At 46.9% G+C, this 71,706-nt stretch overlaps 2 long non-coding RNA genes and 1 pseudogene across 4 annotated transcripts; 2 read left to right on the top strand and 1 right to left on the bottom strand.

Annotated features, from left to right (window-relative positions):
- Positions 1 to 15,585: 15,585 nt before the first annotated feature.
- On the bottom strand, positions 15,586 to 16,263 carry LOC101011788 (annotated as a pseudogene).
- An 8,417-nt stretch (positions 16,264 to 24,680) lies between these two features.
- LOC103885891 lies at positions 24,681 to 30,017 on the top strand. Of its 3 annotated transcripts, none has more exons than XR_001904416.3 (4): positions 24,681 to 26,485; positions 27,784 to 27,869; positions 28,318 to 28,457; positions 29,023 to 30,017. It is a non-coding gene; the product is annotated as an uncharacterized LOC103885891 (long non-coding RNA). The 3 variants fall into 3 exon arrangements; XR_001904415.3 differs by having other exon boundaries at positions 28,318 to 29,196; positions 29,277 to 30,017; XR_001904412.3 differs by having other exon boundaries at positions 28,318 to 30,017.
- Positions 30,018 to 35,246: 5,229 nt separating this feature from the next.
- Positions 35,247 to 43,526, top strand: LOC108586748. The gene is made up of 2 exons (XR_001904421.3): positions 35,247 to 38,658; positions 40,249 to 43,526. It is a non-coding gene; the product is annotated as an uncharacterized LOC108586748 (long non-coding RNA).
- Positions 43,527 to 71,706: the final 28,180 nt, after the last annotated feature.

Genomic DNA, 71,706 nt, shown 5'->3' with positions numbered 1-71,706 from the left:
GGCCTTAAACAAATAGCCACACACATCAATACAAATAAATACAAAATTCCAATTTTTTTAAAAGACAGGGTCTTGTTCTGTCTCCCAGGCTGGAAGGCAGTGGTGCGGTCATAGTTCACTATAATCTCGAAATCCTGGGCTCAAGCAATTCTCCGGCCCAACTTGGGAGGCTCCTACTTGGGCAGCCTCCCAGGTAGCTAGGAGGACTAAGTCATGCACCACCACACCCAGCTACATTTTTTATTTTTATTTTTGTAGAGACAGGGGTCTCACTATGTTGCCCTGGCTGGTCTTGAACTCCTGGCTTCAAACAGTCCTCCCAGCTCAGCTTCCCAAAGTGTTGGGATTACAGGCATGAGCCACCACGCCTGACCAAAATTACAAAATTTAGCAAGTGCGTGGAAGGAAAAGAACAAGATGTTACAAGAGTGGATAATAAGAACTGACTCTTCCTAAAGGCCAGGACTTACTATGTGGCTGCAGCATCCGAAGCACTCGATATTTGATAACTGGATCCTCACCATGTTCCTGCAGGGTGGGTGCCACTGCTCTCGCCATTTTCCAGGTAAGAAAACTGAGTCTCAATAGGTGGAAAGTCTTGTTCAAGATCCATGGCTAGGAGAGTGGAGCTGTGGTGTGGCCCGGCTCTGGCCGAGAAGTTGTACTACCCCAGGAAGTGGGAGACCAAGAGCGGCTGCTCCAGGACCGGCCTTCTGCTGAGATGGGACAGGTGAGCCGAGTTGGCCTGAGGAAGCATAGGAAGGAGGATTTCTAGGAACAGCTTAGGCCTGTGTCCTATGGGCAGGAAAGAAAGGTAAGCAAGGGGGAATGAGTGAAGAGAGAGAAGGAGAATGGAGGAATGGGGCATTCGGGGCCTTGAGGACTATGGGGTATCTGCCACATCCTGAGCGAATGGAAGGCTGATTTGGGGCGGGAGCCTGGAACCATGATGAATGGCTAACCTGATGCAGCAACACACTTCCCAGGGCCAGAGCAGATCCCAGATCTCCATCATTCCCTGTCATTCTGTGACATTGGAGGACAGGCTTCCATCTTCCTTTTTTTTTTTTTTTTTTTCCACAATTGAGGAAACCAGGACTTGGAGCAGAAGTCAGATGTTTTTGCTCAAGGTCACAGAGATTGACATGGCAAGTTCCCTGTCTTTTGTCCCCACAGCCAAATCCAACCCACCTGAGCAGAAGTTTTAGTCCACTGAAGATCAATCAGCCCTTCAGGAACAACTGCCTGCTCTACTGGAGAAGACGGACATGGTGGCAGATCAGTTGCATGCAGGGCCCTGCAATTCTTCCCCACTGCCTGTAACCACGTCCTTTGCCAACTAGCTCTGCAATACCCTCCTGCCCTGGGTAAAATGTTCTGCCAAGCCTGGGCTCAGGGCTCAGCTCTGCGCTTTGCTTGGGCTGATAGGATGGTAGCTGACTTGGCACAGCAGAGGCTTGACAAAGCACCCACACATTTCCCCTTTTGCTTGTTCTCTTCCGCCATTGTCATGAGACCATGCTGGGCTAGCTTGCTGAAGGACCAGATGTGGCCTCAAGCCAGGTCCCCTCTGTCATCCCAGCTGAGCCATCATAGATCAACAAGCTGACCTACATGTGAGAGACCCCAACCCAGATCAGCCAAACCCCACAAACTGGCATCCCAGCCAGATGAGACAGACACAGGCTCTGATCCCTGGTTCCCATGGGTCCCCGTCAATTTGCAAGAGCTTGCCTTCTGTTTTGTTCTTTCCAGCAAAGGCCTGGAGAGCTGTGTGCTTCTGCCACATCCCATTTGGTGGAACTCCTGTGACATGTTAATGGAGTTCCTATGACAAGAATGACAAGCTTGGACTCTGGGCTCACACTCCTGGGATTTCAGTCCCAGCTCTGCCCATTTCTGGCTGTGTGACCTTGGACTGGTTACTTAAGCTCTCTGTTCTTCAGTTTCCTCATCAGTAAAATGAGGTTAATGCTCAGGCCTCAGGGGATCTTAGAGCGGGTAATGGAAAGCACAGCCCCCTCTCTCAGATCCCGCTCTGGGCTTGGAGGCAGAAGAGTGGGAGAAGCACCTGGTGCAAGGCCTTGGCACAGAACTCCAGCTCTGCTTCCAACATGCTGGGTGACTTGAAGCCCCAGTTTTCCCATCTGTAAAGTGGCAATCTGCTTCTCCAGGACATAGTGAGGGTTCAAGATCTCAATAGGAAAGGCCTTTGTAAGAGCCCAAGTGCTGCGCACATGCCTGTTACTGTAGAGACTTCTCTGAAAGAGAGCAGTGGAACAGGCCAACACCTCTTCAGCTCCTCACAGGCCCGGGCTCTCAACAAAGGTGCTCTTGCCTAGCCTACGAGGCCCAGCTGGGGCCTCAGCCTCTCAGGGAGCCATCCTCGACACCTGTGCTTTCCCTCCTACACCTCCCAGCCTTTGATATCCCCTGCTCTGGAAGGTGCCCCCAGTAGGCCCAGCCCCGCCAGAGCCAACTCTAGCCAGCAAGAGGGCTGGGCCTGCTGGGGCCCACCTTGCCGGCAGATCTGACACTGTCCATGCTACCGGGCTAGCACGCCATGAGCCTGGAAACGGGCTGAGGGGACCTGGATGGTTAGCAAGCCCAAGTGCCACAGTGAATACTCACTCAGGCAGGGTCCGCCACTTATATGCCCACAGGGACCACGCAGGGAATCAATGCACAATGTGGCCCAGGGAACGGCACCTCCCAGGGCGGGCAGCCTGTGCCAGACTAGAAAGTGTGCATACCCCGTTCCAACGAAGTGTTTTAATACAGTGCACTCAAAGCACCGGACCAAAGAGCAGAACTACAAGGTAGAGGCATCTTCGTTTCCCAGTCACAAACGTCTGCTCTGTCTATTTTTGGGGTGGTGTGGGGTTGGGGAAAAGACATGTTTTTCTTTTCTTTTCTTTTCTTTCTTTTTCACAAACAGATAAAATCAGCCAACCTGGAAGGGAAGAGAAGTACCTGTCTGCTTTGCTTCTGTGAAGGAGGGTGGGGTGGGGGTTCAGGGTCTAATTGGGTGGAGAACCTACTGTGTGCAAGAGCACAGGCCTTCACTGGAGGGAACACAACAGAAGGCAAGCTTTTGCCCATGGACTGGGAACCGTGGGAACTAGGGGTCAGGGCCTGTGTCTGTCTCATGTGGCTGGGATGCTTTCTTCCTTCTCGTTCAAGATTCAGCCCTTGTGTTCACTGCTCTTGTTTTGTCTGCCCAGCCTTGCCCTTTGCAAGAACTGCTCCGCACCGTCATCAGCCACAGGTTTCCAGCAGGATTTGCCACGTTTGTTCAGAGTGACCCTCCTCCCCAGGTGGCCAGCACCTGACTCAGGCTGAGCCAATCAGTGCCTTCTGCAGAGGACCTCAGCTGCCTCATGTTTGGAGACTACATCAACCCACGTGCTGTTGCCAGCCATGCTTAGTACTGCTGACCGGAGGAGAGGGCAGAGCCAGGGGATGGGAGAGGAGAGGGTAGAGCTAGCAGGGAGAAGCCAAGTGAAAGAAGGAGAGGGATTCCAGCTAGGCCTTTGGTCAGGGATTCCAGGAGTTACCCCAGGCTCCTTTCTGTAATTTCCATATCCCTCCCCCTAACATTTTTCTTTTTCTTGCTATAGCAAGTTTAGGTGAGTTTTTGTTGCATGCAAATAAAATAATTTAATATTTTAATTATATATTAAATAATATAATCCCAAAATAAAATACTCTCATGTGATATAAAGAAAAGCATGATGAGATCTCGCCTCATATGGCTACCTCTCTTTGAGCCAGCTGCTTTGTTCACATTATTTCATTAGATTCTTTTGATGACTTCATAAGGTAGGGATTATTACTGTCTCCATTTGACAGATGAGAAAATTTAGGCCCAGAGAGGTTAAGCAGCTTTAGAAGAGTCACACAGCTGAAAGGAACTTGAGTCTGGGCTGGTTGCTTCTAGTCATAGGCAGTGTGTTGCACTCCTCCTATGCACTTACCTGCCCTTTTGGGGAGGTTTGCATCTGAAAGGCTGAGGGATCTGTTGGGCCTCCTGTGGAGCCTGTGATTCTCTGGAGTATTTGACTGTGTTCTACTAAATAAATCTGTACATGTCGAGAAGGAGCCAAGCTGACTGGCCTTTAAGTTTTCAGTGCTGGGCTGGAGGTGGCCCCCTTGGGGAACCCAGCCAAGGTCTGGCCAAGACCCCAGACCAGGCCAGTTGGCCGACGAGGCTGACATCATGTCCTGCCACAGCAATGAGGCCTGCTTGTGAATCATGGGCTCAGATGGGCCTGGGACAGATATGGCCCTCTCCCTGACCGTGAGCCTAAGCCACCCACTCAAGGAAGCATTTCAGGGCCCAGGTGACCTTCTTTCCTCTGTTCTCCCTGACACCCATTTTGCCATAGTCACTTCTCAGGGCTCTGGAACCCTTGGCTGAGTTCTGCTGAAGAGCCATGCAGGACAAGACTGAGACTAAATGAGGCTTCGCCCTCGTCCCCTTCAGGCACGGACGATTGTCCTCGGAAGGGCAGATGGAGAGAAGATGCAACACTGGCTGGGCCATGGGAAGCCATGGGATCCCAGAGGAATAGCAGGAGACCTAGTAGCTCAGGGAAGACGCTCAGAGCCATAGCTGTGTACAGCCAGGTGGCTTCTCCAGAGACAGAGGCCAGCCCACTCCTGTCCTTTAAAATATTTAACATTCGCTCATTTGAATTCTACGAACATATAGTTTCAAAAGAAATGGAATGAGAAAAGAAAAGAGCTTTTATCTGAAGAATGTGAGCCCTTTATCAGGCCCAGAGAGGCTTTCAAATGAGACAACAATCACATCCTCGTTTCCCCTTGAGCCAGGTCTTCATCTCTTGAAACTGCTGCAATTGCCATAAGTGGTTATAAATTAACCTAATAACATGGCACCGGACACTATCACCCATACCCTACAGGTTAACAATGTATACCAATCACTAATCAATGTTATTTCTGTAAACCAACAAGAATTCCCGACAAACAACTTTGTATCAACTCCCTGTCCCCGCTTTTTTGCCTTTAAAAATCCACTTGTAACTGCTGCTGCTAATTGGAGTATATATTCTGGACAACTTAAATCTATGCTCCCGAGGTTGCAACCTCAAGCTTGTTCCAGATAAACTATTTATATCTATTGTGCTTACCTTCTTCCTTTTAGGTCCTCAGGGACCATGCTATATTATATATTATATATATATTATACACATATAATTTATGTACACTTATACATAAGTATAAATTATAGGCTGGGCGTGGTGGCTCACACCTGTAATCCCAGCATTTTGGGAGGCCGAGGTGGGTGGATCACAAGATCAAGAGAGCGAGACCATCCTAGCCAACATGGTGAAACCTTGTCTCTACTAAAAATACAAAAATTTGCTGGGTGTGGTGACACGTGCCTGTAGTTCCAGCTACTCGTGAGGCTGAGGCAGGAGAATTGTTTGAACCTGGGAGTTGGAGGTTGCAGTGACCTGAGATTGTGCCACTGCACTCCAGCCTGGCAACAGAGCAAGACTCCGTCTCAAAACAAAAACAAAAACAAAAACAAAAAACGAATTATATGTATGTTATTATTTTTTCCATGAATTAGGTTATGGACCTCCTTCCAAACTGTCAGATGTGTTCGAACCAGAGCGACTCCATCTTGCATAGGGACTGGGTAAAGTAAGACTGAGACCTACTGGGTTGCATTCCCAGGAGGTTAGGTATTCTAAGTCACAGGACGAGACAGGAGGTTGGCACAAGGGACAGGTCACAAAGACCTTGCTGATAAAAGGATGTGGTAAAGAAGCCAGCCAAAACCCACTCAAACCAAGATGGCGATGAAAGTGACCTCTGGTCATCCTCGCTGTTCATTATACACTAATTATAATGCATTGGCATGCTAAAAGACGCCCACCAGCGCCATGACAGTTTATAAATGCTATGGCAATGTCAGGAATTTACCCTATATGGTCTAACAGGGGGAGGAACCCTCAGTTCCAAGAATTACCCACCCCTTTCCTGGAAAACTCATGAATAATCCACCCCTTGTTTAGCATATAATCAAGAAATAACTATTAAGTATTCTTAGCCTAGCAGCCCAAGCCACTGCTCTGCCTATGGAGTAGCCATTCTTTTATTCCTTCACTTTCCTAATAAACTTGCTTTCACTTTATGGATTTGTCTCAAATTCTTTCTTGTGCAAAATCCAAGAACCCTCTCTTGCAGTCTGGATTGGGACCACTTTCCAGCAACAAAATGAAGACACAGAGATCTATGTCATTCTTGTTCATAGTTGCCTAATAGTCCATAAAATGGCCCAAAGAAAACTTAGGACAGGTTTCATTTTTGAATCCAGATGCAAGAATACTAAGAAAAATATTAACAAAAGAGATCTACTGCTGCACTAAATTAAAAGAATATTACTGGCCGGGCGCGGTGGCTCAAGCCTGTAATCCCAGCACTTTGGGAGGCCGAGGCGGGTGGATCACGAGGTCAGGAGATCGAGACTATCCTGGCTAACATGGTGAAACCCCGCCCCTACTAAAATACAAAAACTAGCTGGGCGTGGTGGTGGGCGCCTCTGTAGTCTCAGCTACTTGGGAGGCTGAGGCGGGAGAATGGCTGAACCCTCGAGGTGGAGCTTGCAGTGAGCCGAGATCACGCCACTGCACTCCAGCCTGGGAGACACAGCGAGACTCCGTCTCAAAAAAAAAAGAATATTACCTCACAACCCAATAGGAGTTTATTTTAGGAACATGAGGATGGTCAATATCAGGAACTCTGCCAACACAACTCATTAAATTGACAGATGGTGGAGGGAAACCATGCCATTCTCTCAATAGATGGTAAGAAGATTGATGTGCAGACTGGCAACCCTTCCTGATACAGCAGTAGAAAGGAATCCCAAACATGGTCAGAAATATTTACTAATACCCAACAGCAAACAGGGGGGAGATATATTAACCATATTCTCATGAAAGTCTGGAGGCAGGCAAGGCTCCGGGGTCCAGCACCACTATTATTATTTCGTATTGTCCCAACTCAACGCCCAGGTAGAGTGAAGGTGAGTGGGGCCCAAGGGCACAGTGGCATCATGGGAGGAGCTTGCACCCAGTGGTCTGTGGGGAAAATCCCTCCTCTCTATGGGGATCCCTCCTGCCAGAGGTAAATTTACCCTGAAGCTAAAGACATTTAAGCCTCAGGGTCTCTCATTTGCACCCACCCCTTTCCAAGACCCTGTAACCAATTCTGCATTCATAATTTGGTATCCTTTTCTGTACAAATAGCCTTCCAATTGCATAGACTTCAGACCCACACACCCTGCACCGTCCCCTGTCTCCAGCTCTGCACTTTCCCCTGGATTTTAATCACTGGGCCTGACTGTGGAGGGAATGAATGAGGAAGACAGAGGAACCTGACCTGTTCAACGTCTCTTCCCTGCCTTGGCAGAGCCTTACCCACCTTGCCAGGCAACAGCTTAGCCTGGTTTTTGCTCTCATGACACCCAGGAGGTGCTGGAAGCCTGAGGGGAGTTAATCGAGTTGTGGCCTTGGATAACAGGACAGAGTCCCAAATGAGAGGGAACCACCAGGCCAAAGTGCCTGGGGCTGTGTGGCTGCGGAGAGATAGAGGCTGCAGGGAGCTGGCACTGGTGTTTGTGACTCTCTACCCCCCTGCAGCCATGATGTCTGCAACCAACTCTCCAATGGTTCAGAGAAAAACTAAAAGTAGCAAAAAATAAATTAGATAGAACGCCCAGCAATGGATGGGTCTCAGTAACCACGACTTACTCCTCCATCTGCCTGGAGCCTCCTCTGCCCCGCCTCCTTCCTAGAGGGCCCCTTTTCCTTGCAACTCCTTTTGCTGAGCCCCTTTCCTCATCTTGGAAGGGAAGACCTCTGGGTGAAGAGGAGGAATCAGGCCACACCCATCTCCTTGGAATTCAAAGCCTCCCTAGACTCAGCTCCACACATTCTCCTCCCCATCCCTCCCTGACCTGCATCCTCACATAGTACCTGAACTTGCCATTGGCTTTCCACCACTGCAGTTTGCTCACATGGCTCCCTTGGGTTAGAATGCCATCCTTCCCTTTTCCTTACCTTTCTCCCAAACCAGGGAACCTTCCCTGGCATGACCCTTGTTCTGTTATCCCACTCTGCCATCTACTAGTCACTCTGTTGCCTCCATGAACCTGGGAGCTCCAATTCCCACAGACCAGGTTGCAGTCCCTTCTGTATCTTGGGGATCTCCCGAGTGCCTGAGCCACAGTAGACACTCTACCTGTGTTTACTGCCAATGTTTTAGCTGCCAGTATGAATCTGCTGCCATTCTGGGGACTAGTTAAGCACATGTTGGGACACTCATCCAATAGAATACTATGCAGCTGTCAAGAATGGCATGGATTGGTATGGAGTAATCCAAGATCTAATAATATGTGAAAGAAGTAAGGTATATGCCTGTAAAAAGCAGCAAGCTATTATTTGTGTAAAGAAAAAACAATACATATTTGCACTAGCAAAGGTTATCTTGGGAGAGGGGAACTGGGGATCTGGGGGAATGGGGAAGAAAGGAGGGGTTTTGAGTATGTACCATGTGTATGTGAACTTAGCAAATTACCTCAAGAGTTGGGTGCTGAGGAACATGAGGAGAAGCAAGCAGGTATCAGGCCTGAGTGGAGAAGAAGCCTGGATTGCCTGTGTGGCTCTTTCTGGAGGACCCCGACACAGCCACTGGCTGCGGAGGGGTGCAGCATCCCCCCAGAATTCTCAGCACCTTGGGCATCTCCCACCCAGGCAGTGTCCCAGCCTCTGGGCCCTGCCACACTTCATGTCACACACTGCCGGGCTTGTGCCTTTACTGGAAGTGCCCTGCCTTTTTATTTCTACCAGCTCTGATTTAGTTTTCAAGTCCTGACACAATTCCTGCCTCTTCCCTGGAGTACCCCGGCCCCCATCACAGGCCTCTGCCACATTTTTTTCTGCATAAGAGTCCAGTTAAGTTGAAGATGGCATGACCCTTTATCCCTAAATGTTTCAGTGGGCATTTCCTAAGAACTAGGATTTTTTTTTTGGTTGTTTGTTTTACATAACAACAGTACAGTTATCAAAATCAGGATATTTCACAATGATACACTGCTATTATCTCATCCAGGAGTCAGCAAACATTTTCTATAAAGAGCCGGATATTTTCAGTTTTGCAGGCTATATGGTCTCCATTGCAACTACTCAACTCCGCCCCACTGTGCAAAAGCAGCCATAGATAAGGTGAAATTGAACGAGCATGGATGTGTTCCAATAAAACTTTATTTACGAAAACAGGCAGCAGGTCAGGCCAGATTTGTCCTGAGGGCCGTAGCTTGCCAACTCCTGATGGTTCATATTCAAATTTGGCCAACTGTTCCAATAATATCCTTTTAGAGTGATATTGTTTCCTGATCTTTGTATAGATTTTAAATGTTTATCTTGAACAAATTAATGGTCTTAATCCTCCAAAATAGAACTGAAAATAACTGTGCTATTCACATGGCGATCACAGGGTTTAAAAATGTCTGAATTCATGCTGCAGCCCTGACAGGCAGTGCAGTCCTGTGACGGGTGTGGGTTTCATCTGTGTCTTCTCCTTTGTCCAGTCCTAAATGCAGCTCTGTGAAGTTCTGAATAACTTCATTTAAGGTTGCTATACGAGTCTATGTTAGGGTTCTTTGTGGTGATGACCCCTACACCAAATGACTCTGCTGGCCTCCCAGTGACCTTAGATCCTCCTTAAAGACAGGAACCAGGTTCTGTTCCTCACAGAGCCTGGCCCAGCAAGACCCGTAGACCTGGGTCAGGGTGAGGTGTGGCCTGGTGCAACGCTCCTCTGAGAGTTGCCATTTCCTATTGCTCGTGAGGCTCACTCAAGCTCAGAATGAGAAGCACCTGGCTTGCCCTCGGGCACAGTAGTGAAGGTTTAAATAAAAATGTCTCCAGCCGGGTGCGGTGGCTCACGTCTGTAATCCCAGCACTGTGGGAGGTTGAGGCAGGTGGATCACCTGAGATTGGAAGTTCGAGACCAGCCTGACCAACATGGAGAAACTCTGTCTCTACTAAAAATACAAAAGTAGCTGGGCGTGGTGGCAGGTGCCTGTAATCCCAGCTACTTGGGAGGCTGAGACAGGAGATTCGCTTGAACCCAGGAGGTGGAGGTTGCAGTGAGCCAAGATTGCGCCTCTGCACTCCAGCCTAGGCAACAAGAGAGAAACACCATCCCCCGCCCCCCAAAAAAAAAAAAAAAAAGTCTCCAAAGAACCAGTTGTGTAGCCAGATGAATCAAGGGCCACTAAGCGTTTGCTCCAAAGGCCACAGAGGCTGAGTAGTAGGCCCAGCTATGACAGCCAGAGAAGACAAGAAGGGCATCCAGAGACTTCTGGCTCCACTGGCCTTTCTTTCTTTCTCTGTCTCTCTCTCTCTCTCTCTCTTTTTTTTTTTTTTTTAAAGAAAGAGACAGGGTCTTGTTCTGTTGCCTGGGCTGGAGTGCAGTGGTAAGATTGCAGCTTACTCCAGCCTTGAAATTCTGGGCTTAAGTGATCCTCCTATCTCAGCCTCCTAAGTAGCTAGGACTACAGGCACACACCATCACGCCTGGCTAATTAAAAAAAATTTTTTTCTTAGAGAAATGAGGGTGTTGCTATGTTGCCTCAGCTGTTCTTGAACTCCTGGCCTCAAGTGGTCTTCCCACATTGGCCTCCTAAAATGCTAGTATTCCACGTGTGAGCCCCCCAGGACCCTCACTGGCTTTTCCCTTGAGGAAGACTTTGTTTAGGACTACTGTGGTAGATGTCAAGACTATCACAACAGTGGGGAGCCTATATTCAACTCCAAATACAGCACAGACAGCTGAGGGTTTACAGCCAACCAGCAGAATGAAGGGTGGGAGCACGCTGTCAGTGGATGGAAGTTACTAAGAGGAGACATCAAGGGTAGGGGGATTCTTGCTAAATCAATGCAACAGGATTCTTGCTAAAACTGGGCTAGGCAGGCTGAAGACAGGATCCCAGGATGAAGCCTACTCAAAAAGAGGGCTCAGAGGAGCTGGTTTAAGTTTGCTCAAGGAGAGTCTTTGTCACCTGCTATGCGATCTTAGAACCGCCCCCCCCCCCCCCACTTTTACAGGTGAGGAAATAGAAGGTCAGAGAAGCAGTCATTTGCCTGAGGTCTGCTTTAGTCCATCTCACCCCCAGGGGGCCCGGCCCTAAGGTTCTGACCACAGCTGCCCCTTGCCCACAAGCTATAGGTAAAAGGACATGAGCCCCAGCCCTTCCTTTGCTACTGGACTCATTGCTGTGTGACCCTTCTTAAGACCAGTCCATCTCTGGGCCTCTCAATGTGACCCACAGCCACAAGGGAGTCCTCTGGCCGAGCCATGGGAACACAGGGGAGCTGGGTAGTCCAGGCCTGGGATGGGCAGGGTACTAATTAGTGAGAGCTCCTCTGGAATGTTAAGTACCCAGCCCTGGAATGCAGCTCCTGCTGGCTGCAAATCCCCCTGCCATCAAACAGGCCCTGCCATGGCGATAAAGATCAGGGTGGGCAGGCCCCGGGGGCCCTGCCTTGGGAAGGCCACCAGGCAACACATTTCTCTAGCCTCTCCCCACGATCTCCCTCCATTAAGAGCTCACTCTATCTTAGAGCTTGAGCTTGGCTCAGAGCAAGGCTTGGTGAGTGTGCTAGGAGCCTTCTAAGGTGGCCCCCAGTGATTCCTACCTCCTGTTGTTAATGCCTTTGTGGAATGCCCTCTCCTTCAGTGTGGACTGGGCCTAGTGAGTGGCTCCTGACAAACAGAATACGGCAAAAGTGATGGCACATCACCTCTGATATTAGGTTACAAAAAGACCATGGCTTTTGTCTTGGGCACTCTGTTGCTGTCTCTGAGTGAAGCCAGCTGTCATGAGCTGCCCAGTGGAGAAGGCCACATGGCAAGCATATGAGAACAGTCTCCAGCCAACAGCCAGCAAGGCCAGCCAGGCCAGATAGGAACTGAGGCTTACAGACCTACAACCCACAAAAACAGAATCTTGCCAACAATCACATGAGTAGACTTAGAAGAGGATCCATCCCCAGATGAGCCATCAGATGACTGTTGACTTCATTACAGCTTGATTGCAGCCTGAGAGAGACCATGAGGCAGAGGACCCAGCTAGGAAACTATGCCCAGATTCTTGACCCAGGAAACTGTGACATCATAAATACCTGTTGTTTTAAGTTGCTAACTTTTGGGGCAAATGTTATGTAGCAATGGATAACTATTACAGCCCATATCAATCAAGCGCTTACAATGTGCCTGGCCCTCTTCCCATCACTCTTTCCCCTGGCACCCTTAGGAGGTCAGCCCATTTGATAGCCATGGAAAGTGAAGCGGGTGTGGAAGCCCAAGGCCAGGCTCTTTAATTTCAGCTCCCGTGGAAAACTCAGGACATCCTGAATTTTGTTTTGTATTGTTTCGAGACAGAGTCTCCCTCTGTCACCCAGGCTGAAGTACAGTGGCATGATCTCAGCTCTCTGAAATCTCTGCCTCCTGGATTCAAGCAATTCTCCTGCCTTAGCCTCCCAAGTAGCTGGGATCATAGGCATGTGCCACCACACCTGGCTAACTGTTGTATTTTTAGTAGAGATGGGATTTCGCCGTGTTGGCCAGGCTGGTCTCAAACTCCTGACCTCAAGTGATTTGCCCACCTCGGCCTCCCGAAGCGCTAGGATTATAGGCATGAGCCTGGCCCTACCTCAGTTTTAACAAGGCATTTTCACCTGTCTGATTTCCTTCAGCTTCATAGTCAGGAATATATTATGAATCCATTGACCAGTTGAGGAAACTGAAGCCCAGAGAGGAGATGGATTTGTTCTAAGTCACACAGAGTGTTAGCTGCAAAGTCATGAGCCTTGACCCCAGGGTCATGAGTTCTGAGCTCAGGATCTTTACTGCACACCAGGCTGCCTCCCCTGCCCAGCCTGGTTCACACAGAATCCTATGGAATGGGGCTCAGAAGAAGGCAGACATTGGTGATTCTGAGGTCTACCGCCTGGTTTCCTTGGGGCTCAGAACTATGCATGTGCCCTTAAGGAGTGTCCGTTTGCCATCTAAGGCCTGTTTTTTGGGGTCTAAGACCTTAAGCCTGGACCCACCCCCTACAGGAGCCTAATGGTCTTGGGCTCAAGGGAGCGAGCTCATGGCTCCTGCTGTTCAGGGTCAGCTCCGAGGTCCTCCATCCTCAGGACACAGCCTCACTGTTCTCAGACATCCCACATGGAGGAGCCGTAAGTCCCTGCCTGGACAAGATGGGCCGAAGGTTTCCCCTGTATGGGGGGCCAGGGCAGATTTGGTGCCCCATGGTCTCTGTTTCCACTTGGGACCTGGGACTGACAGATTTTGGGGGCTTGGACCCTAGCAAAAAGTGGACAACATAAACAACCTCCCGGGGCACTCACCAGACACAAACAAACAGATCCAGGTCTGTGCCGAGACTGCCCCATCCTTCTCAGACTACAGAGAGCCCAGGGAAAGGCAGGATGGCACGGCACCTGCTGGGGCCTCCGCCTAGACCAGGACACTCAAGGGAGTCTGACAGGATCCGAATTTCTACAATCCTGCCAACAGAATGCTGCAGAATGAAAGAATCTCCCTCTAAAGAAGGAGGGCACATTCCTTGCTTCAAGGCCAAGGCCCTACTCCCAACAGTCAGGTGGAGAGACCATGGGTTCTCTGAGCTGAGAAAGATCTTAGGGACCATGGGCCACCCTCAGTCTCAGTCAGGACCAAACCTACCAGTTTACACCTAAGGACTGTGGCCAGGGGAGAGGGCCGGATTTGCCCAACATCACAGAGCCTGGAGCGCCAAGTCCAGTATGAGAATGAGGGTTTCTGACTCTCAGCCCAGTGCCCGGGGCTCTAGGCCAGTGGTCCTCAAACTTTGGTTTGCATTGGAATCATCTGAAGGGCTTGCTCCAACCCAGGGGCTAGGCCCTATGCCTGGAGTTTCTGATTCTGTAGGTCTGAGTGGGACCTGAGAAGCTGCATTTCTGACAAGGTCCAGGTGGTGCCGATGCTGCTCGTCTAGGAACACACTTGAAGAACCAGTGCCCTGGGCATGCTGTCTTCCAGATCACTCTCCTGATGGTCCCCTAAAGCAGTGCTCCACATCCTTTTTGGCACCAGGGACTGGTTTTGTGGAAGGCAATTTTTCTAAATACCAGGGTGGGGAGACGGGGTATGGTTTTGAGATGAAACTGTTCCACCTCAGATCATCAGGTATCAGTCAGATTCCCATAAAAAGCACGAAATCTAAATCCCTCACACACGCAGTTCACAAGAGGGTTCACGCTCCCTTGAGAAGCTAATGTGTTGGCCAGGCATGGTAGCTCATGCCTGTAATCCCAGCACTTTCAGAGGCTGGGGCTGGCGTTTCACCTGAGATCAGGAGTTTGAGACCAGCCTGGATAATGTGGCGAAACCTCGTCTGTACTAAAAATACAAAAATTAGCCAGACGTGGTGGCACGTGCCTGTAATCCCAGCTACTAGGGAGGCTTAAGGCAAGAGAATCGCTTGAACCCAGGAGGCAGAGGTTGCAGTGAGCCAAGATTGCACCACTGCACTCCAGCCTGGGTGACCGACTTCATCTCCCCACCTAAAAAAGAGGCAAATGTGGCAGCTGATCTGACAGGAGGGAGTGCTCAGGTGGTAATGTTTGCTGGCCCGCTGCTCACCTCCTGCTGTGGAGCCCAGTTCCTAACAGGCTACGGACCAGTATCAGTTCACAGCCTGGAGCTTGGGGACCCCTGCCCTAACGCACAGACCGAGAACAATTTGCAGGGTCCCTGAGTGCCTGCCTAGGTACAAACTCCTTTGAGGGAGTGGGGTGTGTTGAAGAATCGTGAAGGGCAGCACCCTGTCTTGTTCATCTTTGCATTTATTGGCCAAGCAGCTCCCCTATTAGCTGACCTACAAAACCCACAGATGTACATGAAACACCCCAATTGTATAAGAAAACATATTTAGGAAAATTAATTTTTTGTCATAACCTTACTGAAAGTATTCTGTTGTTGTTGTTCAGGTAAATCAAGTATTATACGGGGGAATATTTCTATTAAGGAAACTTTCAGTAGGATGTCGATGGGGAGTGAAAGAATGGTCTCTGCTGTGAAGTTTTCTGTTTCCATGCTTTGCCACTAGGGGCTGGTTTCAGCCTTCACTTTACCGTCAGTTCTCCCTATCCATGGGTTGAAAATATTTGGAAAAAAAAAAGGATGATTATGTCCGTACTACATATGTAAAAATCTATTTTCTTGTAATTGTTCCATGAATAACACAGTATAACAACTGTATAAAATAACTTTACATTGTATCAGGTATTATAAGTAATCTAGAGATAATTTAAAGTATATGAGAGGATGTGTGTAGGTTATATGCAAATAATGTACCATTTTATATAAGGACCTGAGCATCTGTGGCTTTTGGTATGCATGGGGGTCCTGGAACCAATCCCCCATGGATACTGAAGGACAACTCTATTTTACCTTTTTGGCACTAAAGCTTCTATTCTTCTTTTTTTTTCTGAAGGCCCAGAGAGCAAGTTTATTTGGTAAATGCTGATGGCAAACATCATCGAAGAGAGACAAGATGGGAAAGGTGTTGAGACAAGAGAGCCTAGGGAGACTTCAGGTTAGATACAAAATTCACACAGGGAAAGGCACGGAGTTGGGAGACTGGGAGGGTCCTCAGCCATTCAGCACCACGCGGACAAGCTCTTCATAGTTGATACAACCATTGCTGTCCTCGTGCCCTGCCACCAGCATCTCTACTTCTTCCTCTGTCATCTTCTCACCCAGTGTGACAAGAACATGCCGGATTTCAGCACCCATGACAGTGCCATTTCCTTCCTCGTCAAACACCCGAAGTCCTTTGACACAATCCTCATAGGTGCCCTGGTCCTTGTTCTTGGCCACTGTCTGCAGCATGGGCAGAAAGTGCTCAAAGTCCAGCACCTTCACATTCATCTCATCACTCTTGTGGTTCCCCAGGACCTTGAGCACCTTGGCGTTGTTGGATTCTGGCCCAGGGCCCTCATTACGTCCCCACACTGGTGTACAGGATCTTGCCATCACCTGCTCGGTCAAACAGCTGGAACGCCTCCTTGAACTCTGCGGTCTGGTCTTCGGTGAAGTCCCACATCTTGACTGCTCAGCTCTGCGGGACCTTTTCCTGCAGTAATGGCCAGCTTCTATTCTTAAAGTGATGCTTTGGATACTGGGTAAGTGGTGGCTCTGTTGACGTGGATATAGATTCTGGATATATATGGATGTGGCCTTGGATACAAATACAGCTGCAGATGCAGAGACAAATGAGGATCTAGATAGAGATACATATACAGATACGGATAGAGATATAGTGTGTATGTGTTTTGAAAAAAAGTACAAGCATGTCTAACATGCTGGCCTGTATGGTATATTCCTCCTCTAGGACTTCATGTTGCTTATTGTGAGGGACACAGCTTTGTCCGTCTTCCCACCAAGAACTTACATCCTCCTATGCAGATAGTAAGGAGAGGCTACGTGATCCAAGGCCCATGGGGATTGCCACTAAAGGGCCCAGGATAGAAAGAGATGGGTTTTAAGGAGATCAGAGCCAGCTTCTTGGAGGAACAGAGCCATATGAAATGACTCAAAACTAAGTTCATGGAGTACAGCTGTGATCACATGACTCCCCACCTCCCCACTGCCCATAGGAAACAAAAAGCCTGCAGCCTGGCAGATGTGGATAAGGCTCATCATCATTCAGCTGGGCCCTCCCTCTCTATCCCTCAAACTGCGGGGTAGCCCAGCCATGCCTGACTTCTGTGCACCCAGCCTTTTCTCATCACTGTGCCCTTGGCCCAGATCACCTTTCTCCAACTTCTCTGTTATCAAAGTCCTACACATCCTCCACCCAGCCTCACTCTTTCTTTAAATTCTCAGAACCCAGGACTTTTATTTCCGGGGTGCTGGGAGCCCATATGGCCTTGTCTCATGCCTTATTACTGCAGCACAAGCTGCTGGTTGTCTGCTAATCTCCATCCTTCCCTTCTTCTGTGGCAGGGGTCAGCAAGTTATAACTCATAGGCCAAATCTGGCCTGCTGCCTATTTTTGTGCTGCCTGCAAGCACGAAAGTATTTCTTTTTTGCGTTTTCTTTTTTTTTAGGACAGAGTCTCCCTTTGTCACTCAGACTGAGTGGAGTTGCACAGTCTCGGTTCACTGCAGCCTCAACCTCCTTGGCTCAAGAAATCCTCCCTCCTCAGCCTCCTCCAGAGTAGCTGGGACCACAGGAGCAAGTCACCATGCTGGGCTTTTTTTTTTTTTTTTTTTTTTTTTTTAGTTTTTTGTAGAGACAGGGTCTTCCTATGTTGCCCAGGCTGGTCTCAAACTCCTAGGCTCAAGCAATCTGCCCGCCTCAGCCTCCCACAGTGCTGGAATTACAGGTCTGAGCCACTGGGCCTGGCCTTTTTTTACATTTTTAAGTGACTGAAAATATAAATATTTTGTGAATCATAGAAACTATATAATATTTAGATTTCATTGTCCATAAATAAAATGTTATTGCAAGTACAGACAGGCTTATTCATTTTTATGTCTATGACTGCTTTCACTCTTTTGTAGTAGGGTAGGCAATGCCACAGATAATGTATAGCTTGCAAAGCCTGAAATATTTACTGCCTGGCCCTTTAAGAAAATGTTCACCGACCCCTGTTCTACAGTGTGAAAAGTCTGTTTGTTTCTGTTGGGCACTTGGGCTGCCTTATTAAAGACTGCATTGCCCAACTTCCCTTGCACCACCTAAGTGTGACATGGGACTAAGTTGTGACAGTGGGTTGTAAGTAGAAGTGATGTTACCTAAGGAAAGAGGACATGTCCCTCCATCTCTTTCCTCTGCCCAGAATGTAGACAGGAGCCCATAATGGATATCCCAAGAGGGCAGAGTGGCAAGATGGAAGGAACCTGGGTTCCCGGATGACCCTGGAGTAGGATCGCCATCCCAGTCTTGGAGAATGTACCCCTGGAGAGCCACACCAGAGAGCAGTCAACTCCACTCTGACATGACCCTGACTAAGGCACCTCACATTCACCTCCCCCAGCAGAAAACAGGCTCCCTGAGGGTAAGGGCAGAGCCTGCTTCTTTCACCAGAGCTCCCAGAACACGGCCCAGCACATTGGAGACCTGGGTGTGCCCCTTACTGGCAAGTGACCTGTGGCAAATGACCTCCCTGGCCCATTTTCTCTTCTATGAAATCAGACTTAGTACCATACTCACAGGATTATTGCCAAGTTTACTAAAATGTGTGTAAAACCCCAGCCCTGTGCTGGTATGTAATAGGAGCCAAATACATCTTGGCTATTGTCAGCTATTAAGTTTTCCGAAATCCGATCCTGTCCCCCACCTCCCTGCTGTAAACCATGGCTCCCTGGTTCCCCTAAGTTTGAACTCAGTACAATGACCCGCAAGATCCTTTATACCCCGATGCTGTCCACCTCCCCAGTCTCACAGATCATCCTCCAAATGACTCAGGCATGTGCCCCTGCCCTGGCATCCCGTCCTTCACAGCGGGGGTTGTCTTAAGGTGGGAGTGAATGAGAGAAATGTGCTAAGTCCAGATGACCCCTTGAAAATGTCTTCAGTCACTCATAGGTACAGTCCCCGGACTCAGTACCTCTCAGTACGTCCAAAACAGTCTTCCTCCAATGTGGGAAAATGTGGTTACATCTTCAGTTGAGCACCGGATAAAGTAGCTGGCTTGCGTTTAGGGGCCTCATGGGATCAAAAATATGTGTCTTTAATCGGTGGAGCCACTCTGAGGATTGAAAGTTCATGCGATGCTTCTCTACTGTACTTTCAGTCCTTGTCGTGTGCCCTGTCTTCTCACGCCCAAGCCTTTGCACCTGCCACTCCTTCCACCTGGAATACCCAGCCTGCCTCTCCCCACAACAAGGCCCATTCCTCTTTCAGGCCTCTGAGCAGGTGCCACTTCCTCCAGGAAGCCTTCCCTGGCTCCCATCCATATACCCTGAAACGCCTCTGCCTGTGCAGTGGCCTCCCACTGTATGGTCACTACCTGACTGTCTCTCCATCTTTCTATCTTTTTCACCAGGTCCTTCCTTCTCTTTTGCTCACTGCTGAATTCCCAGCGCCTAGCATCGAATTTGGTGCACAAGAGGTGCCCAGCAAACGCCTGTGGAATGAGTGAACGGTGGGGACGGTCAGGGCTGCCTCTGCTTGCACCCGCGGGCAGGCCGGGGAGGGCAGGAAGGAGAGCGCTGTGGGGCCTTCCCTCCCCGCCGTCCTCCCAAACCCTTTCCCTGCCCAACAGGGCGCCACTGGCCTGTCCCACACCCTCTCTGCCGCCTGCCCAGTGACCTAATTATTGTTTTTTCTTCCAGCCCCGCGAGGGGAAAACAGAAATTCCTGGTGGATGACACAGGCCCGGCGGCCGCCTGCGAGCAGAGCACGGGACCGGCTGGGCCGGTTTCTCGTCAGCTTGGCTGGGCTGCCCGCCCCGCCGAGGGCCGCGGAACCCGTCATCAGCTAAGTACAGAGCGGGCGGCGGGCGGGGCGGCGGCCGGGGAAATTGCCGGTTCCCGTGCCCCGCGGGGCCTGCGGGCGCCCCGAGTCTGGGGCCGGGGCGGCCGGGCCGGGGTTCGGAGGATCCCGGGGCGTCGCGGGCGGCCCGGGTTCGGGTGCGCGGGTCCTGAGCTCGAGGGATGGCCCTCCCCTGCTGGGGCCGAGCTGCTATAGCGTGGTGGACGCGCTGCTGGGCAGGGCGGCGGCGGCGCCGGCGCGGGCGGGGAGGGAGGGCGCGGCCCCGGGCGCGGGGCCAGGTCCGGCGGCCCCGGGCTCCGCGGGGGACGCGCGGCGAGGGCGCGGGGCTCTCGGCACCCCTCTCCTGTGAGTGGGGCTCCTGCCCTCTGGCTCTAGAAAGAGCACTGCCTGAGCCAGAGCCGGGGCCAGCGCCCCAGCCCTTAGTGGATTGCTTCATCTGCCACTCATGTCCTGCGCCCTGGAAGCTGCAGAGACAGCCTCGGCTCCCCGTGCAAGCGCTGGGCTGACAACTGACAGCGGCGACGCTTGGAATGAGACGTCTAAGAGTCCAAGGGTCAACCCTTTCCACCAGGCCTGGCAGATCACAGATACTCCTTTTTCTTAACCTTATTAAGAAAAAAGGCAGTCACTCATGCCTTCTGCCAACAAATATTCATTGAGCACCTACTATGCGCTAGACACTATGTTAGGCCTTGAGGATGGAGGGGTGAATGAGACAGACAAAGCCTCATGGTTTTTTGGTGGAGACAAGCAATAAACACTTGAATACGCATCTGAGACAAGATAGTGCTGCAGATGGTGATAGGTGTCAGGGAGACCCATCACCTGAGGCCAGGAGGAAAGGCGTTGTGGGAGACAGAGGAGTTGTTCTATATAAGACTCAGTGGTCCCAGAGGAAGGCCTTCCTGGGACAGTGCCCCTTAAGCTGAGACCCGAGTAAAGTGTGGGATTCAGCAAGGCAATTTTCTAAGGGAAGGGTTTTTAGCTAAAGCAGGTGCAAAGGTCCCAGTCTTCTCCCCAGCCCTTGCTGGTAGAATGATCTCTCAGGCTCCTGGACCCCCAAAGCACAAGATTGCACCCCTTCTTCTGACAAGGGAGGAAGCGTGAAGCCCAGATCTGGAGTCAGACAGACCTGGCTTTACATTCTGGCCCTGCTGCCCACTAGCTGTGTGACCTTGCACACGTCACTTAGCCTCTCTGAGTGGTAGTTCCTGCATCTGTCACATGGGGGGAATGATGCTCTGTTCTTTACAGGTTTGTGTGAGGATTCAATGAAGTCAAAATGTTGCAAGCCCAGACTTGGGCATCCTTATGCGCTCAAACGAATGATCTCTGGGATTCCTAAGAACTCAGCTTCTGCTTCTGAAAACTAGGTCTCTCTCTAACTCGGACTGAAAAGCGAATTTACCTTTCCCCACCCTGGTGGCAATGAGGGGTCCCATGGTAGAACTGTGCGAAACTTGGACAAACTCTGGGAGAGGGGTCCCAGCTGGGGTCTCCTGTTGGATGCCCTTTGGAACTCAGAGCCTCGTTAATAGGAGGAGAGAGGAGGAGTTGATTGGACAGCTCCCCACCCAGTCAGCCACACTATTCGAGTCTCAGCCAGGCATTTGGTGGAGTTCAGAGAGGAGGCCTCCAGCAAGCCCAGGTCAGGGCCAAGCTGTCGCACTGGTGAGGTTCATACTTCACATTCTCACCCTCTTCCCTAGGCTTCCCCTCCCTGCCTCCTTTGCTAAACTTGCCCTTCCTTGAGAAAGGACAGGAGGTCAGTCGCTTTACAGTGACTAAGAGAGGACATAAGTCTTTGGAGATACTCCCTCATTTGACATGTGGGGAATCTGAAGCCCAGAGATGGCAGGGCTTTGCCAGAGGCTACACAGCAGTCCCGAGGATGAGAATTTATGCCAGAAACCCTTGATCTAGGGCTGTTTCTCTATGGTACTTCATGGCCTAGTTCTACCCATTTTACACATGGAACAAACCGGGGCCCAAAACTGTAACATAAGCCAGCAAAGGCTTCCCAGGCCAACACTAGCAATGAGGAATGAGGAATGTACTTTAGGCGGGGCTTGGGGGAAATGGGATCCCTCCGGGACCCCTCCAATTATTCCTAGACCCACCTGCTTTGACGATGATCTCTGCCCTCATCCCCCCGCTGGTCCCGCACCAGGGAAAAGACACCTGGAAGGATCTGTAGCTATCAGCTCTCCCTCATCACCCAGGAATCCTAAATCTCCCCATCCTGACAGATCAGCCCAGTTGGGGCCCAGATCCACATTGGTGCCCTTGTCTGTCTGGCTCCCGTGAGAGCTGGCTGTGATGGTTGAGCACCTGGAGGCCACTAAGGTCAGGCTGGGCACCACCTCACTCTACCCCAGGGCTCTAGACCAATGCCCAGGTGGGAGCTTTTTCTCAAGACTCGGACATCAACAGCCAGGCCTGGCACCAAAAGCCTCTCCTCACCTGCAATGTTTGCTGCCAGCTGCTCTGAGGGGTTGCGTTTTATTTGTTCATTAGCTCATTCATTCATTCTTTCTTGCATTCAATATCTCTAGAGAACCTGCAAGGTGCCAGGCACTGCCCCACACATTGAGGGTGGAGCAGCAAACAAGATGGTGAGGCCCTGCCTTCTGGAGCTCACTTTCTGGGGTGGGGAGACAGGCAGTAAATCAATATACAAAAGACAGAAGATCAGACAGAGATAACAAGGTGAGGGGGTGGTGCATGATGGGGGTGTTCTTTTAGACCAGGTAGTTGAGCAGCCGCCATGAAAAAGTGGGGGTGGCGGGTCGGGGGTACCTTGCCGATGTCTGGGGGAGAAATTTAGAAAGAGGTGCCTGCAGATGTCAAGGTTGTGAGGCAGAAACATGCCTAGTGTTTTGGGGGATGGCAAGAAAGGTAGTGTGGCTGGAGTGAGGGGGACAGATGAGTGCGTGGGCAGGGATGAGACTGGAGAAGGGAGGGGCTGCACAGTGTGGGGATGGGCGGACAGGGGACCCTCAAGGCACCGAGCTGCCCCACTTATTCCATGTCAGCCTCTGTCCAGCCCCTGCCTTGGGTGCACTGTGCCGTCCCGGGCAGCGTGGACATACCCCAGGAGCTCGTTATACAGCAGGCTGTCTGAGGGGCTTCTCTGCTTCCCCCGAATCCTCACACCCCTTTCACCTGTCCTAAAAGGCAGGATTAAAAGGATGGGAGGAGAAGCTGGCCTCCCCTGGGAAGATGCTGGACTCAGAAATCTCTGAATTCTAGGCTTCACCTCTGAGTAACTGCATGAACTTGGATGAGCTACTTAAACGCTCTGAACTTCCGTTTCCATATCTGGCTAAATATACCGACTACACAAACAGCTACGAAAGCTAAGCGTCCACCAGCCCCTAACCCAGCAGGTACACTCCTAGCTACAGACCCAAGAGAAATGAGCACGTGTGTCCAAAAGGCACGGACAGGGTGTTCTTGGGGGTTGTTCACAATGACCCCAAATGAGTCAACCCTGAGGTTCATCATCAGAAGAATGGCTGAAGCCGTGTGGGATAGTTGTACAGTGGAATATTGCACAGCAACAACATAAAGAAACTACTGACAGATGAAGCAACATGGAAGAATCTGACATTTTGTTGAGTGAAAGAGGCCAGACACACAAGAACACGAGCTGTGTGATTCCATTAAGCTGAATTCAATAATAGGTGAGGCTAGTCTGTGGTGAGAAAGGTCAGGATAGTGGTTACCCTCGGGGGTGCTGACTTGGAGGGGGACTGAGGGAAACTTCTGGCATGTTGGAAGTGGTTTATAGCTTTTTTTTTTTTTTTTTTGAGACGGAGTCTCACTCTGTTGCCCAGGCTGGAGGGCAGTGACACCATCTCGGCTCACTGCAAGCTCCACCTCCCAGGTTCAAGCAATTCTCCTGACTCAGCCTCCCGAGTAGCTGGGACTACAGGTGCCCAGCACCATGCCCGGATAGTATTTGTATTTTTAGTAGAGACGGGGTTTCACCATATTGGTCAAGCTGGTCTCAAACTCCTGATCTCAGGTAATCCACCCGCCTCAGACACCTAAAGTTCTGGGATTACAGGCATGAGCCACCACGGCTGGCCGGAAGTGGTTTATATCTTGATCTGGTTGGTATCACATGCGTTTATACCTATGTGAAAATTCATTAAGCTTGAGCTCATCAAACAATTTGAGATTCATGCAAGTTGTACCATACATACGTTAGATTTCAATAAAAAGGCGTTTCAAAATGCCTAGTGAGCTGGTGAAGGTTAAATGGGATTGAGAATGTAGCTATGCCTGCCTCAAAATAGGGCCTTGTGAATGTTCCTGGCTCCCTAGAGCCACTCTGAGGGACAAGGGGTGCCCTCCAGCAGCCAGGCTTTGTCTAGACTGTTTTGACATCAGCTGCCGTCGACTGCTGTGACTGCCGTGACAGAGCATCAGCCAGGGTCAGGTGATATTGTGCTGTGCTGTTGGGTTTTGTTTCGTTTTGTGCGTATATATATATATATATATATTTTTTTTTTTTTTTTGCTTTATTTTTCCGTTGCTTTGCTTTGTGATGAGAAAATTATTGTGCTTATCATCATTTATTTTATTTATTTATTTTTGAGACTACGGTCTCGCTCCGTCACCCAGGCTGGAGTGCTGTGGTGCAATCTCGGCTCACTGCAACCTCCGCCTACCAGATTCAAGCAATTCTCCTGTCTCAGCCTCCCAAGTAGCTGGGATTATAGACGTGCATCGCCATGCCCAGCTAATGTGTGTGTGTGTATTTTTTTTTTTTTTTTTTTTTTGAGACAGAGTCTCGCTCAGTCGCCCAGGCAGGAGTGCAGTGGCCGGATCTCGGCTCACTGCAAGCTCCGCATCCCAGGTTTACGCCATTCTCCTGCCTCAGCCTCCTGAGTAGCTGGGACTACAGGCGCCCGCCACCTCGCCCAGCTAGTTTTTTTGTATTTTTTAGTAGAGACGGGGTTTCACCGTGTTAGCCAGGATGGTCTCGATCTCCTGACCTTGTGATCCGCCCGTCTTGGCCTCCCAAAGTGGTGTGTATATTTTTAATAGAGACAGGGTTTCGCCATGTTGGTCAGTCTGGTCTCGAACTCCTGACCTCAAGTGATCCACCTGCTTTGGCCTCCCAAAATGCTGAGATTGCAGGTGTGAGCCACCACGCCCAGCTGCTGCTTATCATCATTCAATGAAGCAACTTGCTGGCGTTCAGGTCCCCAGGCCTGGTGTGTGCAGCAGAGACCCTGGAGTGGGGAGCCATCCCCTCCCTTTGCAGAGGGGCAGGGCTCCCCAGAGATGAGCTTGGGAGCCTTGGGTTCACCCAGCAATGGAGTGGCAATCCCCACCCCCAGCATTCCTTGGCCCACATCCCCAGTGCCCCCAAGATCAACTGGCTGGAGACAGCTGCACCACTTGTGCCTTTCCACCCTGCCCCAAAGTCACTGTCCCAGGCCCAGAGTGGGGAGTGATGTCCCCAAGGCAATACAGGAAGTCTGCAACAGAGCCAGACTAGGCCAGGGGAGGCGGGGAGAGTAAGTGGCTGAAGGCCTGGGCCACCTAGGGCACCAGCCAAGCTTCCTCCTTGAGCCCAGGTGGGGAGGCCCTTCCTGAGCAAAGGCTAGGGGTCTGTGTCCTCTCCCTGCTCTGAAGAAGGGGAACAGTTATAAGATTAATGAGGGAAGTACTTTTATCATCAGCTCAGTATCGGGGTGGGCATCGTTCCTTCTTCGCTGCCTTGATCACTCCCTCTGGTCTTCTAGTCATTGGCCTGTAGAAGTGGGCTACAGTCCACTCCCCTGCATGAGACTGGAAGCTCCTTGAAGGCAGGAGATGTGTCTATTTTATTCTCCACTGGGTTTCCAACGGCTGTGTGAGAGATGAAGGTGTGGATGCTGAAGAACCACTCTGAAAGGGATACCAACACTGAGGGAAGCCAGTGCCAGAGAAGGAAAGGAAGGGTTACTTCTGGAGTGCGTGGTATTTGGGGCTGAGCCTTTATGGTTGTGGAGGTTTCAGGGAAAGCTGGCTGAGATGGGGTTTACAGGAGAGGGCGGGAGGCCCTGCAAGAGTGAAACCTGGACACCTGGAGATGCCAGGCCCTTCCTCTATGAGCTGAAGGTCCCTGATACTGGTGAGAGGCCAAGCTGAAACCTTTGGCCAGGGGTCAGGTGTAGGGGAAGGCAGTTCCTGGGTCCACAGGTACTGGAAGCCTGGGTGCCTACTCTCTGCTGTCCATAGGACTCCCAGTCCAGCGGGGAGAGGTGCTCCTTCTCCCTGGGTAGGGTAGGCGGCCCAGGCCTTTTCCACCAGTCACACTGGCCCTTCCATTATGGCTCTCCCTTGGAGCTTCTATTTCTAGGAGTTCCCTGTGAGCCTCCAGCCCTCTCCCTTGCTATGTGACCCAGAGAAACCCTCCAGCCCTCAGAGAGGGTCACATAGAGAGGGAGAGGCAGAGCTGGGACTAACTCCAGGACAGGACCTCTAGCTCCACCTCCACCAGGTACAAGGTCCTTATTCAGGCTGGTTGCCACGGGGTGGCCCCAGCATCAGGTCCCACGTTCTCACTGTGGTTCAGCCAGGAACCCAGCACTCCCACACTGCCCGGGGGGACTTCTGTTGTCAGGGGCATCTTCCTTGGCAATGCCCACGGCCCTACACCTGAACCTGAGTTCAGGGCGCTGAGAGTGCTGGCTTCAGGAAAGCCTATTCTCTGGGTTTCTACGAGGGTCTCTTCTGACACCCCCATGAGACTAGGTCTTCCCCAGGGCAGGGCCTGTGCCTCCTCCATCAGACTGGAGACTCCTTGTTCACAGGCCCCTCAAGCTTCAACTCTCCAGTCCTGTGGCACCGAATCTCACTCCAGGATCCCCCAACACCCTCAAGGCTGGTAAGATACACCCTCATGCACCTCCTACTCCAGGCCAGGCCTCTCCGCGGGCTGGGGGTGGACGCCTGGCCTGGGTCAGGTAGGGGTGTGGGGGGCAGATCTTCCAGCCCCCTCTCCCTGGAAGGCCCTTGTGGTCACGGACCACATCTTGTTTGTTCCCACGTCCCCCGTGCCAATTGCAGAGACTGGCCTAGAGTGGGCTCTGGTGACATGAACAAGGAGGATGTAGAGAAGGTGACTTGGGATGTTCCCTGAGGGGATTCAGAAAGAAGTTCCAGGCCTCCAGATCCCCATCCCCGCCAGCTCCCCAAGAGCCACAGTCTGGAATTCCACTGAGGGAGACATGTCTTTGACATCCTCTTCCTGGGAATGATTCAGAGGGTTCATTTACGATGCTCAGACCCGGAGGCTTTAGGGACTTTTGAGTCAAGAAACCGGGGTAGAAACCTGGGTGCTGGGAGATCTGGGCAGGGGTGGGTCTGCCAGCCTGCTCCTCAGCCTCCAGCGGGGAAGGGGTGAGCCCCCAGAGCGGGACTGACCTCCAGACAGGCTTGTGCTGCAGGAGCCCTTGGGGCCTGTGGGAATAGCGGGGCCTCTGACAGACACTTTATCAGGCCCTGTCGCCAGCGTTATCTGCGGCTTCTCAGCAAAGAAGGAGCTACAGTCACTCAGACCACTCCAGGCTGGGAACAAAGCAGCCGAGTCAGCTGGCGTCCCATGGCTCTACTGCCAGACCCGTAGGCTCGTAGGCTCGGCAGCCTGTGCCCCAAGCTGGGTGTTCAAGGAGGTGGCTGGCCCAGCCAGGCGACGGCTGGTCTGCTGGGACTCCCCCGCTCAGAGCCTGCCCTCACTGGGACCACCTCCCTTGAGCCTGTCTTCAGAAGGGGGATGGGGCATGGGGTCACTCCAGTCCTTCCAGGGCCCTGCTGAAATGTCAGCCACAAGGGATGGGACACAGAGGGGCCTGTCCAGGAACAATGGCCAAGTGTCGGCGTGGGATGAGGGCTGGGGCAGGGCTGGTCAAATGTTTACTTGGAATGATTTGAGTGGGCACCCTCAGGCCACGGGGGCAGCTGGCGCCTGGCACGGAGCCCCTCTACCCACTCTCATGGGGCACTGCAAGGATTCAGGCCCACCCCAGATGGGGCCTGAATGAGAAAGCACCCAGAGAGGGCAGCCAGCCAAGGCCTGGGCATGGTCCTTCTCTGTCAGTCTCTGCCCTCTGTTGGGGAGAAGCGGGAGCTGGGAGGGCCAGCTCCTCTCATTCAGGAAGCACCTGCTTCTCTGGTCTCCTGCAGGGCTGCCAGAAATGGTTGGGCAGATCACGCACTGCAAAAGGGCACCTTGTCGCTGAAATAAGTGGATCTGAAATTCGTGCAATGCGGTAAGGTGCTGATTTAGTCCAGAGGCTGCTTTTTGGCAATTTTCTGCTAGGAGAGGGCGCCATTGTATACTGGGCACTGGGGATGACAACGTGGTTCTTCTGGTAGGAGCTCACAAGGTATTCGGGGGAGGGTTGCCAGATGTAATACAGGATGCCTAGTTGGATTTGGGTTTCAGATAATCATCAAATATACATATCTAAAATATGGGATATTATAAACATTATACATGTAATGCTTTTAGTATAAGTCCCATGCATTATTGAAGTGTCATAAGGGACACCTCCCCCCGGCATGTAGGGTTAGGGCCCTAGGGCCATGCGGGAGGCTTAGCAGCCGGGCAGTGCAGAGGAGCCCGAGAGGCAACAGGGACAAGATGGAGTGTGGCCTTGAAGTGCCGGGAGTGAGCGGGGCCAGGTGGGGTTGTGAGTGGGGCGCGTACTGTGGCAGGCTCCCTCTGGCGGCCGTGTGGGGAACAGGCTGCAGGGCGCCGCCGAAGAGGCCACTCCGTGAGGAGCCCCGGGCAGGGAGCGTGGAGCTGGAGAGAAACGGCTGACTCTGGACATCTGAACTTTTTATGATGGAGAACGGTAAACGTATACAAAAGTAGTGAGACGAGGCACGCCCATGTCCTCATGACCCGCGTCAACCATCATCAGATCATGGCCAATTATGTTTCATGTAAACCTCTCACCCCTCCCAGCAACGGGATTATTTTGAAGCAAATCCCAGACTTCATATTATTTCATCCATAAAAATGTCAGTATATATCACTAAAAGATAAGGCCTGGATGTATTTTGAAGCTGGAGCCACCAGGAATTTGCCCGGAGCCTTCAATCCGCTATTAAGAGGGAGGGGCCCCTCCCCCAGGAGGCTTCACACTGTGCAGTTAGTTCCCCACTCTTCTGACCACCTCTCCTAGAACTTTCTAGTTTTTTCTCCCCTGGGATAAGTCTTCCTAGGCCTGAGCCTGTTCTCTCCCCGCTCCTGACTGTGCACCCTCCTTGAGGATGCCCCTTGGGCTGTGGTCTTGGGGTCTCCAGAGCCTCCTCCCCAGAGCTCAGAGCGCCCACAGCCCTTTCCTCTCCGTAGTCCCTAGATAACAGGATTGCCTAAGTGTAGGCCTTCAAAGATGACCCCTCCTGGGAATTCAGAACAGGCAGGCACCCTGGTGAATGAGAGGAGAGCTCACAGGAAGTCACAGAACGAGGGTCAGGGACACAGATTCGAACATGAAGATACTACTAAGCGAAGAGGAGGCTCTTGGCTCTCCAGAAGGCCACCTCCTCCCGAAAGCCGTCTGGCTCTGCCTCCCTGGGAGATTTTGGGTAGGTCAATTCCCCTCTCCGGGCCTGAGACAGGAACCAGTTCCTTACACAGAGCTTCTCCTTTCTCTCCCTCCTCTCAGATTCTGCACCTGCAAAGTCCCTTGGCAGGGAGGAGCTGAGGGGCAAACTGGACTCGGAGGGAGACTGCCAGGACTTTAACTTCCGACAGGCATAGTAACCGCACTTTACAGGAGAGGAAGGTGACCTGGGAGAGGTAAAGCGACTTGACGGGTCCGCCAGTGTGCAGGGCGCACAACCAGGATTTGAGGGCAAGGCCAAACCCTCAGCCCTGGGCCCCAGGTACCAGCCGGCTTTCAAGGGCCCACACCTCTGGGCAGAATCCGGCTCAGCGGTCCAAATCCGGCAACCTTGCTACCTCCCAGCCTCCCCCAGCAGCTCTGGGAGGCCAGTGCCTCCCTCCCCACTTCATTTCACTCTGGCCCCCTTCTGTGGGCTGGGCGCAGTGGGCACCAGGCACGCCATGCTTTTCTCTCATTCGGTCCTCGTGGCAGCTCAGTGAGGGACTGTCCCCATTTCACAGAAGGGGAAACGGAGACTCTGAGAGGCGCCAGGAGCTGCCCAGGGCCACACAGCTCTGCAGTGGGGGAGAGAGGATGGAGACCCGGTGCTTTGACTGCAGGTGCTCCTTCCACTGCGTGGCAAGAACTGGCTTAGAACAGTTACCTATCTGAGGACCCAAGACCGCATGCTCGTCCTGGCTTTAGGAATCCTTTCTTGTTTTTTCTTTTCTTTTCTTTTTTTGAGATGGAGTCTCACTCTGTTGCCCAGACTGGAGTGTAGAGACACGATCTCCGCGCACTGCAACCTCCGCCTCTCCGGTTCAAGCGATTCTCCTGCCTCAGCCTGCCGAGTAGCTGGGATTAGAGGCACCCGCCACCCCACCCAGCTAATTTTTGTATTTTTAGTAAAGACGGGGTTTCTCTGTGTTGGCCAGGATGGTCTCGATCTCCTGACCTTGTGATCCGCCTGCCTAGGCCTCCCAAAGTGCTGGGATTGCAGGCGTGAGCCACCGCGCCCGGCCTTCTTTTTTTTTTTCTTACCAATAACTCCTTTATCATGTTTCAACCACATGCTCTCACTTGATCTTCCTGAAACCCCAGCGAGACAGATCTGATGATAGTTCGACTTTTATGGGCGAAGTGCCGCAAAAGACCAGCCAGGATCGGGGACCTTGTTCTGAAACTTTCCAGATTGTCCCCAGGCTCGCGTCGCTCCCGGGAACGGCCAATGGACGCTTGTGTTCTTCCAGCGCCCCCTACAGCCTTGCAATGGCATTAAATCACCCTGCCGGGCCAGTTCTGCTTGAAAAGTTTTCTGTCTTCTCAATACTTTGCTGCTGAATCTGGGATTTTCCCTTAGGAGTTTGGTTTATTATTTATTTATTTATTTTGAGATGGAGTCTCGCTCTGTCGCCTAGGCTGGAGTGCAGTGGCACGATCATAGCTCGCTGCAGCTCAACCTCCCGGGCTCAGGCGATCCTCCTGTCCCAGCCTCCCAAGCAGCTGGGACTGCAGCCCGTGCCACCATGGCAGGCTTCCCCTCACAAATTTGGATCCACCTCGTCCCTCCCTGCTCAACATATTTAGCAATAGTTAAAGCATGTTTATTTTCTGAAACTTTGTCTTCAGGAAAGTAAGATATAATAAAGGCTCAACCAATTGGGGAGGTTGTCAGGCTTGAGAATCGCAAGGAGTGTGGATCGCCACCAGCCTGGGAAATTTTAAGGGTGAGGTCTGTGTTCCCCCATCGTGCTAGTCCAAGGCTCTCCCAGGAAAGGGATTGTGTCTCCCTCAGGCTCCCTTGCCCGCCACATCTTGATGAGGCTTTTCAAAGCAATGACAGGGGCAGTGAGTGGGGAAGAGGTGGCCTCTGGCCTCTGCTTACATCTTGCGGTGGGTGACACCCTGTGCCTGCAACAGAGGAGGGGAGTTCTGTGTTCCCTGAGGCTCCTGCGGAGATTAGAAAGAGCCAGAAAGACCTGGCAGGTGCAGCCTGGGGCTCAGAGTCTGCACATACAGGCCTTTCTCAGAGCCCAGAGGAATTTGAACATGGGCAGCAGTGTGAGCGAATCTTTCTGACAGGGGCATATTTGAGTGGAAGATTGCTGTTCCAGGAGGCAGGAGCCTGGGATGACATTAACTGGAGAAGGGGGAGGGGCCAGAAGAGGAGAGAGGGAAAGGCCAGCCTGTGTCAAAGGCCCCATGGTACCCAGGTCTCCACTCTGAATGTCCTGCCACCAACTAGTCACCCCAACTCTGAGGTCCTACAGGTTCCTCAACTCCCATCTCGAACATTCCTGCCCACACCTACCCCTCCTTCTGGGTTACTCCTCTTGGTTCATTCATTCATCGGGCATTCCACCTACACGTAGTTGATCATTTATCAAGTGCCAGGTGTATTTTGCTTGTTTGTTTGGTGGGAGTTTATTGAGGTACAATTTACATATTGTAAAATTCACCCTTTTTTAACATACAGTTATATGGGATCTGACAAATGTATAACAGATGTGTAAACACTGCCACAATCAAGATATAGAATATTTCCATCAACCCAGAAAATTCTTTCCTGCTCCTTGTAGTCAACCCCTCCTCCCACCTCCAGCCTCAGACAACCTCTGATCTGTTTCCTGTCCCTATAGTTTTGCCTTTTCCAGAATGCCATGTACATGAAATCATACAGTACGTAACCTTTTGAATCTGACTTCTTTTGCTGGGCATCAATGCTTTTAAGAGTCATCTATGAATACGTTGCATGTATTCATAGATGTTCCTTTTCATTGGCAAGATGGATTGCAGTGTATAGGTATACTACAATATATTTTTCTATTCACCAGATGATAAGCATTGAGTTGTTTCCAGTTTTTGGCAATTATTAATAATGCCACAGTAAATGTTCGTGTGTAGGTTTTTGTGCAAACATAAATGTTCCTTTTTCTGGGATAGATGCCTAGAAGTGGAATTGTGGGTTCTCATGTAAATGTATGTTTCACTTGATAGAAATCTGCCAAATTCTGGCTAGGCTTGGTGGCTCACGCCTGTAATCCCAGCACTTTGGGAGGCTGAGGTGGGTGGGTCACTTGAGATCAGGAGTTCGAGACCAGCGTTGCCAACATGGTGAAACCTTGTGTCTACTAAAAATACAAAAATTAGCTGGGTGGTAGTGGCCCATGCCTGTAATCCCAGCTACTTGGGTGGCTGAGGCAGGAGAATCACTTGAACCCGGCAGGGCGGGTGCGGGTGCGGAGGTTGCAGTAAGCTGAGACTGTGCCACTGCACTCCAGCCTGGGTGACAGAGTAAGACTCTGCAGAAGAAAAAAAGAAAGAAAAAAGAAAAGAAAGAGAGCGAGAGAGAAAAGAAAGAAAGGAAGGAAGGAAGGAAGGAAGGAAGGAAGGAAGGAAGGAAGGAAGGAAGGAAGGAAGGAAGGAATCTGCCAAATTCTTATTCAGAATGACTGTACCATCTCCAAAGCCATAATAACCTTTGAAATTTAAACTTTAACTTGAGTGTCTTGAAAAATACAGGAAGAATCTTATTCCTAACTGGAAGGATCACTTTTTTTTGGCAAATGAAAGTTTTCATTTCTCCAGGGTAGATGGGTGTGGAATTGGTGGCTTGTATATTAAGCATATTCTATAAAAACTGCCAAACTGTTTTCCAAAGTGACTGTAGCATTTTGCATTCCTCTAGTAATGTTTGTGTTTTGATTTTTCCACATCTTTATCAAGTGCTAGTCTTTAAAAATGTTTTATTATGAAAATTGATAACATCTACAAAAGTAGAAAGAATAGTATTAATATAACGGGTCTCCGTGTGCTCATCACCAGTTTCATCAATTACCCTTTCATGGTTTATCTTTTTTTTTTTTTTAATGAAGTTTTGCTCTTGTTGCCCAAGCTGGAGTACAGCGGTGCAGTCTCGGCTCACCGCAACCTCCACCTCCCAGTTCAAGCAATTCTCCTGCCTCAGTCTCCTGAGTAGCTGGGACTACAAGCATGCGCCACAATGCCTAGCTAATTTTGTATTTTTAATAGAGATAGGGTTTCTCCATGTTGGTCAGGCTAGTCTTAAACTCCCGACCTCAGATGATCCTCCGCCCGCCTCAGCCACCCAAAGTGCTGAGTGCTGAGATTACAACCATGAGCCACCGCACCTGGCATTTTATTTTTTATTTTATTTTATTATTTTTTTTAGACAGGGTCTCACTCTCTCACCCAGGCTGGAGTGCAGTGGCATGATATCAGCTCACTGTGGCCTCAACCTCCCAGGCTGAAAGGACCCTTCTGCCTCAGCCTCCCAAGTAGCTGGGACTACAGGTGCACCACCACACCTGGCTTTTCATGGCTTATCTTGTTTCATCCCCTGCTCTCCCACAATGACCAAGTTACTTCTGAAGCAAATCCTAGATGTCGTATCATTTCATTCCTATTCAGTATTATATCTAAAAGACATGGATTCAGTTTGTTTGTTTGTTTGTTTTTGAGATGGAGTTTCACTCTTGTTGCCCAGGCTGGAATGCAATGGTGAGATCTCGGTTCACCGCAACCTCCACCTCCCGGGTTCAAGCCATTCTCCTGCCTCAGTCTCCCGAGTAGCTGGGATTACAGGCATGCACCTCCATGCCCTGGTAATTTTGTATTTTTAGTAGAGACAGGGTTTCTCCATGTTGGTCAGGCTGGTCTCAAATTCCCGACCTCAGGTGATCCACGTGCCTCAGCCTCCCAAAGTGCTGGGATTACAAGCGTGATCCACCATGCCCGGCCACGGATTCTTTTTTTAAAAAGCCACAATACCCTTATCACATATAAAATGTGTGCCATTATCACTCTTCCTATCATGATATCTCCAGTCAGTGCTCACATTTTCCTTTGTCTCATGAATGTCATCATTTCTTTTTTTTCAACTTGTTTGTTTGAATCAGGATACGAATAAGGTCACTGCGTTCCCATTGGTTTATGTGTCTTTAAGTTACTTTGTTTGAAAGTCATTTGCAATAGTTTTTCTCTTTGTGGTATTAAAGTAAATTAAAATAAAGACCAGGCGTAAAGAATCCCTGAGCAAACAAAACCAGTTAGGCCTCATAAGTGACCTCAACCTTGCATGATGTGCAAACATAAGCAAACTTAACTTGAGCTATTTATTGTAAATGCTTATATTTAAAAAAATTACCAGAACCTAAGCTTAACCAATCAGAAGTAGCTAACAAACTTACATAATGAGGGACTTTCCCATGAGATAGATTAAATAAGGCAACTGTATAACTGTAACCAATCAAATATTTTCTTCGCTTTACTTCTGTGTTCCTTGTATAAAAACCCACCCCTTGTGTTCCCTCATTTCTGGTTTGAAACTGCCCAATTCATGAATTGTCATTTGCTCCTATAAATTCTTTAAAATTTTATTGTGCCTGAGTTTACTTTTTTCTTATTTTTAGGGACAGGGTCCAGCTTTGTCGCCCAGGCTGAAGTGCAGTAGCATGATCGTAGCTCACTGCAGCCTCAAATTCCTCGATTCTCCTGCATCAGCCTCCTGAGAAGCTAGGACTACAGGTGCATACCAGCACACCTGGCTAATATATATATTAGAAACGGGGACTTGCTATGTTCCCCAGGTTGGGCTAGAACTCCCAGCTTCAAGTGATCCTCCTGCCTCAGCCTCCTAAAGTGCTGGCAGAGGTGAGCCACTGCACCTGGCCTCAGTTTAATTTGAATGGTGGTTAAATCACTAATTCAATGTGTAGATTTATTTGCTTTATTTTGCTTTAGGTTTTTAGGATTTTTAAATCTTTTTTTTTAGAAATTTATTTAAAGATTTTAAATTTTATTTCTGGTTCCAAAATCTATCATACAAAATATATTCAGAAAGGTGTAGTTGTTATGCCCCCTTCAATCTGTTCCCTTCCCCACAACTATTAATTTTTAAACATTATTCTTTATTATTACATTAATTTAACATGTATCACATACATAATGCATATATATTCATATCCTTCCCTCCTTTTTTTTTTTTTTTTTTTTTTGATATGAGGATCTCACCATGTTGCTCAGGCTGGACTTGAAATCCTAAATTCAAACAATCCTCCTGCTTCAACCTTGAGTAGCTGGGACTACAGGTATATGCCTCCATATTTGACTCTTCCTTTTAGGTAAGGATTAGCATGCAACGACACTTCCCTGCCTCTTGCTGTATTCGCTGTCCATCCCACTCCAGCTATCTCTCCCCAGTAGCTGGTCAAGATTGTCCTCAGTCCGCTTTACAGCCACAGAGTCCTCCATTGTGCTGGTAACCACAGGCCTCTGCTGATGGACATTTTCCTTGCTGCCATTCTTTAGCGATTACAAATTGAATTGCAATAAAACGCCCATGCTTACATCTTTTGGTATTTTTGCTAGTGTCTTTCTAGGGTAGATTCCCAGCAATGGGATTCTTGAGTCAAAGGTTGAACATACACGCAATTTTGCTACAGCTACTGCCAATTCCCCCCTAGAGGGGCTGCATCATTTTGCATTCCCGTCAGCTCTGGCTAGGAGTGCCAGTAGAACGCATTGCCAAACTTTTGGATTTTTGCCAATCTGATAGGTAGGAAGTGGTATCTCTGAGTAGTTTTAATTTGCATTTCTTTTGTTTGAGCCACGTTGATCACATTTTCACAGGGTTATGAGCTATTTGCATTTCTTTGTGAATTGTCTGTTAATATTTTCAGCCCATTTTTTCTAGGAAGTTGTTCGTTTTTTCCTTCTCTACTTTTAGAAGCCGTTCACTAGAGGCATTCATGCTTTGCCTGGGATACAGGTTGCAGGTGCTTTCTGCCATTTGTCATTTGTCTTCTTTCTTTCTCTGTTCATTTGTTCGCTTATTTATTCGTTTATTCTGGGGATGTAGCCATGAACAGGGTGACCCCGAGGAGCTCCACTGACGTGCACGGCCCAAGTCAGAACCTTGGATGGTCCTGGATGCGCCTCCTCCCAACCCTTCCCTGTGCTGTCTTTTCTGCCTCTGACCCCTCTCCTGCTGCCCAGTGACCACCCTGCCCCTGTCCTTCCCTGCCCGGGCCCTCAGCATCACCCAGTCTGAGCTCAGAGAGGATTGGAAACAAGCCTGGTTGTCTCTGTATCCCCCGCGACGTGCCGGGCAACTGATCAGTGAGTGAGTGAATGAATTAATGAACACATGAAAGAATGAATGAATCCTGTGTAGCTAAAACAGCCTCTCAGCCCAGGAAGCCAAGTCAGAGAGGAGCTTGGAAGAGCACCTTTGAGATCAAGGTTTCTTCACCCCTAGCACTCTCTTCAGACCTAACTCGGGTCTGAGTTTCTACTCCCAAATGCCTCACAGGCAATATATGATGCCTGCTTCTTTTCATAATTTACAAGAACATTTGCTTATTGTAGAAAATGCGGAAAATACAGAGCAGTACAAAAAAAGAATTAGAAATTCTCCATTAACTCATTGCCCAGAGGAAATGGCCGTGGACGTTTTGGTGTATTTTTATTCAACTTTTAAAAACATATTTTATTTTTACATATTTTATTTTATACAGTGTGGACATACATATGCATACATGCCTCCTAAACATTATAACACACATATTTCCTCATGACATTAAACTTTTGCACAACATCATAATTGTAAATGATCACAGAAAAATGCCTCAAAACGAATGTGTCATATCCTAGCCCCACCACTTAACCTCTCTGTGCCTCAGTTTTCTCCTCTGTAAAACAGGGATAGTAATAGTACCTCCTTGATAAGTTGTTTGTAAGGGTTCAATGTGATTATGGTGTGAGTGTGGGAAGCGCTCGGAAAGTGTCATTGTCATCATTATTAGAACTATTATTCCCTAATTGCAAACATTTAAATTCTAATTTTATTCTATTGCAAATGACACTGTCATGAATCTCTCTGCTCGGGAGGGTTGTGTGGGAACCTCAGAGAGCTTGTTTCACCCCCTGCCCCCCAAACTAAGCACAACAGGGACAGAGAGAGCGAGGTGCGCTGGGAGCCCCGTGACTGAAAGTTAGGAGAGCAGATCTTGGCACTGGCAGCCTGGAGAAGGAGGGCAGAGGGGTGGGGGTGTGGGGAACGGCATCTGTGAAAGCTCAGAAGTTTCTGGAAGAGCATGAGAAGTTCTGATGTGGTTGCTGGGGTGGCAGTTCCTGTCCCTATTTGACCAATGGGTAATTGAGGGCCAGGAAAGGGGTGACTTGTCTGATGACGTGGGTGGGCACCAAGTCGGAGCTTCCTGGCTCCCCACATGCTGAAAAACATCTGTGTTTTATGGAAGAAGGAGATGAAGAAGAGGAGGAGGAGGAGGAGGAAGAATTTGGGGCTTTGGAAACGTGCATGCCTGTGAGCCCCTGCCCAATCAAGGTTCAGCTGTCCTGCAAAGCAACCCAGCGGGTCCTGTGAGCTGGAGGCCAGTTTGCTATATTTGTCTCCATGGGTCTTTTCCCTGATGTCTCCCAGACACAGACACCTGGGCTGGCAGCTGGCAGGTCTCCTGAGCTCCACCCTCACCTCCCATCCCTTCAACCCAGTGGCCTTGCAGACAAAGGCTGGAAAGCCAGGTCCCATTTCCAGTCATCATCCACAGTGCATAATTAGGCGGTGCCTGCCTCGTGTTTGTTTAAAGAAGGAGTGTGACCTCGGCATCAGTGCTTCTGCCAAGAGGGAAGAGCCCAGGAAGGCCCAGAGAGAGCTGGGGGCTTGGGCAGCAGGGGTTTGAGGCTTGAGAGGCCAGGCCAGCCTGTGGTATAGGCATCAACAAGCAAAGTTTGAGGACTCCTGAAAGTTCTCCAAAATCTTACCTGTTGCCTGTCACCATTCTCAGTCCATTATTAGAATGGTAGAGTCTCAACAGTTTTCTAAATACCAAAGAAAATGCAAATTAATACTTCTTGGAGCACCTCTATCCTTTATGGTCTGAATTTGAGAACATTGCAATAGCAGCCTCATTGCTGCACTAGTCCAAACACTTCTGTGTAACCCTCTTCCACATGCAGTGCTGAGGAGTTCTTGCTGCCTATTGTTTACAGAGGGTAGTCCGAGGAATAAGAGATGTCAATCCCACGTGGTGAAAACTCTGCGCTCTAGAACTTGGGAATTATCTCCTAATAAGACCTGACATTTCTGAAGGCCATTAGGAGTTAAACCTCAGGCTCAGAATGTATAATGGGGAGGGATTCTAGATGCTTTTAGACCACTCTTCTCATGGAGTAGAAAAAAATGTAGAGAAACCTCAGAGAGGGGAAGGGACTTACCTACACCAGTTAATGGTAGAGCTGGGACTAGAACACAGGTCTCCTGATTTCAGCCTCAACTCTCCGGCACCATGTTGCTTCCCTCCATTCAAAGAGCAGTGAGGGGAAAGTCAGCACCAGCTGGAGTGTGGCAATGAAGAGCTCACAGTCCCTGCCCAAGAGGAGCTTCCAGAGGCTGACAAGGGTAAGGGGGAACAGGGATTCATCTGAATCAGAGTGGGTGGAGTTTAGGCAGGGGTGGGTCTGAAGGACTGTGGGGAACAGGGTGGTGAGACAGACATCAGCACATTTCCCAAGTGGGTTAACATAGGAGGTTGAAGGATGAATGGGGCTTCTTCACCAGGAGAGATAGGGAAGGGTGTTCCAGGAAACGGGAAGGGCGAACTCATGGGAAAAGGAGGCTGATTTCTCCTGTTCCCAGGTGACAGTGGATTCCCTGCGGGCTTAACCAGGATTCCCAGCGCTCAGTGCAGACCCTCCCACCGCAGGGCCGGAGGCTGTAATCTGTAACCTTATGGGGGCATATATAGTTACAAAGAGATTGGTTGGACAGGATGGATTTTTAATCTGGTGGAAATGCGGGCATTGTGGCAGGTGATGAGAAAAATCGTTTTTTGGGTAGCAGTGGTGAAAATGCTTGCACCGGTGCGCTGGCATGCGTGCAGGGGTGCCTCTTCCTTGGTCTCAATTCTGTTGACTTTCAAACGCAGTTTAAGAGCCATCTTCCCATGTCCAACTGTTAATGTGGCCACTACCCCCTCCCTCTCCTGGGTCATGCCATCCCCCGCTCTGAGCCTCAGTTTCTCCAAATGTAAAATGAGGCAGGTGGACTTGCTTGTCTTAAAGGCCCCTTCTGCCTGGGGCTGGTTCTTTAGCCCAGTCTCTGCTTCTCCCTCTGCGGGGATGTCAGAGGCGCCCTCTCGTGGTCAATATTGGCCATGCATCCTTGGACTGGGCGCAGGTTTTCGCTTGGCCTCTGAGGGTGTGTGCTTGTGTGTGCATGTGCGTGTGAGCGTGCCTGTGTACTGGGAGTGGTTACACAGCGGTTGCGTGACAGGCTCATGACACATAGAATGCAGAACTTCGCTAACTCTCAGACCCTGATGAAAACACAGATAAAGAGGTGGGGGTCATTTAAAATAAGGGCAAAAGCTGCTAAAAGCTTCCTGGGGTCTTTGCCTGGGACACCTAGGGTTCCAAAATGCCCTAGGCCACCCATCTTGCTAATACACTTTGATAGCATCACTCCTCTGCTCAGAATCTCATCCTGCCACCCATCTGCTGAACAGAGTAAACATCAAACTCCCGGCCCTCCAGAAAACCTGTGTCCTCACTTCTCACTCTTCTTCTTTCCTATACCACTCCAGGTGAACTACTCCATCCTTCCCATCCCCTGCCCTCTGCTTATGCTGGGATTTTTTTCCCCAGAGAGTCCTACCCTATCCTTTAGTCCCCCATAGCACCTTTCAAGAGGTGGCTAAAATGCCACCTCCTCCAGGAAGACTCCCTGAATTTTCCCACTTGGATCTGTGCTCTCCTTCCTCTGAACCTCCAGGCAACTTTGTCTCAAACTGCCTGCTGGGATGTAGACAGTTTTAGAGTTTACCCAGGTCATTTAAGTCGAACATGTCCTGTTTTGTTCCCCCTCCTCAAACACTGGCTCCATGTCTGCTTTATATCTGGGTCCTTCTAATTACTGAGCCTTCCCCACGGCATCCAGGCATCCCTCTGCAAGACCCTGATCCCCACTCCTTCCCTCTGCCTCCTCCTTCAGTAGGGGCTGCTGTCATGGAAGGAGGCTTGGCAGTGGAGGAAGAAGACATGAGCCTTGGGTCAGACTCTTACTGGATCCCCAACCCACCTGCCCCGTCTTCAGCAGACAAGTGGCTACCCGGCACAATGGCTCCAGTTGCTGAACTGTGTGTGGGAGCCTGGTCTCTGGGTGCCCAGAATGAAGAGTCAGACCCAGGTCACTGCCTGAGTCTTTCTTTCAAGGACAGAAGTAAGAACTACAGGCCTAACAATAACATCCCTGGCTATTTGTAGAAGGCCGCTTGGCAGCCCATGCTGACCAACATGAATTTCTCATACAACCTATTTTTAGATGGGGAAACAAGAGCTCAGAGAGGCTAGGTAACTTGTTCAAGATCACACAGCTCTGAGCGCAAGTGTTCAAACATAGTCCACACTTTCCATCTGTCTCCAAATCCTGTGCAGTTTCTGGAATACTTTGCTGTCACTGTGCCTTGCACAAATGCAGGATTTGATAAATTCCTGGATAATAAAAGGCAGGCATGAATGAATATATAACCAGCGCTTTCTGTTTGACTTCCACACTGCCCCAGGCCCACACGCACACGTCTGCAAGAGAAGAGTGACAGAATTGGGTTTGTCTAAGAGGGTGATGGCTCGCGGGGCCAAAGGGAGAGGTGAACCCTGCATCCCAGAGGGGTGAATTCTCTGATGTGAATCCTCTGGGTAGTAGGGAGTAATGCGTCCTGGGCACGACGGGGACTGGCACCCCCTGATGCACTGTCCCAGTTAGGTTGTATCTGGTGCTGTGGCCCATGAACGTCCCACAGCCAGGGCTGGCCTGCAGGCTCAGGACTTGCAATTAATCCAAATTCTCTGAGAAGCAGGTGCCAAGTCAGGATTAGATGTGCAAGAGATGTATTAGGGAACACGGCTGTGAGGGAAGATGGGGAGGCTGGGAGGACCATCCGACCATGATGCAGGTCTGTTGTGGACCTCAAGGAGCCTGCAGGGAGTGCAGCCACCTCAGACACACACCTTGGTGATAGATTTTACAGCTCAGCTGCTGAAGCCATTGGTCAGTGATGCTCCTCACAGTCAGAGATCTGAGAGGGGCATTTTCACAGCCACCACAGACCTTCTGCCTCCCAGGGCCTCCTCACCGGCCTGGCCTGGAGGACTGCCACTGGCACCCACAGTTAGAGGGAAGGAAGTTTCAGGCCTCTATAAGCCAGGAGAGAAGTTCACTACTCCAGTCCGGGCCAGGTGTCCGGCTCTGGTGGGTGGAACCATTTGCCCAGCTGTCCTTCAGCAGAGGGTTGGGGCCTGACCTCTGAAGTGAAGGCACCCACAGAGCTGGCCATTGAGGGAAACGACCAGCATCCTGGGGCATGGGCACTGGCAGGGGAGACGAGGTCTTGTGAGATGTAGGTGCCACTCTCTTGCAGAACCCACACAGCAGCTCCATGAGGCCGGGAGCTGGTCTCTTGTTTATCTGGGTGCCGGGTGTGCACACCACCTGGCACTGACAGTGTCAGCGAGTTCTGCTGGCCAGGACAGACCCCATGCCTACTCAATGGCCACCACCCGTAGGGCAGCAACATCAGGACCTGTCTTCCCGTCTTCCCCGTTGGTCGGGGGTTTTGAAGCACTGTGGGGAAGCAGTCCAGGCTCTAGTGCTGGTTTGGGGTCTGACTCTCTCACTAACTGGAGCAAGTCCCTTACTTAAACCAGGCCTCAGTTTCCTTATCTGTCGAGTGGAGATTATCACACTGATGGCGAAGAGGCCTTGTGGTATGGAGGATTTGGGTTCAACTTTTTTTTTTGAGCTGATTTGAATCCCATTTCCCCTGTTATTTGCTATATCGTTTTAGGCAAGTTATTCAATCTCTTGAAGACTCAATTTCCCATCTACAAAATGGGAGTGAAGAAGAATCTCTTTTTCTTTCTAAGAGAATGTAAGAATTCAGTAAGGGAACCCTCAGACAGCTCTGAGCACAGCATCTGGGGCATCGCTGTGACGTGGCAGCACTCTCTGCAGCATGCAGGCAGACACACCCCTTCCTCTCTCCTCCTTCACCTCTTCCCCAGCCCCTCCCCTCACATCTCCTTCGCTAACGGGTCAAGCAGTGGTCAGTGTCTGGCCAACAGTGGAGACTCAACCATGCGCAGAGAGTGAAAATGCACTGCGGACCTCCTGCCCAGGTAGCCCCAACCTCATTCATTCACTTCCAGAATGACAGGTGCTGTGCTGAATGCCTGGGAAGATGGCCCCCGTGTTCCTCCCCAAGGGGTTCCCAGTCACATCAGCACAGCACAGGATGGGTCCTGCTGTGCCAAAGCTCTCTGCAGGCTTGTAGGGACCCTGGCTGAGACGTCTGGACACCTGGATTTCAATCCAGTCTTTGCCATCCACTCCCTGTGTGGCCCTCCCCCACAAACTAAATAAAAATTTCATGAGTTGGGGAAGGAGACTCAAGGGGAAGTAAGATGAGAGGATGGAAGTGAGTTGAAGAGCAGGGAGGAAGAAGCCTGGAGCCTGGGCCTCCCTGTGTTGTGGTGTGCGCCAGAGTGGAAGCGGAAGTGGAAGCAGAAGCGGAAGTGGTCCTGCCGGTGGGTGTGACTGGCCTCACAGAGCGGCCAGGGCAGCAGGATGTGCCTGCGTGCCCAAGAGGGTTTCCCACAGCCCCAGGTGGATTGGACTCAGAAGCATGTTTCTGAGTGCCCGAGAGTGTGGCCCAGACAAGGCACAGAGGACAGGAGTGTCAGAGGCATTCAAACCACAGCGACTCCATCCTCAACGGGGGCTGGGGAAAATGATGCTGAGGCCTGCCCGGTTGCATTCCTAGGAGGTTAGACATTCTTAAGTCACTGGATGAGATAGGAGGGGGCCACAAGATACTGGTTACAAAGACCCCGCTGATAAAACAGGATGCAGTAAAGAAGCTCGCCCAAACCAAAATGGATGAAAGTAACCTCTGGTCATCCTAACTGCTCATTATATGCTAATTATAATGCATTAGGATGCTGAAAGACGCTCCCACCAGTCCCATGACAGTTTACAATTGTAATGGCAACATCTGAAAGTTACCCTATATGATTTAAAAGGAAGAGGAACCCTCAGTTCTGGGAAATTCCCACCCTTTTCCTGGAAAATTCATGAATAAACCGTTCCTTGTTCAGCATATGATCAAGAAATAAACAAAAATAGCCAAACCAGCAGCCCTCGATGCTGCTCTGCCTGTAGAGTAGCCATTGTTTTATTCCTTTACTTTCTTCATAAACTTGCTTCCGCTTTACTCTGTTGACTCGCTGATTTTTCTTTCTTGAGACAGTGTGTTGCTCTATCTCCCGGGCTGGAGTGCAGTGGTGCAATCTCTGCTTATTGCAACCTTCACCTCCCAGGTTCAAGTGATTCTCCTGCTTCAGCCTCCCAAGTAGCTGGGATTACAGGCATGCACCACCATACCCAGCTAATTTTTGTATTTTTAGTAGAGACAGGGTTCCACCATGTTGGCCAGGCTGGTCTCGAACTCCTGACCTCAGGTGATCTGCCTGCCTCAGCCTCCCAAAGTGCTGGGATTACAGGCGTGAGCCACCGCGCCCGGCTGGAAGGTACTCATTTTATGGAAGATAACTCCTGGGTCCAAGCAAAGTGGGAGGTAGGTTAGAAGACGCCTGCATAAAGCTGGGATCCCAAAGGGCTACCTCCTCAGTAAAGTAGGGAAAACATGTCCACAGAGGTTTGTCTGCTTCTGTCTCAATGCAGTTGGAGCAAAGGAAAGATGGATTTTCCCTGGAATCTCTGGGACAAGCCCAGTTTCTTTTCTTTCTCTCTTTCTCTCTTTCTCTTTCTTCTTTCTTTCTTTCTTTCTCTTTTTCTTCCTTTCTCTCTTTCTTCTCTCTTTCTTCCTTTCTCTTTCTTTATATCTTTCTTTCCTTCTTTCTTTCTCTCTCTTTCTTTCTTTTTTTCTTTCTTTCTTTCTTTCTCTCTCTCTCTCTCTTTCTTTTTTTTTTTTTAATGGAGTCTCACACTGTCACCCAGGCTAGAGTGCAATGGCGCGATCTTGGCTCACTGCAACCTCTGCCTCCCAGGTTCAAGCAATTCTCCTGCCTCAGCCTCCGAAGTAGCTGGGATTACAGGCATCCACTACCACACCTGGCTAACTTTTTGCATTTTTAGCAGAGACGGGGTTTTACTATGTTGGCCAGGTTGGTCTTGAACTCCTGACCTCGTGATCCGCCCTCCTTGGCCTCCCAAAGTGTTGGGATTACAGGCATGAGCCACCACACCTGGCCTCGACAAACTCAGTTTTAAGTGGATGTGGCATCAGAATTCACACTGCCTGTATTGCTTCCCTCTCCAACTCCAGAAAAAAACTAACTGAAAATACAGTTTCAAGTGTTCCCCAGATGCCTGATGAAGCAATTGTGAAGACTCCCTAGAGGAACGCATTTTAAATCTAGGCTTCAAAGTATTCTCACAAAGAAACTTCCAGAAACAGGAGGTTACACAAATATATATATATATATATTTTTAATGCACATACATGTATATTAAACAGAAGAGAAAATAAGCTACATGAAATGAGATTCAGCAGACATAACATTGCTGAATCAGACCAACAACAACCAAAGACATTGGAATGATCTGTTGTATTATAACATAAAATAATTATGTGTGGTTTGCTTAAAGAAATTAAAGATGCGATCAAATGTATGACAAAAGAATGAGAGATTATCAAAAGTGATCAGGTGAAGCTGAAAAAGACCAAATAGAATTTCTAGAAATGACAAATAAGTTAAAATTTAAAAATCGAATTGAAATTAAAGCCCAACGCATGAAGGGTCAATTCTGGAAAAGATGGAGTAAACACACTCTACCTTATACCTACTGGCTGTGATTCTAAACTACGGACAGGATGCATGGGCCAGCTATCTGAGAACTTGGAAACTACACAGTAGCTGATAGATTGGAGAAGGAAATAAGAATTTGAAGTATGACTGAACTGGGGTTGAGTTTCTCATTTATTTTCCCCTTGTTTTGCCTGGCCTTGACTCATAGGTAGCCCAAAACCTGGAAGAGTGCACCAGGTAGGGGCAGATAGAGCTCCAGGAGAACAGAAAGAACTCCTTTTCTGGTTTGAGGAGCAGGAAGGGGGCTCCTAAAAATCAGATGTGGGAAGTTTTCCTGTTTACGTTTTTTTTTCTCCATCATCTCCCACTCCAGCCACCAGGCAGCATTGCAATGGAGGCAGTGGCAATGGTGACAGCAGCATCAGCCAAGTAGGTGCCTAAAATTCTTAGAGAGAAAAAACCTCTCCTCCCAGAAGAGCTGTGAGCCCAAGAGCCTGGGGAAATTCCTGTTACTTCTGTCTCCACCCCCACACCCTAATCCCTCTGCCTTCTGTTCTGCTGCTGCTTGGCCCCAGACACAGAGGCAGTTATAAGTACATAGCAGAGCTGGGAAATTAAAGTCCTAGATTTCTGGCTGAGGGACTGGAAAAGGAGGCCCCAAAGAGCCAGAAACTGATGAGGGAGATTGTAGAGAGGAGAGAGCACAAGAGAGTGATCCCATACCTTTGTGTATAAACTTCCAGAATCACCTCCAAACTGTGCAGCATGGATCTGATCCCAAACAAAACATCAAAGTCTTTGAGAACTAGTCTACAAATGAAACCCATACAGCAAATGGCTTTGAGAACTGAACCGATATTGGTACCAGAGGCCACAGAAGGTAGGTTGGAATTGGCAGCCTGGACCTAGCGTGGTCACTTGTCTGATAAAAAAAAGAAAAAGAAAAAAAAAAAATCAGCATTCTCTTTAGGATTTAAACAAGACCACTCACTGGTTCTGTGAGTTAAAAAAATCAAGATCCAGCGTCTCATAACATACTATTCAAAATGTTCAGGATACAATCTAAAATTACTTTGAATATGAAAAACCAGAAAAAACTCAATTCACAATAAAAAGACAATCAACTAGATGCCAATCCTGAGATAACACAGATGTTGAAATTATCAAAGATTTTAAAGCAGCTATTATAACCTTACTCCAAGAAGTAAGGGTGAACACTCTGGAATGAATGAAAAGATAGCAAGTCTCAACAAAGAAATAGAAGATATAAAGAAGAACCAAACAGAAATTATAAAACTGAAAAATACAATTTTAAAATTAAAAAACAGTAACTGGAAAAACTAGCAGAATGGAGATGAGAGAACAAAGAGTCAGGGAACTTGAATATAGATCAATAGAAATGATCCAATCTGAACAACAAAGAGAAAAAAGATTGAAAAAATTGAACAGGGTCTCAGGGACCTGGGGAACAATACCAAAATGTCAGATGTTCAGGTCATCAGAGTCCTGGAAGGAATGGAGCAACAGTACAGTTCAGGAAATAATAATTGAAAAAAATAACAGCTGGAAATTTCCCAGAATTACAGTTTTAAGAAATTCAGCCAACTTCAAACAGGGTAAACTCAAAGAAATGCACTGTCAGGGATATGATGGTTGAACTTCTTTAAACTAAAGAGAAAAAAATCTTGAAAGTAGTTAGAGAAAAATATAGACTTACTATCAGTATCTCATGAGAAACCACGGAGGCTAACAGGAAATGAAACATTTTCAAAGTGCTAAAAGAAAAGAACCATCAACTCAGAGTTCTTTATCCAGTGAAAATATCCTTTAGGAATGATGGTGAAATAAAGATATCCTCATATAAAGGAAAACTAAGAGACTTTGTTGCTAGCATACTTGTTCTAAAGTAAATGCTAAAGGAAGTTTTTCAGATGGAAGGGAGATAATACCATAGGGAAACTTGGAAACACAAGAATGAATGATAAACAACAGAAGCGGTAGATTTCTGGGTAGTCTATTCCCCTTCTCTTGAGTTATCTAAAATATGATTAATAGTTGAAAGCAAAAATTATAACATTGTTTGATGAGGTTTTCAATGTAGACCTACTATATAATATATAAGATAGCCATAATAGAAAGGAAGGAGAGTGAAGGAACCTATATGATGGGAAGGTTTCTATGTTCCATTTAAAGTAGTAAGTATTTCTTCGAAGCAGACATTTCTATTTAACTCTGAAAAGTTGAATATGCATATAGTAATACCTAGAAAATCCATCAAAATTTTTTACAAAGAAATGCAGTAATGAATGCAGTTTATAAATTAGAATAAAATACTAAAAAATGTTTAAATAACCTAAATAAAAAAAGGAAAGGGGAAACAGAGGAACAAAAACCAGAGGGAGCAAACAGAAACAATAAAATGACAGACCTAAATGCAAACATAGCAATAATTATGTTAAATATAAATGGTCTAAACACACCAATTAAAAGACAGAAATGGTCAGAATGGATTAAAAAAAAGATATAACTATATGCTGCCTATAATTATATTGATATAAAGATATAGATACATTAAAAGACTAGGATACATACACTAAAAACCACTGAACAGCACTCTTCAAATAGGCGAATTTATGCTATGTGAATTCTACCTCAGTAAAGTCATTTAAAAAAAGACTAAGATAAACCATTCAAACACCAATCAAAAGAAAGCTGGAGTGGCTATATTAATATAAGATAAAGTAAAATTTAAACTAAAGAAAATTACTAGGGATAAAAGGAGACATTACATAATGATAACAGGACCAGTTCACCAAGACAACATAACAATCCTAACTGTGTATACACTTAATAACAGGACTTCAAAATGCATGAAGCAAAAATTGAACTGAAAGGAGAAATGGAAAAATTCAATTACAGTTGTAAACTTTAATATTCTTCTTTCAATAATTAATAGAAGAAGTAGATAGAAAATAGCAGTGATACAGAAGGTATGAACAATCACTGACCTGGATCTAACTGGCATTTTATAGAACACTCCATCCAGCAACGGCAGAAAATAAAATCTGCACGGTATAAAAGAAGCTTTGACTAGGTGCAGTGGCTCATGCCTATAATCCCAGACTTTGAGAGGTTGAAGCAGGTGGGTCACCTGAGGTCAGGAGTTCAAGGCCAGCCTGACCAACATGGTGAAATCCCGTTGCTACTAAAAATACAAAATTAGCCAGGGATGGTGGCATGTGCCTGTAGTCCTAGCTACTCCAGGGGCTGAGGCAGGAGAATTGCTAGAACCCGGGAGGCAGAGGTTGCAGTGAGCCAAGATCACACCATTGCACTCCAGCCTGGGCAACAACAAAAAAAAGAATCTTCACCAAGAAAGACCCTATCTTGGGTTATAGAAGTAGTCTTAACAAATTTAAAATAACTGAAATCACATAAATTATGTTATTTGATCACAATGAAATCAAACTAGAAACTGATAACAGAGCAGTAACTGGAAAGTCTCTAAATACTTTTAACACAATTTAAAACAATGAGTCAAAAAGAAAGTTTATGGGAAATTAGAAAATATTTTGAACTGAATGAAAATGAAAAAACATCGAAATTTGTGGGATGCACCTCAAGCAATGCTTACAGGAAACTGATAGCATTAAATGCTTATATTAGAAAAGAAGAAAGACTTGAAATCAACAATCTAAGCTCTCACTTTTAGAAACTAAAAAAAAGAGAGAGAGAGAGAAATATAAACCCAAAGCAAGCAGAAATAACAAAGTCAAGAGCAAAAATCAATGAAATCGGAAACAAGAAAACAATAAAAAAATAAATGAAACAAAAGCTGGTTCTTTGAAAAGATAAATTAAATTGATAAACCTCTAGAAAGACTAAGGAAAGACAAAGACACAAATGACCAAAATCAGGAATAAGAGATAACTTACTACATCACACCTCACACACATTAAAAGGCTAATAAGGAACTACTACAAACAACTCCACAAAAAGTTGACAACTTAGATAAATGGATTAATTCCTTTAAAGCCGCAAACTACCAAAAACTCACCCAAGATAGATAACCTTAATAGTTCTGTATTTGTTAAAGAAATTGAATTTATGGTTAAATACCTTCTGAAAAAGAAATCTCTAGGCTAGATAATTTCACTGGCAATTTCTACCAAATGTTTAAATAATAGATTAGAACAATTTTTTTCAAGCATAATTTCTTCTAGAAAACATAAGAGAAGGAAACACTTCCCCATTTATTTTATGAAGTCAATTTTATGCTAATACCAAAACCAGGCAAGACACTACAAGGAAAAAAAACCCTGCAAACCAATATTTTTCATGAATATAGATACAAAAATATTCAACAAAATGTAACAAATTAAATCCAGTAATATATATTAAAAATAATAAGTGAGGCTTATCTCAAGAATTCAAGGCATTGAAAAACCAATCAATGTAGTCCATTCTATTAACAGACTAAAGAAGAAAAACCACATAATCATACTATTTCATGCAGAAAAAGTATTTGACTAAATTCAATATGCATTCATAAATATCAGTAAAACACTCCCAGAACATCTATGAAAACTCTGCTAAACCAAAAATAGGAGACTTCCTTAATCTGATAAAGGGATACAAAAAATATCTACATCATACCTAATTGTAAAGACTGAACGCTTTCTCTCTAATATCAGGAACAAGATAAAGATGTTCATTCCCACCAGTCCCATTGGACCTTATGCTGAAAGTTCTAGTCAGTGAATTAGACAAGACAGTAAAAGGCATAGACGTTGTAAAGGAAGAAACACAACTATCACTATTTGCAGATGACTTGATCCTATATAGGAAATCTGCCATGGTGTGAATGTTTGTTCCCTCCAAAACTCATGTCGAAACTTAATTCCCAATGTGACAATATTGGAAGATAGGGTCTTTAAGAGGTGACTGGGTCAGCTGGGCACAACGGTGACTAATGCCTGTTAATTCCAGCACTTTGGGAGGCCAAGGCAGGTGGATCACCTCAGGTCAAGAGTTCAAGACCAGCCTGACCAACACAGTGAAACCCTGTCTCTATTAAAAAATTACAAAATTAGCCTGGTGGGGTGGCACATGCCTGTAATCCCAGCTACTCGGGAGGCTGAGGCAGGAGAATCGCTTGAACCCAGGAGGTAGAGGTTGCAGTTAGCCGAGATCATGCCACTACACTCCAGCCGGGGCAACAAGAGCAAAATTCCATCTCAAAAAAAAAAAAAAAAAATGGTGACTGGGTCATGATGGCTCCATCTTTATGAATGGATTAATCCATTTATAGATGAATGGATTAATGGGTTATCACAGGAATGGGGCAGTGGCTTTAGAGGAAGAGGAAGAGAGACTTGAGCATGCTTAGCCCCTTCACCATGTGATGCCCCACAGTGCCTTGGGACTCTGAGAATACCCACCAGCAAGAGGAACCTCAACGAGTGCAGCCCTTTGACCTTGGACTTCTCAGCACTGTAAGAAATAAATTCCTTTTTAAAACAAATCACCCAGTTTCAGATATTCTATTATAAACAGCAAAAAATAGACTAAGATCCCAAGGAATCTACCAAAATAATCTAGAGCTTGTAAGAGAGTTTAACAAAGCTGCAGAATACAGAGTCAACACAAAAATCAACTAAATTTCTATACACTAGCAATGTACAATTGGAAACTAAAGTTTAAAGATATTTGTAATAGCTCCAAAAATCGAAATAATTAGGTACAAACTGACAAACTTGCAGGATCTGTGCTGAAAATTACAAAACACTGCTGAAAGATATCAAAGAGGACCTAAATAAATGGAGGAACACACTGTGTTGTGGGACTAGAGGACTCAATATTGTTAAGATGTCAGTTCTCCCCAGATAGAACTATAAATTTAACACAACTCAAATAAAAGTGCTGGTAAGATTTTTCTGTTTTTTAGACAGAGACAAGTTGCATTTAATATTTATATGGAACTAGACCAACCAAAATAATTTTGGAAAATAATAAAATTGGAGGACTCAGCTACCCAATTTGAAGACTTACTATAGAGCTAAAATCAACCACGTTGTAGGACATAAATCAAGTACCAATATATTCCACATAATTTGTATCAATCAGAAAACATTTACTGAGTGTAATGTAATTAATTAATTAATATTATTATTATTTTTGAGACAGAGTTTCACTCTATAACCCAAGCTGGAGTGCACTGACATGATCATAGCTCACTGCAACCTCAAACTCTTGGGCTCAAGCAATCCTCCTGCCTCATCCTTCCTAGTAGCTGGTACCACAGGTGTGCACCACAATGCCTGGCTAATTTTTAAAATATTTTTGTAGAGATGGGGTTTTGCTGTATTGCTCAGGCTGGTCTTGAACTCCTGCCCTCAAATGATCCTCCTGCCTCAGCCTCCCATGTAGCTGGGAATACAGCTGTGAGCCAGTGTTGCTTATTATAATGACTAATAAAATGGACAAACTTCGTTCCAGTTTCCTGGAGGATAATGGCAACCATCTGAGTCCAAATATCTACATATAGCCTTCAAAAATCATATAGACCCACAAGAAGAACAAATGCAATAATTTTACAGCATGACAAGCTTCAATATACATTGGAGTAGGGAATCAATTCATGTGTGCACAAGAGTAGGAAAATAAACATTGAAACCAACAGAACAAGCTCCAGGGCCCATGCTACAGTGGAGTCAAGTAGAGGCTACAAGGAAAAAGGAAGCCTGCAGCAGGGGTGTAATGGTGGTAGGGTTTAAGGAAAATCACTCCCAAAAGGTCAGAGTCTTACCCTGAGTGGGGAAACGCTGATGGATCAGAGCACTGTCAATTGGGGAACTGAGGGGAGTGACTTGAGAATGTGTAGGAGAGGGGTATCCAATCTTCCGGCTTCCCTGGGCCACATGGGAAGAAGAAAAATTGTCTTGGACCACACATAAAATACACCAACACTAACAATAGTTGACAAGCTAAAGAAAAAAAATGCAAAACAATCTTATAATATTTTAAGAAAGTTTATGAATTTGTGTTGCACCACATTCAAAGCTGTCCTGGGCCGTGTGCAGCCCATGGGCTGAAGGCTGGACAAGCTTGGTACGGGACAAGAGGTGCAATCTTTTAAGGAACCATTTTTGTGTGAGAGGGAGATGACTTGAAGGAGGATGAATCTGTTGGATCCCTGAAGATGGAGGGAAATAAGGAAGCAAGCGGTGGAAATTAAGGGTTCTACAGAAACAAAAGAAACTTTCCATTAAAGCAACTTCATTTTGCTATAACACAGAAGAAGACACTCTTGAGCTAAGACACTTATGGTCCCAAATCCTTACCCTTGCCTGCAAAGAATCACCTGTAATTGCTGCTCTAGAAAAAATAGAAGATATTTAAAATAAACATAAAATAGTATGCAGTGTCTACACAAACCTAGTATAAAACAGAAACTGAGGATTAACATATTTCAGGGGCCAAACTTCTGTCTCCAAAATCAACGATGAAGCAGAGCAAAACTATTGCAGAATACCCCAACCTAATTAAATATTATTCAACAAGCATTTGCAGGTATGAAAAAATAAAAACCCACCTCAAATCAGAAATGGGAATGCCCAGAAAATAGATGACAAGATAAAGATTAGAAAGATACAAAAGGAGAGTTTATCAAACCCTCAGGAAAGAAATGGAAGAAAAACACAAGGTCATGGCAGAAATGAAGTCTAAATGACAAGGTGCCCATGGGAAAATAGACAGACTGAAAATATTACAGGAGAGAAATGAAATAGCTAAGAGAACAAAAATGAAATAAAGGGATCAAGAAAGATCAGAGAGAAATTGATGTATAGAGAAGGCAATCAAAGAAGAGTCAACCTTTTTTTTAATCATTGGAATCCTTAAAAAGGGAGAAAAAACCCAACAACTAAACAGAACTAAAATTTAAAACTATCATACAATAAAACTCTCTGGAAATAAAATAAGACCTGAATCTATGTATTTAAAGGGCTTACTCTGTTCATGGGAAAATAGATATGGAACAGTCCATTCCAAGACTTTAGACTTCAAGGATAAAGACATACATTCTCTAGGCTTCAAATTTAAAAAGACCAATTCCCTTATATTGGAAAGAAGATCAGGTTGGCATCAGATTTCTCAATGGCAACATATGAAGAAAGGCTACAATGAAACAACAATTTTTTTTTCTTTTTTCTTTGTTTTTGAGACAGAGCCTCGCTCTTGTCGCCTAGGCCGGAGTGCAGTGGCATGACCTCAGCTCACTGCAACCTCCGCCTCCTGGTTCAAGCGATTCTCCTGCCTCAGCTCCCAAGTAGCTGGGATTATGGGCCCCCGCCACAATGCTTGGCAATTTTTGTATTTTTAGTAGATACGGGGTTTCACTATGTTGGCCAGGCTGGTCTCAAACTCCTGACCTCAGGTGATCCACCCGCCTCAGCCTCCCAAAGTGTTGAGATTACAGGCGTGAGCCACCGTGCCCGGCCTTGAAACAACATTTTCAAGAAACTCAACGAAAGAAAGTATAAGCAAAGGATTTTAGGTCCAGACACACATAAACATAAAGGCTACCCAACAGTTGTGAACATGCAAAGAACCAGAACGCTGTTCTTACCAATTGTTCCTGAGGAATCCACTGGAAGACCATTATTATTCTAACAATGAGACCTGGGTTCTTTCCTGTCTTTCCTTGGCCACTGTTGTGTGACTTTGGTAAGTAAGTCACTTTCTGTATTTGGGCTGTGACTTTGAGATCTTTGAAGCCCTTTGGCCTCATCTGTGTTGGTTTTACTTGACCTTTTTTTTTTTTGTAAGACAGAGTCTCGCTCTGTCACCAGGCTGGAGTGCAGTGGTGCGATCTTGGCTCACTGCAACCTCTGCCTCCTGGGTTCAAGTGATTCTCCTGTCTCAGCCTCCTGAGTAGCTGGGACTACAGGTGCGCACCACCATGCCCCGCTAATTTTTAAATTTTTTTAGTAGAGATGAGGTTTCACCATGTTGGCCAGTATGGTCTCAATCTCTTGATCTCGTGATCCACCTGCCTTGGCCTCCCAAAGTGCTGGGATTACAGGCATGAGCCACCGCGCCCAGTCTTTACTTGGTCTTCATAAAGATCCTGGGACTGAAGACTTGGTGAAATGAAGTAGAGAGAGCAGAATCCTGTGGTCAGATGATCTTGTGCTGGAAAACTTTCTCTACCCCCACCAAACCATCCATCCGTCCACCCGTCCACTCATTCATCCACCCATCCACCCATCCATCCATCCATCCATCCATTCACCCACCCACCCACCCATCCACTCATGAAATATTTGAGAACCTCCATTGTGCTAGGCACACTGCTAGGCTCTGTGGATACAGAGGTGAGCCAAGCACATCCCAGGAACTTATATTCTAGTGGGAGAGGTAGACATTTAACTAATAATCACACAGATGTATTACTACAAATTGTGGTAAGGACTCTGAAGAAAGTATGCAGGATTCTTTGAACATGAGCAGAGGTTGGTAATGGGAGACGCCAGGAAAGGCTGCCCTGAGAAGATGATTTTTGGGACTGAGCTGTGTAAGATGGGGGAGGCTTCCAGGGGAAGGGGTTGGGGCCGGGCATTCTGGGCAGAGGTGAAAGCATGGACGAAACTTCCTGTGGTAAGTGGAAGCACAAATCCTTGTGCAATATGGCAGGAACTAGAGACCCAGTGAGGTTAGAGAGATGGGGCCAGGCCCCTGGCTGAGGATGGGGTCTTTCTGTCATAGCAATGACAACATTTTAAACGGTCTGAAACGAAAAGGCATGATTGAAATCGTGCATTAAAAGGATAATTCTGACCGCACTGGGGAGAATGACTCAATGGAGGTGAGGGTGGGCAAGAAGGGACATGGGAACATCAGGTATTTGCTGTGCAGCCTTGGGTGTGTCATTCAACTTCTCTGTGCCTCAATCTTCTCACCTGTAAAGTGGGGATAACAACAGCCAACAAGTCGCTATGAAAATAAAATGACATCAAGAGTGTGAAATGGGCCGGGCGCGGTGGCTCAAGCCTGTAATCCCAGCACTTTGGGAGGCTGAGACGGGCGGATCACGAGGTCAGGAGATCGAGACCATCCTGGCTAACATGGTGAAACCCCATCTCTACTAAAAAATACAAAAAACTAGCTCGGCGAGGTGGCGGGCCCCTGTAGTCCCAGCTACTCGGGAGGCTGAGGCAGGAGAATGGAGTGAACCCGGGAGGCAGAGCTTGCAGTGAGCTGAGATCCGGCCACTGCACTCCAGCCTGGGCGACAGAGTGAGACCCCGTCTAAAAAAAAAAAAAAAAAAAAAGAGTGTGAAATGGGCCGGGTGCCGTGGCTCACTCCTATAATCCCAACGCTTTGGGAGGCCAAGGTGGGCAGATCACTTGAGGTCAGGAGTTTGAGACCAGTCTGGCCAACATGGTGAAACCCCGTCTCTACTAAAAATATAAAAATTAGCCAGGTGTGGTGGCGTGTGCCTGTAATCCCAGCTACTTGGGAGGCTGAGGCAGGAGAACTGCTTGAACCCAGGAGCCAGAGGTTGCAGTGAGCCAAGATCATGCCACCACACACCAGCCTGGGTGACAGAGTGAGACTCCATTTCAAAACAAACAACAACAACAACAACAACAACAACAACAGAATGTAAAATGCCCTGGCACAGAAGAGGAAGTTCAGCAACTAAGGCTCTATTTTGCTATTACCTTAGAAAAGGTGAAATCTCTGAAAAAAGTTTACTGTGTCTTCTTTTCCCCTCTTCTCTCTCCCTCTTTGGGCTCTCCACTCCCCTCCCAACTTTAGCAATGTCTATGATGAGAATTGAATGGAACTTGAGTTTTAGTACAGCAAAGTCATGCTTTGGAAGATAGTGTAAGGCCCATGTATTATTGATAGGAGAGGGTCCCTGGGATCAATTTCCCCCTCTCCTTTCTTACCCCTGGCAACATTTGTGAGGCTGTAGCTCAGAGCTCTCCAGATCTCTAAGAAGATGAATAAGAGTAAAAACTTTCCTTGCAGGACCATCATTTCCAAGGGAAGCATGAAAAGTTTCTATTGCTCTTGCTTTCTTACCACCTCTCCTCCCCTCTCTCTTCCCCTCTCTTCCCCTCCCCTTCTCTTCCTACTTTTTTTTTTTTTTAACTTTAAGTTCTGGGATACATGTGCAGAATATGCAGGTTGGTTACATAGGTATACATGTGCCATGGTGGTTTGCTGCACCTATCAACCTAATATCTAGGTTTTAAGTCCCGCATGCTTTAGGTATTTGTCCTAATGCTCTCCCTCCCCTTGCCCCCCACTGCCCAACAGGCCCCAGTGTGTGATGTTCTACTCCCTGTGTCCGCGTGTTCTCGTTGTCTAACTTCTACTTATGAGTGAGAACATGTGGTGTTTGATTTTCTGTTCCTGTGTTAGTTTGCTGAGAATGATGACTTCCAGCTTCATCCATGTCCCTGCAAAGAACATGAACTCATTCTTTTTTATGGCTGCATAGTATTCCATGGTATATATATGTGCCACATTTTCTTTATCCAGTCTATCATTGATGGGCATTTGGGTTGGTTCCAAGTCTTTGCTACTGTAAATAGTGCTGCAATAAACATAAGCGTGTATGTATCTTTATAGTAAAATGATTTATAATCCTTTGGGTATATACCCAATAATGGGATTGCTTTGTCAAATTGTATTTCTGGTTCTAGATCCTTGAGGAGTCGCCACAGTGTCTTCCAGAATGGTTGAACTAATTTACACTCCCATCAACAGTGTAAAAGCATTCCTATTTCTCCACAACCTCAACAGCATCTGTTGTTTCCTGACTTTTTAATGATCACCACTCTAACTGGCGTGAGATGGTATCTCATTGTGGTTTTGATTTGCATTTCTCTAGTGACCTGTGATGATGAGCTTTTTTTCATAGGTTCGTTGGCTGCATACATGTCTTCTTTTGAGAAGTGTCTGTTCATATCCTTTGCCCACTTTTTGATGAGGTTGTTAGTTTTTTTCTTGTAAACTTATGTAAGTTCCTTGTAGATTCTGGATACTAGCCCTTTGTCAGATGGGTAGATTGCAAAAATTTTCTGTCCCATTCTGTAGGTTGCCTGTTCACTTTGATGATAGTTTCTTTTGCTGTGCAGAAGCTCTTTAGTTTGATTAGATCCCATTTGTCAATTTTGGCTTTTGTTGCGATTGCTCTTAGTGTTTCAGTCATGGAGTGTTTGCCCATGCCTATGTTCTGAATGGTATTGCCTAGGTTTTCTTCTAGTCTTTTTATGGTCTTGGGTTTTACATTTAAGTCTTTAATCCATCTTGAGTTAATTTTTGTATAAGGTGTAAGGAAGGGGTCCAGTTTCTGTTTTTTGCACATGGCTAGCCAGTTTTCCCAGCACCATTTATTAAATAGGGAGTCCTTTCCCCATTGTTTGTTTTTGTCAGGTTTGTCGAAGATCAGATGGTTGTAGACCCTTCCCACTTTTCATGTTGCTTCAGGGAACATGAACTGTAGGTTGAGAATTGCTAATCTGAAATCCAAAATCTGAAATGTGCCAAAAATCCAAAATTTTTGAGCACCTACATGATGCCACAAGTGGAAAATTCCACACCTGACTTTGTGTAGGGTGTCACAGGCACACAACACACACTTTGCTCAGCATCCCCAGTTGCTTATGGGCAGCAAATGAATTCAAAGTCTGGAATGATGGTGGTACCAAACAACCACGGACTGTACACATGGGTGGCTGAGATCATGACACCTTTGCTTTCTGAGGACTCAATCTACATGAACTCTGTTTTATTTACAAAATTATTTAAAATGTTGTATAAAATTGCCTTCAGGCTATGTGTATAAGGTGTGTATGAGACATAAATGAATTTTGTGTTTAGATTTGGGTTCTGTCCCCAAGATAGCTCATTACATATATGCAAATATTCCAAAATCAAAAAAAATCCAAAATTTGAAACACTTCTGTTCCTAAGCATTTCATATAAAAAAAATACTCAACCTGTAGTTTGAAGCTGCAACTCATTGAGCCCTGAGACAGTTAGAACCCAGCTTTGTGAAATCTCCATTCTGTTACACAGTGGGAGAATGACAATTGGAACAACCATTCATTGTATGCATATGGGCTGCAAAGGCTGGGCTCAGAGTCTTGCATGGTGATACTTTTATTGATTTATTATTTTTATGGGTATGATAATGCTTTTTATTTTTTATTTATTTTTTATTTTATTTATTTATTTATTTATTTTGAGACGGCGTCTAGCTCTGTCGCCCAGGCTGGAGTGCAGTGGCTGGATGTTAGCTCACTGCAAGCTCCACCTCCCAGGTTCAGGGCATTCTCCTGCCTCAGCCTCCCGAGTAGCTGGGACTACAGGTGCCCACCACCATGCCCGGCTAGATTTTTTTTTAATATTTTTTAGTAGAGACGGGGTTTCAACATGTTAGCCAGGATGGTCTCGATCTCCTGACCTCGTGATCCGCCCATCTCGGCCTCCCAAAGTGCTGGGATTACAGGCGTGAGCCACCGCGCCCAGCTGATGATGCTTTTAAAATTGAGGTTTAGGTTTAATGTACATATGGTAAAGTACACCACACACTCTAATCTTGCGTGCACAGCTCAATGACATTCTGCCTATGTAACCACCACCCAAATAAAAATCTAGAACATTTCCAGCACTCTAGGAGGTTTCCTTGTGTCTTCCTCCCAGTAAGTACCACCCCTACCCTCAGAGGTCACAATTATTTTGACTTCTGTCACCATTGATTAGTGTTGCCTGATTTTGAATTTCACAGACAGGGAATCTACAGTATGTACTCTTTTACTAAATCTGATGTCTGTGAGATTCAGTCATACTGTTGCATGTAGCTGTACATTGCTTATTTTCATTGCTGTATAGTGTTTCGTTATATGAATATACCACACTTTATTTATCCATTATTCTATTGATAGACATTTGAGTTGTTTCCAGTTTGGGGCTGTTAGGAGCACTGTTGTTATGAACACTCTCTAGCACAAGTCCTTAGGTAAACACGTGCACTAATTTCTGTTGGGCATGGGCCTAGGAGTGGAATTGCCAGGTCATAGCTTATGTATATGTCCAGCTTTCATAGATAATGTCAAACAGTTTCCAAAGTGGTTGAACTATATTGCATTCCCACTGGCAGCTGAGTGACAGAAATCAAATTCAAACCTGCTCAATCAAAAAGTGTATAGGCTCACACAACCAAACCATGGGACAAAGGAGGGTGCAGCTGCCTTGAGGTGGAGGAGACCCACCAGGTTCTCTTTGCTTCTCTCTGTATGTCAACATCATTCTCTCTGGCTAAAGACTTCTTTCCTCTACAGGCCAGCCTGTCTTCACATGTCCCAGCTTCGCTATCACAGACAGAAATCCCCTCTTCCCTTAATTTCAATTCAAAAAGTTCTAGGGAAGGCCACTGACTGGCCCAACCTGGATTTTGCAGCAACCCTTGAGGGCCTGTGATTGGCAGCCTCCATTAGGGTTGGAGGAGGGGATGAATAATTCCCCTCAAAGATAGGAGGTGCTCTCCCCAGACTGCCGGGGAGTTGTCTACAGCTCTGCTTCGGGGGCAGCACAGTTTGGTGGAGAGAACAGGGCAGTGGAGTCAGCTGTCTGAGCTTCGTTCTCAGTTCTGCCACATCCTCCTCCTAGCTGTGTGACCCTGAGCAAGTCACCTCATTCTTTAGTTTTCTAATGGATAAGGTGGAACAAATGCCTACCTCACAAGATTCTTGTGAGTATTAAATAAATCCTAATAGTTGAAGACTCTTGCCCATAATAGATGCTTAGTAAATGTCCTTTCTGTCCCTGCCCCATCAGAGCAGGAGTTCCTGCAGCACTGGGATGTGAGTCCTCTGGGACAGTGATCTGTGTCTAAGAATTGCTTCCTCTTGTGGCTGGTTGAGGAAATAATGACTGAGGGAGAAGGTCACCACTGGGGATGGAATATATGCCTCCTGGTGGCTCCATCAAATTGTGGGAAAGGAGAGATTTGGAGGCTGAGTCAGTTAGGAATTATGTTCCCAGTGATTCCCCAAACAGCAACTTAAACAAATGAAGGGTCTTTTCCTTTATTTGAGTAAAAGGAATACGGTGGTAAGCAACTCAGTGGGTCCTCAGTGCAGTCGAGGTCCCAGAATCCTTCCTGCCACTCCTGGTCCCCAGTTGGCTGCTCTGCCACTCATAGAGCACCCACAGTCCTGGAGCAGGGAGGGTCCAAAGGCATGTGTCGGCTGAGCTTGTCCCCTTTTAAGGGACTTTCCTAGAAGTTTCACCCAACAGTCTCCCCACCTCATTGACTGTGCCTCCTCTGTGAGGGCTGCAAGGGAGATGAAAAAATGTCCTGCAAGGGCACCACAAATATAGCTGTTACGGTCCTGAGACAATACCAAGACCTCATTAGCAGAGGCTGGCAGTTTCCCCTGAAAAATTCTGGGAGTGTCATCTCAGGGTGGGGAATAACTAATCACTACGGAAGACACATTTTCCCTTCCAGGATGTCCACTTAAATGAACATGGAGAGCTGGTTCCAGGAACCCACCTTAGGGCATCAATGTCAGACAAACAAGTAGCAGAGAGAAGAGTTGCCTGGAGGAGGAGGAGTCACTGAGTCCAGGCAGCAGCTGTGTGCAGACTAGACCTGGGCCACCAGTCAGTGCCCACTGAGGCCATCACCATAGCCTCTCCTAAGGAAAACTCCTGTGTGCTCCAGGCTGCCATGTTCTGTCCCAAGTAAGCCTGCGCCACCCACTGCCCCTTGGTCTCAGCTGATTGGACAAAAGGCTGACATTCAACCCACAGACAGCCAATACACCGGCCGGCCAGCCACTTGGCTCAAAAACTTCTCTAGGCTGTTCAGATTGCTGGGCTCAGGAACTTGATCTAACTGGAAAGAACTAGCAGGTGGGAGCAGAAGAAAAAGGATGCTGACAACAGGGAAATGTTCTGTGGCTGGGCGTGTGGACTTGTCCTAGATCCCTCGTGGTCCTTCAGCAACCTGTCCAATGAGGGATCCAGCTCAGATCTCTCTAGCTTCCCTCCCAGCTCCAGGTGATCTTCCCCACAGCAAACTTCCCCAACTTGAGCTAGGTCAGGAGGGCTTCTGCTCCATGCCTCATGCCAGCCTTTGGCAGTTTTACGCCAAGGTCATCAGGTGCTTCAAATAGAAATATTAGTTGGTTCCAATGATTAAATTACAGTCAAGCTTTGGGAAATTCATTCCAGTGAGGGTGAAACATCTGACATTATTGAGAATATTCTTGTAAATTCAGTTTAAGAGCTCAGCGTTAAAGACGGAAGAATTTGTGTTTGTGAATATGGATATACATTTCAGTAGAACATAGCAGCAAAACAATATTTACATCCAATTAGGAAATCCATAGTAGAAATGAACTTGAAATTGATGGTGGTGCACATGTAATTGAAAACTGGAATAAAACAAGCTGTTATGGTGTATCAACTGAAGTAGAAACTGTAGTTATCTATAAATTTATAGACATATGTACGTATTTAAATGCATACACAAAAGAGTAATTATACTACAATATTTTTGAGGCAAAAGTGATGTTGAATATAAAACATATTTCAGCACAATGGCAGGGCCATGTCTGGGCACCTGCCTCAGATACAGATTTTAAGAGGGCACAAAAAACACAGTAATCAAGACAACCAATATTTTTAAACAATATTTTAAAAATCAAAATTAATGCAAAAATGCATGATGAACAAAATATCAAAATTTTAAGTAAAGGCAAGATCCGTATTATTGATTTTTCTTTTGCCTCAGGCTCCAGTGTGGTTTGGTACAATCCAGCACAGCAACATGTTTTCTGTTTTTGATGTCTATCGTCAGTTGAATTTTTTAAATGTTTGAGTCTTTGAAGAATTGCCTTGTAAATCATTTTAAGTGTGTACAATGAAATTGAACATTTTGTAAACGAGTCCTCTAAATTTTGTTCAAAAGTAATTGAAAACTTTTAATCAGAGTGTTCAACAAGTGTGGCAAAATAAATTTAAATTTTGAAACTTGTATCAAATTTCAGGTATTGAAAACAGGGTTTTTAGCAAGTGTCATTTATTGCACCCTGAAAACCATTACTGTTATGTCCCAAAAGCAAGGGAGGAGCTGAATAAATTAAGTAATGACAGTTCAAATGGTAAGCAAGATTTAATTTAGAGATTTTGTCATTTTTGTTTGGAATGTCTTGACTTGCAGGGAGAATATTTTGAAGGTGTTCCTACTTTTAATTGGGAAAATTTATATTTTGTAGTTGAATTGAATGGAAGACAGATGGCTTATGGTTTTGTATCATCTACAGTAGGCAAAATGTTAAACAAAATGACAAAGTCAATTTATGTGATGAATTTTAACTTCTCATAACATTCGTTAAAGAAAGGTATTATAGCCGGGCATGGTGGCTTACGCTAGCAATCCCATTTTCTGGGGATGCTGATGGGGGAGGGTCACCTGAGCCCAGGATTTCAAGGTGCAGTGAGCTATGATCTCACCACTGCACTCCAGCCTGGATGACAGTGAGATCCCATCTCTAAAAAATTCTTTTAAATTTTTTAAGGTATTATAAATGGTGGCAAAAAGACACTCCCTGTGAAAATATTTGAGCTGAAATAGTTAAGTTGTTTCTGTCTAAAGAAATTAGAATTGAGAATATCCTCCATTTAGTAGATTTTTCTCTGAATTTACCAGGTACCTTTGTAGAGAAACTATATTCTCACTAAAAATATTACAATTTACAGAGAAGAGTCCATGATGGATGTCAACAGTTTACATTTTACTAATCATAAAAAGTGACTTAGAGATGGTTACAGGTAATTCTCTGAGGGGGTTTTTTAAAAAAGATCATGTTTTAAAGAACACACCTTCCTTAGAAAAATACCAGTGACACAGTATTAGACACATATGGCTAAGAAATTGATTAAAGTACATGAATATGTACCAAAATTTTTCTCTTATACTGTTTCTAATGCTTGGATAATAAATATAAAATTTTTAAAAAATATAATTTACACAGATATGTTATTTTAAAATAAGCTCTTAATTTTAGAATAGTTTTATATTTCCAGAGAAATGGTGAAGATTACGGAAAGCTTCCAAATACTCCACACCTAGCTTCCCCTATAATTAACATCTTACATGTTAGGTACACTTGTTATAATTAATGAACCAATATGGATACATTTTAAATAATTAGAGCCCATACCTTATTCAGAGTTCCTTAGTTTCAACCTAATGTTGTTTTTCTCTTCTGGGCTCCCATCCAGGATGTCACGTTGCATTTAGTTATCATGTTTCCATAGGCTTGATCACCTGGCCAAGGTAGTGTCTGTCAGTTTCTCCATTGCAAAGTTACTCTTCCCCTTCCCATACTGTAGTCTTTGGAAGGAAGTCACTATGCACATTCCACACTGAAGAAATAGAGAGTTATGCACCCCTTCTGAGGGTGGAGTATCTACAGAAATTATTTGAAATTCTCCTGCACTGGAGATGTATCTCTTCTCCCTATTTATTCATTTATTCAATCATTAATTTGGAGCACTATGGACTCATGGGTATTTATTTTATCCATTAGGTTATAATTAAACACTTCTTTATTTTGTTGCTTAAGTTGTTCCAGTTTTGGCCATTGGGAACTCTTTCAGTTGGCTCCTGTGTCCCTTTGACACATCCCCTCATTGTGTTTTTTTGTTTGTTTGTTTATTTGTTATGTAGCATTTCCTTATTTTCTGGAATTACAAGATGCTCCAGGCTTCTCTAGTATATTTTCTGCCCCAGTCCTAAAATCAACCATTTCTCCAAGGAGCCCTGGTTCCTTTAATTGGAGGATGAAGTAGAAACCTAGATCAGGGAGCTACGTGTGCTGGTGAGGAGTCATTGCTTCTAGGCCCTCTCAAAAGTTTTGTTGCTTCTAGGCTCTCTAAGCTGGCAGAGCAAGGAAACTTAAGTGTGTATATATTTATGTACATGCAGTTATAAATATTTCATATGTAACCATCTATATCTATATTAAGCTAACATGGTTTCATACTGATGTGCTCAGCTCTAATTCATTACCACATAGGTCATTCTAGCCCCCATCCTTGCTAATCTGTAACTCCCCACTCCAACAGTGAAAAACCTGGCTCCCACCATCCACCATCCATTTACTTAATTGTTCAATTCCAGTGTTACATTAGAAGTTTTGGAATTGCTCATCTGTACCCCCATGAGAAACCACTTTATCAACTAAAGTACTGTTCTTATGTGCAGGTCCGTTTGCCTTTCGTCTTATAGACGCCATTCATTCCCAAAGTAACTTAGGTCAGAACCTCTTTCCCCATCCCCTTCAGTGAGGCTGTTTCATACATACAGTTAGGTTCTTTTATCACAATCTGCACTCCATCTTCAGATTTCCCCAACCTTCTAAAGTGTTATTTTCAAATTTTTTATACAGTGAGAATCACACTTTGTGCTATAAAGTTCTATGGGTTTTGACAAATGCATAGTGTCATGTATCCATCGTTATAATATTATAGGATAGTTTTACTGTCCTAAACAATCCATCCCCTGTGCCTCACTCATTCAACACCTCCTCCCACAAACCTCTGGTGACCTTTCTCTTTAGTTTTGCCTTTTCTAGAGTGTTATATAAATGAAATCATACAATATCTAGCTTTTTAGGTTGGCTTCTTTCGCTTAGCAATATACATTTAGTATTACATTACATGGATGTATGGATGTACCACAGTATGCTTATCCATGAACCCACTGAAGGACATCTTGGTTGCTTCCAGTTTTTGGTGATTATGAGTAAAGTTGCTATAAACATTTAGGTTTTTGTGTAGACATAAATTTTTTAAATCAGTTGGATAAATGCCCAGGAGCATGATTTCTGGATCATATGGTAAAACTATGCTTAGCTTTGTAAGAAACTGCCAAAATATCTTCTAAAGTGGCTATACTATTTTGCACTCCCACTAGTAATCAGTGAGAGTTCCCTTTGCTATGTATCCTCTCCAGCAATTGATGTTGTTGGTGGTTTAGATTTTAGCCATTCTAGCAGGTGTGTGGTAGCATCTAATTGTTGTTTTAATTTGCATTTCCCTAAAGCTAAATTATGTGAAGCGTCTTTTTATATGCTTATTTGCCATCCTTATAGCTTCATTGGTGAGGTGTCCAGATCTTTTGCCCATTTTTTTATTGAGTTATTTGCTTTCTTATTGTTCAGTTTTAAGAGTTCTTTGTGTATTTTAGATACAAGTTCTTTATCAGATATGTGTTTTGCAAACATTTTCTCTCTGTCTGTAGTTTTTCATTTTATTCCCTTAACAGTGTGTTTCTCAGAGATATGTTATTTGCTAGAATTAGTTTTACTTTTTAAAATGGCTCTTGAATAGAAATATTTTATAGATCTATGAATACAAAAACAATGTCAGTCAATAGTAGATATTTCAGGTCAGGCGTGGTGGTTCATGTCTGTAATCCCAGCACTTTGGGAGGCCAAGGGAGGAGGATTGCTTGAGGTCAGGAGTTCAAGACCAGCCTGGCAACATAGTGAGACCCCATATCTATTTAAAAATAGTAAATATTTCAAAATATTACATAATTTAAGTTATTTTTAGCATAATCTTTCACTATTAAAATACCTGGTTTGAACAATCACCTCTGAATAATCACCAAAATTCAGAGGCAGTGGCCAGGAGTATGGTCTAGCATGGGCACTTCCTATATAGCCTGTGGAGATGGCAGGCAGCAGAGGAGTTCTGAGGTGCCAGATGTCTGTCCTGCTGCAGGTTCTTACTAGCCAGCTTAGCAGCCACTGCCCTTCCTGAATAACGTGAAGCCTAGGTTTGCTCTGCTCCCTCCATTGGTTCCCAGGGGGACAGGTGACAGGCCACCATCACCAGCCTAACCTCTTGGGCAGGACTCCCTCTTCGGCTTATTGGCTCTTCCTGGTAAAGCTCAGACCTTTGAGGATGTAGGGCGTTGGTTCTAGTTAAACAGATAACTCATTCATAGACTTCTTCATTCCCATAGGACTTTTCCCTGCCAAATATTTCACAGGATCTCAACCTCACATGTTAAGATCAATTGCTGGCCAGGCACGGTGGCTCACGCCTGTAATCCCAGCACTTTGGGAGGCTGAGGCGGGTGGACTGCCTGAGGTCAGGAGACCAGCCTGGCCAACATGGTGAAACCCTGACTCTACTAAAAATACAAAAATTAGTCAGGCATGGTGGCATGCACCTGTAATCCCAGCTACTTGGGAGGCTGAGGCAGGAGAATCACTTGAACTTGAGAGGCAGAGGTTGCAGTGAGCCGAGATTGCATCATTGCACTCCAGCCTGGGAAACAAGAGCGAAACTCCATCTCAAAAAAAAAAAAAAAAAAAAAAAAGGATCAATTGCTACATGCCCTTGACACTTCTCATTTGAATACCTGCCATCCTACTGCAAACAACAATGAATCTGCTTGAGGATTTTTTTTTTTTAGCCTGTCCTGAGGGTAGAGGAAAGGGCTGAGAAGGTCATGATCCTGAGAGCAGCTGTCAATCAATAATGGGAGATAAAGGATAAAGTGTTCCTTCCTCCTCTCTTTTCAGGTGGGACAACTTTGAAGTGTGTTTTATATAGGCTCTCCTACAGTTGCCAAGTGGGATGAGCTTGGCAGCCTACAGCAGTGACCAGCTTATCAATGCATGGATATTGCTTTCCTTTCCTTCCCTCTCACTCATCGTCAATTTCCTTCCAGTGCTTCCTGGGATCACCTCCTAAGTCAATTGCTTGCACTCAGATTCTTTTCTCAGTATCTGCTTATCTCAAAGAGCCAAAGTCACACTGCAGCAAGCGCTAGAACTAGACTTTATGTCTTTTGCTCCTGAACTGATGTGGTTTTATATCATAAAGTGAGCAAGTTGCTCCTGCTCCATCCCAGCTCCTAAGAGACCTGAAGCTCATTCCGCTGATGCCTCAGGGGTCAAGAATAAGCCAAATGAGACTGGCCACAGAGGACGTTGTACTCAAATGGGGGATTGGACTTCACCTGAAGCAGAGATCTTGATGCTTCCCTCCAGCAGCCTCTGGGAAGAGAGCACACAGGCACTGAAAGGGGGGTGCAGCTGACGCAGCCACGATGAGCATAAAAGTTACGTGAAGTCTCGTGTCTTACCTTAAATATGGTACAAAGTTTGCGTTCTGCTCTCCAATATGTCAGAGTTTAAAAACAGGAAAATAATAACTTACTAGCAAGTCAATGTGGGCTCCAGGAGGAGGGCCCTGTCCTTCCCACTGTCCCGAGTTCTGCAGCAGGAGAGGGCAGTGAAGGGCACGCAGGTGGCTGAGGCCATGCTATTTTTATCACGCCTCCTTGTTCTGCACTAGACTTTCATGAATGATTTTTCTATGTCATTAAAATACCTTCAAAAAGCATTATTGTTGTGGCGGTGTAATTGTCACCCAGCATCTGTTTCACAATTTGCTGGCCCATTTTCTTATTATTGACTATGTGGTTAAATCCCAGTGGCAAACATGCTGTGATGAACATCTTGGCTCATAGGACTTGACCTAAGTTCCCATGACTTTCCTTGGGTGGTTTTTAGGAGAGTTCAGTGATCTGAAGTGTGGGCCCTGGACCCAGGCTCCCAAGCTCTGCTAGGCACTGCCCCTTCCAGCTATTGGACTGATGTGATGTCAGGTAAGTGACAAGGGGCCATGCCTCAATTTCTCATGGTATGGGAAAAGCCCAGCTGGGAACACTGGGCACCTGGGAGAGGGGCTCCAATGAAGGGAACTTGGGTGGAAATGGGAGAAGGGTGGGGAGGGCAACGTGGGGAGGGCCTGCTTCTCTTGATTCCTCCTAACTTTTGTTCCACTTCTACACACATTGACGCTCTGTCAGGGGCAGAGGTGTTACCGGAAAGGGGTCCAGATCCAGACCCCGAGAGAATTCTTGGATCTCATGCAAGAAAGAATTCAGGGTGAGTCTGTAGAGTAAAGTGAAAGCAAGTTTATTAGAGAAGTAAGGAAACAAAAGGATGGCTACTCCATAGGCAGAGCAGTGGCATGGGCTGCTTGACTGTGTAAACTTACAGTTATTTCTTGATTATATTATATGCTAAACAAGGGGTGGATTATTCATGAGCTTTCCAGGAAAGGGATGGGGATTTCCCAGAACTGAGGATTCCTCCCCCATTAGACCATATAGGGTAACTTCTCCACGTTGCCATTGCCATGACATTCGTAAACTGTCATGGCGCTGATGGGAGTGATTTTTAGCATGCTCATGAATTAGAATTAACATATAATGAGGAATGAGGATGACCAGAGGTCACTTTCATTGCCTCTTGGTTTTGGTGGGTTTTGGCTGGTTTCTTTACCACATCTTGTTTTATCAGCAGGGTCTTTGTGATCTGTATCTTGTGGTGACCTCCTACCTCATCCTATGACTAAGTATGCCTAATGTACCAGGAATGCAGCCCAGCAGCTCTCAGCCTCATTTTACCCAGCAGTTATTCAAGATGGAGTCAGTCTGGTTCAAAGGCCTCTGACAGAGGGGTCAGAAATATCACTTGCTCCAACTTTCTGCCTTTATAGATGAGGAAACTGAAGCGCACAGTGACCCAACCAAGGTCTCATGGAGCCAGTAGAAAACCCCTCATTTTGACATTGAGCCGAGTCCCCTGCCACACTGCAGCCCAGGGACCAGAGCCCAGTCTCATGCTTGTCCCCTGCCTAGACATCTCATTGTCTCCCCAGGATAGAGGTTCAAACGAAAGCCCCTCCTGATCTGGCTAGAAAACGTGCAGCCCCCATCAGAACAGCACCCTTGGCACAGGAGTCTGGGGAGTAGTTCTCCAAAGACAGAGTGTGCTGTTTATGGAAGGGAGGCCGTTTAGCTGAGGACTGTCTGCAAAGGGGTATTTGAGTGGGGCAGATATACCTGCTGCCCACTTTGAGAAGCCTAGGGAATGTCTCCAGTCCCAGCAGGTGCAGCCTGTGCCTCGTGCTGTAGGCACCACCACAGAGATGCTGAGGCCAGCCCCCTTTCTCACTGATAGTGTACATGAGAAACTCACACCCACCCAACCTGCTTCTAGCCCTTAAGCCTTTTCCTGTCCCTGATCCTGCGTGCCCCTCACCACAGCCCCAGAAGGAAGGTCATCTTCTCTGCGTTTTACAGATGAGGAAGCTGAGCCTGGAAGACATCACACAGGCTGTCCAAGTGTGGGAGACACTGTTGATGGCCACCCACTTTCTGGAGGCCATCTCTTCCCAAGCACACCAGCGGCTTCCCCCTGTGAGGAGCTGCAGCTCAGCCCGTGGGCTCTCTCTGGCTACAGGAATGTGCTCAGCCCAAGGTGACATCCCTGGAAGCACCCCCGCCCCACAGTTAATGAAGGCCGGAAGTTGGGGAATAAATACTCAAGCTTCTCACTCTTAGGTGGTGGGCGGGGTCGGGGGACAATGCTGAGGTGTGTTCCACACTATCTCCCAGCAGTCCCCTGTGGGACTGGGCTCCAGGACTTCCAGGTCTCTAACTCAGAGATGATTCCAATGCAGATGCTCTCAGAACGTGGGAAAGAGTTTATGAACTATTCAGTGAAAAAAAGAACCTTCAATTGTTTGCATTTTATAACCACAGCTACGTGAAAATGTGTGTCTAGTTTGTGGGTAAAGGTGAGAAGAGAAAGCACATGTCTGGGTGTTATGCTGGGTTTGGGTGGTGGGATTTGGGGTGAGCATCTTCCCTCTCCCTGATAGAATTCTAGAATCAGACTGGCCTGGGCTGGAATCATGCCTCCACCATTCATTCTAGTCTACTGGTCATATTGAGAGACAAACCATGCCAGAGCATGCAGAGGAAGGACCAACATTTTCGGCAGCAGGTATGACTGACTCCTCAAGCCCTCTTTGAGCTCCAGCTTGCTCAGGTCCTCTGCTCACCCCTCTATTCTGGCTGCTCCCCGAATCAGCACCTGGTTCCTGGAGTAGAGGCCTTGGTCAGAGAGGGCCTCGAAGCTGGTGAGCTGGGCAATGGGGCCTGACTGATTCAGGGTCATCCCCTCAATGGAGGGCTGACACTTGGAACTTACTACTAAACTGCCTCACTGATGCCTGGGTATCAGGAGCAGTGCCTTGCCCCTTAAATTGCCCTCCTGGGGGGAATTATCCACAGCCCAATGTTGTGCTTGTCTGATGCTGGATGACGGCACAAATAACAATGGTGCTTGTCCTTAGATGACCCCCACCCAGTGAACAAATCCATCAGTGGGACAGATGGGCTATGGGAGGGGACGTACCATGGAATGCTCTCTTTTGGTTTAGGCTCAGAGACATCAGATTCCAAAGGCCTGTGGTGTTGGGAATGTGGGGATGTCATAGCCCAGAGCTGCCAAGCTAGACGGGGCCTCAAGGAGATGGGAGGAAAGGAGAGGGAGGCCAAAGGAAATCTGGCTGTGAGGCTGAAAAGAGGCCAGAAAGTGATAGAATGGATCAACAGGAATTTGCTTGTGAGTATAAGAGAAATAAGGCAAGTCCTTGATTGATCACAGGGTGTTGGTTATAGGAAGCCTAGAGTTGATGCATAGTAGGTCCTCAAAAAGTATTTGTGGTGCTAGACAGTTGTTCTATCAGGTTGGAACATCCTTCCTTCCCCATTGCTATGTGTGTAGCTCTACCTTTCTGTCCAGAGTCTGCTGAACGGCCCCTCCTTGATGAAGCCTTCCCTGATAACACTCCCTTCCCCCCTGTGGTCCATGTCATTTCCTTTTCAAGTTCACACTTACCTATATTCATTGCTCACCTTTTCTTTTCTTTTCTTTTCTTTTTTCATTTTTTTTTTTTGTTTTTTGAGACTGAGTTTCCCTCTGTCACCCAGACTGGAGTGCAATAGCATGATCTTAGCTCACTGCAACCTCTGCCTCCTGGGTTCGCATGATTCTCTCACCTCAGCCTCCAGAGTAGCTGGGATTACAGACGTGTGCCACCACGCCCAGCTAATTGTTTGTGTTTTTAGTAGAGAGGGGGTTTCACCATGTTGGCCAGGCTGGTCTCAAACTCCTGACCTCAGGTGATCCACCCACCTCGGCCTCCCAAAGTGCTGGGATTATAGGCGTGAGCCCATGCCCAGCCCATTGCTCACCTTTTCTACCAGGCGACAGGCTTCTTATCTATGATAGATTCATTTGGGCCTGAATACTGTAACTGCTCATAGAAGGTCCTTAATGGATATTTGTTAAATGAATAGAAAATGTGTCAATGTTCGCCAGGCCAGACTCCCTTGGTTGGGCAGGGTCCTGGCCCCATCCACCCTGGCTGTGGTCAAAGCCTGAGAGTCGGCCTGCAGAGCTTCATTGGACTTCTCCAGTCTACTCTAAATGCTGGTGAATGGGGTAGACTTTGGCCCTGTGATGTCTCTTCTTGGTGTTTCTGAGATTACCAACCAGATCACAGAGGAGCAGGGTGACAACAAATGTTTGGGGTCATGAATGTGAGGGACAGGATATTTAAAAGCATCTTGGATGGGAAAGACACTTGAGCAAGCTGAGGGGCTGTGCCAGCAGCCATTCACACCCATCTACAGCCCCTCACC

The sequence above is a fragment of the Papio anubis genome, chromosome 7 (genome assembly GCF_008728515.1).
Source record: "Papio anubis isolate 15944 chromosome 7, Panubis1.0, whole genome shotgun sequence".
Taxonomy (NCBI): domain Eukaryota; kingdom Metazoa; phylum Chordata; class Mammalia; order Primates; family Cercopithecidae; genus Papio; species Papio anubis.
Note: the sequence above shows the minus strand (reverse complement) of the source record. Positions and strands in the feature narration are given on the sequence as shown.